Here is a 71,691-nt window from a genome sequence, read left to right as displayed (position 1 = left end):
CACTGAAATTTTATTTTATTTTCAGTTTCACTGCTCACACAGTCACTGCTCTTTGGTTTTGCTGGATATTACAGTGTTTTCAGAGAGTTTCAGATGCGTTATCCCTCTCACTAATGTACTTGTTTTGAAGTTAAAATGGGACAGAACTGCCCAGGCAGTTAGTTTGGTTTCTTGCTGGAGTATGTGCAATTAATAATTTTTATGTTTTGTTATTTCCTTTGGAGGTAACAGTATTTGGACATTTTTGTACTTTTTATTACATTATGCAACCTTTTACCTATCCTCTCTTCCATTTCTTTTGTGGCACATAAACCGACGAAAATGTCTGGCAAGACACAGAGTCAAGTCTCGCAACTTTCGGAACAAAAGTTAAGTTCAATGTAAAGAACTACAGCGGAAAAAGTTTCACCACAGCGGACAGGAGACAAGCATGTTTCAGGGACTGCAAGAAATGCTTCTGTTTTTCTATTGCGTTGTTTGTGTAAAGTAGTTTTGCTGTTTTTGAATGGTTCTGGGTTATGGTTGACATTTGCACATTCAGTCTGAACGTTGGCGCTCCTAGATGGAGATTTGGGCCTGAAGACATCAGGAGTGGTGCAGGAGAGATCAAGACAAGTTACCCTGCGTTTGAGAAACTGAGCTTTGATTTGCTTAGCAGCGAGTGGAATGTACAAGTTTGCCTCGGACTGTTAGCGAAGCGCCAGAGAGAACTGAAAAGGATCCAGTTGGACCTGGTCTCATCCCCCCCCACCACCACCCCCCGCCCCAGACTCATTCCCCAGTAGACCGATCAGCCTTTGTGGAGGCTGTTTCCCAATTCAACCACTTTGCTTTGTTCATACACAACAACCACAGCCTTAAGACCCCTGCCACCCAGAGAAACTATCAAACCACTGAGACTTTATGGTTTCCATTCCACCCGCCTCCTCGTTTCCCGTCCTCTTATCTAGCCAATGGGATACCAGATCCTGCATCGATGCTCACTGCTTGTTACTCACATGCAACAGATTTATTCTAGTTTAATTAATGAGCTCTGTGTTATCGACCGGTACCTACCAGCCTGGAATCAATGGAAGTAACACATGCACACAAGCTCCAGCTTCACCGGTGTAAAGACAATATATGAAACTGTCAACATTATGAGTTTTATTCATGTGGATTTATTTGTGGTTATGACAAACAAGCAAATGTTCAACACTTACAAAGGCATCCTCCACTCTGAAATATACTTGGTGTACTGTTGTGCAGAATTCTCTGTGATAAGCTTCCAGGTGGACGATGTTCTCAAACTGAAAAACAAGAGTACTTTCTTCATAACACTGCAAAGAGGCTTGGCATCCACAACTTTATCTTATTTGCTCTGGTTAAGTTTATTTGTGCTGTTGTACTTCACATTTTTCAAACCAATCTTAAAGGTGGTACAATCGCCGCCCTCTACCATCGGTTTTCTGCAGCAGTTTAGCTTGTCACTGGGGAAATGTACTTTTGGGATCAGGATCCTGTGTAAACGAATTTTACTGCAGATATACAAGACTTTATGGTCCATGGAGCGAATTGAGACAAAGCAGGTGTGAGTTTTGTTGCGTTAAAGGGTTTATGTACTGAGGAATGTGTGTGGACAGCACTGGTGGCTGTCCTTGTATCTAGAGATTCAAGCCTTTATATATATATATATATATAATCTTTATCTATTTTAATCCACACACTATTTTGTCAAAGTACAGAGCACCTCTATATCGGTCTTTAGAGAGACTAAATATAATTTGTCCATTTTAAAAGCTTTACTTGACTTTCTTCAGTCCTGTTTGTTTTGGGAGAAGAAAAAGGTGAGTAGTTATCACTGTCCTAAACAAAGGATACAAAAAAAATCTTCTGGCCATGGGGGAAGGAGCATTATTAGTAATATACATAGCGATGTACAGTATTTTTACCCCTCTTGTAAATTGAATGCCAAGGAGTTGAACCACTTTGAAAAGAACCAGGCCGAAGGATTGGCTTTTGAACGCACCATTGAAACCCATCGTGCTTTGACAGCAGCTGTATTGCCTACAGTGAATACTTCTTTTTTTTTTTTTTTTTTTTTTTTTTTTTTTGCTGTGGTTTTCTCATTGCATTGTTAATTGCCACTGAACAGAAAAAGAGAAGCTCTCCAGGCTTTCTATATGTGTATATCTCCTGGCCTAATGCCATTTATTGTTGATCAAGTTAACCAACAGTAACAGAACAATAAATATATGTTTTTATATATACGCTTTGTGCCATTTTGTTATTGCCGTTGGCGGTGTTTGTGATTTGACTCTGGGGGTGAGTAACTAGAAAAAAATACAAAGAGGACTGCAATCAAGTGAACAGTTACAGTTTGTCTAGTAACTGTACATTTAAGACACTTTAACACTATTTTTGTGTATTTTTATGTACTTGCTTTACTTGAGTAAGTTTTATTTTTAGGCAGAAGAGTAGTGAGTACAGTGAGATCCTGCATTAACAGTCTTAACTAACTTAACTTAGATCTGAACTGACACTACAGCTTTACTGATTTCAGCTAAATAAGAATCATCCCCAAGCCGTGGGCTGATAATGAGGCTTTAAATTATTTACACTGACCGTGCTAAAATGGGAAAGACGTTAATCTTTTTGGAGATTTGGAACATGAACAAAATTATGTTGTTTTTTTTACCTTAAAGAAACTTGCCATTTTTGAGTTTTGTGGGTTTTTTCTTTTGGTAACTTCTCTTGAAATGTATTGAGAAAGTGCAGTTTCTTCGATTTGAATGACATTTAAGTGTTAATATAGTTTACTTGATTAAAGTATTTCACTACCTCTACCTACAGCATATTTTAGAATTCTAAACATTTTTGTTCATCTTTTTAATACAAACCAAACCAGCAGCCTCTCATTAATCAGCCTTTGATATAAATATTTCTTGAAAAAATGTTAAAATGCAAGTGTTAGTGATACATACAGTCATACATATCGACAGCTTCTTTCTCTCATTTTCCTGATGTGGTACAATAGAGGTATGAATTATAATTTACCCTATTGCTTTTGCTTTTCTTGCATTCAGATGGAGGATAGTAAGGAATCCATGAAAGAAAACCTGCTGCAGCTGTTTCAGATAGAAACTTTCCATTTCGTTAAGATTCATGAGGTATGAAAAAAAAAAAAAGATCAGGAAGTCTATTCAGTAGAAATAAGATGTTGAGAATTGCAGCTTCAGCAGTGTGGCAGCTGCATTCATTAGCTGAATATGAATCCTTTGTGACACTTGACATTACATTTTACTACTTATTGCAATATTACACTTATAAATATATATATATAGATATAGGCCATAATGAGCCATTGTTTGTTAATAACCATGTGCACACACTGTCTTACAAATTATTTTGAATATCCTCTTAAAATATTGCATACAGTATTGTTAAAAAATGTATAAATGCAAGCATGAGCAAATCCTTTTTAGGTTGACAAATTCAGTAAATGCTGACCGAATATTCCTTCTCCTGATTTCAGCTCAAGCACCAGGGGTTTTGTTTTGAAGGTGTCAGCACTGCTGTCCAGTGTGAACACGAGCTCCACCACTAGATGGAGACATTCATAAGGTTTTGCTAAAATAAAACAACCAGCATGCAGCATTCTCCTGTAGTTCAGCTTCAAGGTAACTGACCAAATGTGAAAATATACAGTTTCCTTTATTTGACTTTTATTTACATATCATCCAGTTACAAGGGTATTGCAGGTGGCTGACAAGTTTGTAAAAACACACTTCATCATTTTTAAATATTTATTTAGAAAACTGGTTTAATGCATATCTTTTGCAGCACAGTAGGGAAGGTAAGGGGTTTTTAGGCGTCTTAAGGATTTGCTGCCATTTTATGAAATTCAGACAGTCATCCTTGACCAAAAAAATGAGATTATCCTGTCTAGGCTGAGATTATACTCTTATTTAACATAATATGTCTCAATCAGCTGGGCACCATGTTAAATTGAAAATGAAGAAAGAGGAAGCACTGGATCCCATAACTATGAGCACTGCATTTAGAGTATATCAATTCAAATACAACAATTATAAAAATCACAGATGTAAATATTTTAGAAACTGCAATCACATAACTGGTTGGATTGGATTTTTTGTTTGTTTTTTGACATCATGGAGATTTGCTTTGGTGTGGATGCAAGTTGGTGAGCTGACCTTTGTTTCAAACTTAAAACTTTTTGCATGTCAAGTGAATTACTGGAAACCCAAAAGAATCCAATTTTTTCACTATAAATTAGTAGTAGGTTCCGATTGCACTTGTGTTAGCAGATGCCTAATCTCACTTTCTGTTCATCATGTCTGCCTGCTCTTCTGTCTCTTCATCACAGCAGCTGGTGAGCACAGAGCCATGAAACAAAAACCAGAATGCTCCGTGTTGCTGTGGAATGTGTTACAGAAACACAGAAACCATAAGAAGACATTTCACCAAGGCACAGTATCTACTGTCTGCTGTAACTATCTCTGTGCTATTTTTGGGGTGAGCATGATTTAGAAACCAGGCTTGGATGATAGATGAAGGGCTGGGCGGGTGAGAGCAGGTGTGTCAACACTAATCAGAGTTAAAATCATCATCTGCTGCAGCCTGTATCTACACTAGTAGGTAGAAAAATCAAGACTTATATACTTGAATAAAACATTGTTTTCCTAATTGTAGACATATGTTCATGGTCTATCTCATTTTTATTCATACCTGACCAACACATAGTATGTACCAGAGGTAGGGCTGGGCGATATGGTTGAAATCAATATCATGATAATCATAAGGATTTTTCTCGATATCAATATATATCACGATATGGTTCATGTATGCAAACTCATGTTAAATAATCAAATGAATGTTCATCTCATTGAACCGAATGGTGATGTTAGGTGTGGTGTCAAACAAAACTGAAATTTTCGAATAATATTCCTACCATAACCTCATTTTTATCAGAGTTTTTAAGTAAAATGTGCTTGTCATCATCAATTTAGACAGCAGAAATGTGTGTCACGATATTAAAATATCTTCATATCATCACAATATGATTCCACTGAAAGACGATAAACGATAACATTGAATTATCGCCCAGCCCTAACCAGAGGTGTGACCGAGTCCCAAGTAAGTCACAAGTCTAAATGTAGATTACCAAGTCAAGTCCATGTCAATAATGTCAAGTCTCAAGTCTAAATGTAGAACACCAAGAGTCAATTATCAATTTAATATCTTAAAGACAACTAAATATCTAGGACTTTTCAATGCAATATGGTTTTAATAGGATAACATCATGAGTTTGATTTCTATAATCAGTTTCAACTCCAATAAATTAAATCATTCCATACAATTCAGAAAACAGAATTTAAATTCAGTCGCCTGATGGAACAAATTTCATCACTTTCAATCTAACTCATTTATACAAACACAAGATCTTTTGTCAAGTCATCAAAGTGTAAGTCAAAGTCAAGTCCCAAGTCACCAGAACCCAAGTCAAGTCAAAGTCACGTGACTTGAGTCCCCACCTCTGGTATGTATACATCCATGGACCCACACATTAAGCCAGGGATTCCCATAATTTTTCATATCAAGGACACATAAACAGATCCACATTAGACCGCATCCTCCAAGGATTCCCATTTGAGAATTTTTTTGTTATTAGATATGACTTAGTACAGAATTACATAATATCTATAACGTAGGTGGGGTGACAACAACAACAGTAAGGGAGAGGAAAACCTGTGATTTCAACAGTCATCCTTAGAGCTTCTCAATGTGTGTGTAACTGTGAAATTCAACATATTCTTCATTTTGCTGGAGGACCCCCTGGTGGTCCCCGGATGGACCCCAGTTTGAGACCCACTGAACTAAGCCTTGGTGAGTTTTTCCACATTTCATGCAGGCAGTAGATAGATAGATAGATTCTTTATTGTCCTCTTTGTTTCCACAGCCTGTACACATACAAAAATCCAACAAATACAAAGACATGGAGGGGCACAGAGCTGGTCACAAAAACAGAACAAGTGCCTTTTTACAAATCAGGGATCTGTATCTGGGGCCAGATGGGAGTAGGGTGAAGCATGAGTTTGGGGGTGGCTGGGGTCGTGTGCTATGATAAGTGCTTTACGGGTGATGGAAGTGTCAATGAGAGATGGGAGTTTGGGAGTAGGGAGACTGATGGGCTTAGAGGCAATGTGTGTGATTTTGAGGGGTTTGTTTCTATTGGTGACTGTAGTCATCACCTTTGTTGATCTGGGTTCAGCTGGATGCTCCAGTAGGTTTATTTCTACACTACCAGCCATTGCTTAATCAATAACGCAATTCAGTGAGGTCAAAGTATAGGCCAGTGGTTTCCAAAGTGGGGCCCGGGGGCCTCCAGGGGTCACTGAAGGTGTTTCCTTAGCAGCCAGTGGTGGAAGAAGTGCTCAAATCTTTTTTTTTAATCAAAATTCTACTTCAGTAAAAATATTATTAGCAATGAAATGTACTAAGTAAAATCATTAATTCTTTAGGATGCTCTCTTATGTGTGGTTTTCTATGCATTAACCTGCGAAGGTTATGTTAAAGTAGTAACTGCACTCTCCTTCAGCTGAGTGACTTGAATTTTGATAATGTGTCATATCTTATGAACTGAATCCTAAATTTTATATGCAGAACCTTATTCTGCCAATTAACTTGTAAGTGGAGTGGAGTAAAAAAGTACAACATTCCCATGTGAAATGCCGTGGAGTAAGTAAAAGTATAAAGCTTCATTAAATGGAAACACTCAAATAAAGCAAAGGTGCCTCAGACATACTTTCCACTAGGATGAGGAATAGTTTTATTTCGCTATTATTTCATTCTCTGGGAGTTATACCACAATGAGAGGATGAATAAGGATGGGTGTTTTGATCCGAGGTGTCACTGCTCCCTCCCCACCTACAGCACAGACAGTTATGTAATTCTATACTGAATCATCCATAAATTTTTGATAGGAGGAGGAGGAGGGGGTCTTATACAATGGGGTTTTCTGGGTCTAATGGGCGTCAGTTTGAGGGGTGTGGTGGTTGACAGGAAAAGTTTGGCAGCCCCTGCAAATAGATAACCCCCTCCCCTCTCTCTCTCTCTCTCTCTCTCTCTCTCTCTCTCTCTCTCTCTCTCTCTCTCTCTCTCTCTCTCTCTCTCCCCCACCCCAGTCTCTCCCCGCGTGCACCGGTTGCGTAACACAACACCAGCGTACACCGTGCGCGCACAGCCAGCCGGTAGGTCCAGTCCAGTCCAGTGCTGTTGCTGCTGCTGCTGTGGCGCCTTGGAGGAGGAGGAGGCGGGTTGGTCTGCTGTTATCGAGCGGCCCGGGCGCTGGAAGTTGCACCGCAGGGGGAGGAGGGACTTCTTCTGCAGTCAGCCCCGCGGGTGAAGCTGCGGCTCCCACAGAGATGCACAGAGGAGACGGACACCTCGGAGCCCAAGGCAAACCTTCCTCCTCCTCTTCTTCTTCTTCTTCTTCTTCTTCTTCTTCTTCTTCTTCTGCCTCCTGTTCTTCTTCCTCTTCCTCTTCCTCGGCTGGTCGCGTGTGAAAGCTGCCGGATGCGTTGAACCCGGAGGAGTGTGAACGCGTTTCCTCCCCCCCTCCCCTACTCCCCCTCACACAAACACACTTCATCCACCATCTCCGGGATAGACCGGACCGGCACCGGTGTCGTTGAATGGAGAGAGGCGCCTGAAGAAGGGAGAGCGGTGGAGTTGGTCCCCCTCTCCTCCTCCTCTTCCTCCTCCTCTTCTTCCTCCTTCCCCACTGCACCAAAAGAAAACTCTGGGTAAGAAATGCGTGTTCACTCAGGCCGTTGTTTTTTTTTTTTTTTTAAGTCTTTGCTCGACCACATACCATAAGCTGCTTTCACCCCTCTATAGTGTGCATCATGGCGAGACTTGGAGACTTGCATGCGTCTTTTTCTTGGCTGTCGGCTTCGTCTCGACAAATGCAAAGAGATTTAAATTAAAGCGTGAGGCATTAGCTGCGTCTCTTGAATGCATCTCGGCAGATGGGATTACACCGGCTGCCCGCCACGGCAGACCGGAGGCGATTCCGCGTCTCTCTCTCTCTCTCTCTCTCTCTCTCTCTCTCTCTCTCTCTCTCTCTCTCTCTCTCTCTCTCTCCCTTTCTCTCAATCCGACCGAAATATTGATTCGCATTGCAAGTCGACCTGAACTAGGAGTAGGTTTATAAGGGAGTAAATGCGTGATGCAGTGACACACGGCTCACACAGGGCTTCCACTGTAGCCTTTATTGTCAAAGGGAGGTGGGGGGGGAAGAGGGGAAACATGTATTGAAAGCCTGAGGATGTAAACCAACAGTAGGAGCTGTTCATTCAGCACCACTCTGTTGAACTCGGCTCCAAACTGTGGCCTCAGCACACTTAGTGCAGGTTTGATGACCAGCTTCCAGGGATGTAGTGGAGGGTAAACCCACATCAAATCTGATTTATGTGGGTTTTTATTTGCACAATAGAGTTTATCACATTTTTAGGGCTGAAAGTAGCACCAGACTGGAGTAAATTAGGTAAAGATGGTGTCTTTTTAAGGGGAAAACAGCATAACTTAATGCTTTTTGTTTATATTGGTGGTTATGGTGCCTTATGATGATGATGATCACCCACCCACCTTTTTATTTACCACCGCATCACTGGTATAGCTTCCTTTCATGTGGCTGAAATGCCAGAGGTTCTCAAACTGGGATCCGGGGACCCACGAGGGTCTGTAAATGTGTGTGTGCATGTGTGTTAATTTTATTTAATCTGCTAAATGATCACAGTGAGAGAATAAAATTGGCACTCGGATCTTGAATTTGACTTTTCCCACTCTTAATCCCATACAGTAATAAGTGCTTGGGCTTTCTAGCCGGTGTATTTGGGTGTGAGGTTGAAAACGCCCGGCTAAACGCTCCTTCCCATTCTGTTTTCGTATCATAGAGGCATCCTGAGGTTATTAGCAGAGATAGTGTGTATGTCAGTGACTTCTGGAGCTTCTAGTAATGATCCTGTGTAACTCTATGAGTGGCAGAAACACTGTCAGGGTTATTGGTTTTCTACTCTCTTTGGAGCCGCCCCTACTGGAATTTTACAACTTGGCTTTCTTCCTCTGCTCCATCTCTGTAAAAGTTTTCTTACTGATCACCAGTTCGGGTTTTGCTATCAAATTAACAGAGAGCAGAAGAGTGGGAGTAAACAGTGACTCGCTCTCTCTCTCTCTCTCTCTCTCTCTCTCTCTCTCAAAGCGGTGATTGAATTTGTGAGCTGTGAAAGCACTCAGAGTCCTAAGAGCGATGTTTAGCTGAAAATCACCCTGCTTTGCATTAATTTCAAACTCAAACACGGAAACAATTTTTGATCTCGCAGTGTTAGCTCGCACTTCCAGGCCTCTCCGGTTGTGGTGTGCAGTTGCTAATGATGGCTGAGATCTGTTTGAAATGGCTTGGCAGCAGAGCTGGAATAGCTGTGTGTGTGTGTGTGTGTGTGTGTGTGAGTGAATGTCGCTGTGTGTTTTCCTGCACTGGGACTCCCGGCCTCCCGCCTCCCAGCCTGAAATACGACCTGCTCAGAATTCAATTCCTCTACCAGCACTCACAATCATCTCAGCCATTCGTTTAACACAGACTCTCTCTCTCTCTGCCAGGGACTACCCCTCCTCACACACACACACACACACACACACACAGCCTAAACACACTCCCTTTCTCCGTCTGTGTCCCTGCTGAACTCCTCAAGACAGTGTTATTATTATATTAAGCAAAGTGAAAGCACTTGAATGAGCACTGAAGGCATGTGATTATGTGATTCTAGCACCTAAGGGCCTACTTCAATTATCCCAAATGGTCTTGCCTAACGCTGAGCAGTGGCTTATACCTTAACTTAACGCAGCTAATATTTCCAGAATATATCATATAATGGATTGCCTCATTTTACGCCGAGTGCCTGAGGTCAAAGTAGTTTGGTGCCAAATGATACAGCTCACTTAAATGCAACAAGGCTGGATAGGGAATCATAAAATAATATATTGTACAATGTATCATATGTATGGGGTGCAGATTTCTAGACGCTTTTACACATTAAGGAGTTTGACAACATATACAAATGGCTACTTTACTGACTATAATCTTAATCTGTCCAAGTACTTTTTGCAATCCAAAATGCGGAGGTCATTCCAAAAAAAAGGCTGCAATTCTTTAGATGCTCATCTCATATGGATGAAAAAAAGCTGACAGTCGGCACATTCACCTCATAGTGAAAATGTCCTTTAACCTCTAAAGTACTGGGGGTACAGAGTCAAGACATTAAAAAAAAAGTGTGTTACTGTCCAAATACCTTTGGATCTCACTGTAGTTCCTCAGTAGTTAATCAATAATGTCGTGGCATGGCTTCAAACGTCTACTCTTCCCCACTTTGTAGAATTTAGGCTCCCATCCACTTTCACATTATGGAGAGTGAATGGACCTTTTACCTAAACGTTAACTAAGGTCTCACAGACACTTTTCCGGGAACTAAATGCTTCCGTTGTCCTGTAATAGTGTAATTGTGAAGTTGTTAATGTATAATAAGCAGCATTATGATTTAGTATTGTAGGAGGGCAATGATTATACATCGTTTACCTTTTCAGTCGTGACACCTGGCTGTGCTGGCAGCGGCCTAAAGGTTAGAGAAGGGAGTTTGTGATGAGAAAATTGGGGATTAGGAAGAAACTGTGTGAATATGAAAAAGGGTGTTGCTGAAAAACAACATGAGTGTTCAGTCAACATTCCCTGGATAAATTGAAAGACAAAAGAAAGATTATTGTAGGCAATTATTCTTTAGTTGATCTGACCAAACAACGGATTACTCTGTGTTTGTCTGGTTTGATTGTGTTTGTCCAGTTTTATCTGCTGTGTGTATTAGGTATTTGGACAAGCAGTGTTTGGTATCGTGGTTTAGATTGGAATTCAGCCAGTTTAGGTTTGTTTGTAGGCTCATCATTTTGGTCTAAAACGCGGAAGTAGCTTTGTTCTCTGTCTAGCAAAGCATATTTTTAAGTGCCCATCTAAATGTTTGGAAGGAGGAGGAAAATCTGAAAAAAGAGAACAATTTTGAAAGTTGCTTATGCAGCTCTTAATTGAATAATCAATCTAGACAGAGTGCAAGCCTCCGCCAACGCAGAACAATTTTCCAACTTGCTGTTATACCCCAACACATCATTCGTATCACTTCAATTTTAAGTTAAATCGATTTCTTGACTCTGCAAACACACCCTTAGGATTTGGAATCAAGTCGCTATCTGAATTAGTTTCATAGTTCTGGCTAAAAAAAACCAAAAACGATAATCATCGAATGGCAGAAATCTCAGATCCAGATCACCACCAAATTCAAATGAATTGTTCCTCTGTCTACCAAATTTCCTTGAAATCTGTTCATAGGCTTTTGAGATTATCCTGCTGACAGACAGGCAAACTAACAAGGACAAAAACACAACCTCCTTGGTGGTTAAAACTGTTGATATCCTGTCTTTGAGGCTAATAATTTCGTTCACACTCGTTCGCTGATTGGTCACTGTGTGGAGGTTCTTCCTCTCCACTGACATTTAAAAAAAACGGCAGATCCTTGAACGCCGCTCTTACTGAACCATGTACCAAACAAGCTGTCTAAACCAGAAAGTCAAAGCATAAAGCTGGCATGGGAAGGGGAAGGAGAGAGAGAATAAAAGAGGGAGAGGGGGGGGGGGAGAGAGAGAGAGAGAGAGACATATTGCTGTGCCACAGTACATCCAGCCATTTCACAGAGCCACGGCAGCGAGGCAGTTAATTTGATTATGAGTCATTGGGCAAGATTAAAAGCAAAGTTGATTTATTAGTTGTTCGGGGGCTGCCGGGAGAAAAAGAGAGAGAGAGAGAGCAAGAAAGAGAGTGAGAGGAGAGCAGTTGACAAGGCTGTGATCACACACACACACACACACACACACACACACACACACACACACCCTCCCCCTCCCCCCCTTTCCTCTTCTCCTCCCAGCCTCAACACACACGAACACGCCACCTCTTTATTTTCTTGCATCGCCTCTTTCCATCCTCTCTCCTCCCTTTGGTCTTCATTCGCTCACGCTGGCCCTCTCTCTCTTTTTGTTTTTCCTCATCTGATGTTTTCAACCTCTTTACCGCTCTATCGGTCTGTTGTTTGCTTCTCTCTGTCTCTCCTTGTCTCTTTCTCTTTATTTCTCTCTCTCTCTCTCTCCCTCTCTCTCTCTCTTTCCCCCTCTCTTGTGTATCTGGTCATAAATCAGTGCATCCATTATTATTGATCAGGACTGTTTTAGCATACAAGTCCAATAGAAGGGAATTCACATGTTCTTTCTTCCTCGGTGGTAGCAGCAAACAGTGGCATCTCTCTCTCTCTCTCTTTCTCTCTCTCTCTCTCTCTCTCTCTCATGCACAGTATGTGCTGCTATATATTCAGCTGAAACAGAAGGGCTGCCTGGGTTTCCATGCAGCAGCCACACAGTGTGTTTCCTCTCTTCTCTTTGTAGCCTTTCCTCTCACAGACAAGAGAGAAACCACACCAGCCAACCAGGGAGCTTTTCACACACACACACACACACACACACCCGCACACACACACACACACACACACACACTCACACACACACACACACAAACAGCTCAAGACCAGGTTTTGCTTATCGCTGTTGTCTTGTGAAAACTTCGTAACTCCACTGCACTTGGTGATTTTTATGTTGTCACTTCAATTGAAGGATTACATGATCCAGTCTATAGGCTGAGAAAATTGTTTTGTCCTTAGGAAACCTTAAACTCAAAAATGAATTAAAAAAAGACAAGGCAGTTTTTCTTAGTGGACAAAGTGGACATTTTGTAGATACCAGGTTTTCACCCAACAACGATGTTATGTAATAGTATAAGGAGCATAAAATTAACTGATATCCAACATACTGTATCCGACAGGAGGATTTTGTTTTCTGTGGTAGGGTGAAAGGTAGACATCTGCTTTGAAAATGACTCCTCAAATGTGTCTCTTTAAGAGTGACACATTTACCAGAGCCCAGGATGTGACTTAACTATCCCTTGTGTTATTGAAGGGTGTTGGAGGATGTGTAAACGCTGAGGATTTAGTGTTGCTTAATGTGAACCATCACAGAGAGAACCACAAGGGACTCAGAGAGCGCAAACCTCCACCAATTATCTAACTTGCTGTCACACCAAAACACATCACTTAAGTTTTGAGTTAAATTGATTTCTTGACTCTGCAAAACATACCCGTGGGTTTTGGAATGAAGTCTCTTAGTCTCTTAGTCACTTAGTTATATGGCTGAAAAACAATTACCATCTAATGGTGGAAATCCCAGATCCGGATCACCACCGAATTCGAACTAATTGTCCCTTGGCCTAAGACCGATCTGTCCACCAAATTTCCTGGAAATCTGTTCATAGGTTTTTGAGATATCCTGCTGACAGACAGACAGACAAACTGACATACAGGAATGCTTTTACCTTTTCCACAATTTTTCCAAAAAGTAAAGTGTATCTACTAGCTTGTTTTTCTTATTTTTCAAAAGCCTGAAGCAGCTGTGAATATCTGGAACATAAATCACAAAGTTGCTGCCAGTGTTCTGTGCTGTTTTAATTGGTATATCATATCTGTGAACGTCCGATATTGACGGAGAGTAGCTTTGATATATCCATCTGGCTCAAACACACACACACACACACACACACACTGTACGGCTCTCCTCTCCACAGGCAGTGTGTGGGCTGTAGTCGCGGCTCTGCGGGGAGCCTGAGTGTACACGATGATATCCAGGTTCAACTTCAAACACATTACGATGTGGTTGATGAAGACTAAACCCACAGGTCGTCTATTATCTCCGCCGGTGCTTTAGGGAAGCACAGCTCAAGTATCTGGACACACACACACACACACACACACACACACACACACACACACACACACACACACACACACACACACACACACACACACACACACACTCTGATCAGGGCCAAACCAAGACAAGGATGACTCCTGAATGGTTGGAGCCAAAAAAATGCAGCATGAAAAAAGCATATCATATTGATCGAAAAAAGTCTTCCCAATGAGCTAAAAGCATGTTTTATCTACCCAAAACACAAAAGAAGAATGAATGGAAAATCAGATTCCTTCATTTGCCTTCGGCAGATTTTTTCAAGAATTTCTGTGTTTAAGTATTGACGAGCGTGCAGGATGTTTCACTCTGGCTGGCTGTTTGTGTTGATTTTTCCTTTGACAGCCACATTACTGAACTGTTTAATGGTATTTCAATGTCAGTGGTGGAAGAAGTACTCTGATCCTTTACTTAAGTAAAAGTACCAATACAGCAATGTAACAATACTCCATTACAAGTAAAAGTCCTGCATGAAAAATCCTACTTAAGTAAAAGTACATAAGTATTATGTACTTTGGTCCCTCTGACTGATATTTTATTATATATGACATCATTAGATTATTAATACTGAAGCATCAGTGTGTAAGCAGCATGTTACTGTTGTAGCTGCTGGAGGTGGAGCTAGTTTGAACTACTTTATATACAGTTAGCTAGTTTAGTCCAGTGGTTCCCAACCTAGGGGTTGGGCCCCTCCAAAGGGTCACCAGATAAATCTGAGGTGTTGTGAGATGATTAATGGGAGAGGAAAGAAGAAAAAACAAAGTTCTGATACACAAATCTGTTTTCAGTTTTTGGACTTTTTCTCTAATCTTTGATTTTTGCTGAAATATTGGATCATTTGAACATTTATTGAAATGAAACCATGTGAGGTTTAGAGGGAAAAATGACTATTTGGTGGAGCTGTTAACAACTCATAGACATCTGAAATGTGACCCCGACTACACACTGCTTTTTGTAAGACGTCAAAAGCCAAAAAGGTTGGAAACCACTGGTTTAATCTTTAACAATGTGTTGTATTTTAAAAGCTTGTTATATTATCCATTGTGTCAAATCTCCATCTGAAAAGTAACTAAAGCTGTCAAATAAATGTAGTGGAGTAAAAAGTACAATATTTCCCTCTGAAATGTAGTAGAGTGGAAGTATAAAGCAGCATCAAATGGAAATACTCAAGTAAAGTACAAGTATCTCAAAATTGTACTTAAGTACACTACTTGAGTAAATGTACTTACTTACTTTCCACCACTGTTCAATGTGAACACTGGGTTTTCCCACACCAGCTCTGCTCCTTACGCTTCACTTTGCATTATTCACACGCCAGCCTGTTTTTGCGAGCCGACACTGTGACGAGATATTTATTTCATGCATATCTTTTTTTTAATTAATAAGCCCTGTAGACAACGTGTGCTCTGTGTGCATTGGAGACAGACAGTCCTTTTAGGCCTCATGAAGAACGTTATCCGACAGAATGCCTTCAGCGAGCGTGAGATTTAGAGAATTGGGAGAGTTCAGACCAGATCGTTTACGCATGCGGATGACACATCGGCGGAACGGCTTTTATGCAAATTATAACCTTTCCGTTCACGGCAAATGTGTTAATGAGCTGTCAGCTGAAGGAAAGTCTCAAATCTTAAGGGGAAAAGGGAGTGAGATATTTAATCGCTGGCATATCTGATGACTGTTGCTGTAATGGAGGTATGGGGTCAGTGGTTTGGGCTCCTTGTTCCAGTCCTTTGGGTGTCTACCTACCCATTGCAATGGAGAAAAAAAAAATGGTGCCTAAGGGTTCAGCCCAGTCCACAAGATGCTTTTCCTCCTCTCCTTGTCTCTGGTGTCTCTCCGTCTTTTACCTCCCCCGCTTGTCTCAGTGCATTTCTTTTAACCTCCTCACCCTATCTCATACTTTTAGTTTCAAATTTATTTCTCAGGCATTTCTGCTTGGATATTACGTGGTGGAAAGTGACAGGAAAAATGAAGCACCAAAGGTCATGAGGCTGATTCCATCGCACAATGTCACGAGTACACGGCTTGAACTGATGTTCTTGCTGCAGAAATTGATTTTGTCAGGTTTGTACATACAGAAGGACACGCTTGTGGGGGGGAAAAAAAGCAGTGTATTGGCTTCAGACTCCTCAGTGTGCACAGGCTTGCTGTTGAATTAGCTGAATTCTTCACACACCAGCCACCAGTGTGTGACCATCTGCAATTAGTCTAAAATATCAGGGGATTGGTTGTGTTGAATTGTGGAAAAGCGTCTCCATTTCCTTCTCTGATATATTGCCTTTGTTTACATCTCTGTGCTTGTTTACATCTTAAGATCAACTCTTTTACAATGAATGTTTTGGAGACTCGGCTTACTGAGCTTGTCAGAGTTTATCTGCACATTTCTGACCGATCAAACGACTTCCAAATCCTCATATTCCCTCAGCCGCTTTTGTTGCTCTTTCACCGTCGTTGTTGTTGTTATTGCTGTTGTTGTCATCGCTGTTTCTGGTTACCCTGGGTTACAGTTACCTCTTTAAAGTCGAGATGAAATTAAAAAATGCATTTTTAACCCTTTTAGATCACATCCCCGGTCATATTGTGCACCTATTTAACAATATATGCCAAAAAAAAATATAAAAAATCAATTTCTTTGTATTCTTATATCAAAATCCAATCATGTTTTCTTCCTGTAAAACAAAATATGCCGTGTGCTTACGTAAGCATGAACCAACCAATTTCAACCAATAATATCATGACATCCACCCATCAATCATTCTTCAACCTCTAGCTAGCCACACCGGTCATATAAAACCACACTTCACCGTTTCTGGGTCGTAGCTGACAGAGCAATATGGAGAGAGATAGGAAGAGATGTGTGTTTGGATATCAGTGGGCAAAAACTTTGTTTTCATTTCCAAAACAATGTCGCTGAGGTCTAATTCATTCATCTCTCCCTTGTCCTCCTCCTGATCTAACAACAGCTGAGGGAGGTGTGTGTGGAGCCAGCAGTCCTCTGTAGCTCCGTTTCTCTCTGTAGCTCCGTATCGCGCTAAACTCTAAGCCCCGCCCACTGTTTAGCGGTCCAATCAAATGCGAAGGATTTGATTTAAATCCCTCTTGTAACTCAAATATTCCGTTTCACTGGGAAATACGTCACAGTGCAGAAGCTAAAGACGCTCTAACTTCCGTTTCAGTGGGACTTTAATCATCATGCACCCTCACTGGCATGGATTTGAAATAACTAATAAGGAACACAAAGCCGCAGCGAGTAAACACAAATTTGTGTGCGCCGCTGTTTTCGAATGTGTTTGTATTATGGGGGCAAGTTTGACTTCATTGTTCTTCTTCATTGTACACCGCCGCCTTTTGCCCGCTGAGCCACTGGAGCGCCCACAGTACCTCATTCTTATTTACTGAATCTGTCTGGAACATTATTGTCTTTCTCTCTCTCTTTTTCTTTTCACGTCCCTCCCTGTCCTCGTTCCTCCCTCCTTCTCCACTCTTTGGTCTAAGCCTGCTCTTGTTCTCCCCTGTTTGCTCGCGGAGGTGATGCCATGTGAGGGGTTGAGAGTAGACCCTGCCCCACATGTTAGCTTGATGTGAGCTGAGCTGAGCTGAGCCAGGCTGAGGTGCTTCCCTCCCTGCCAGAGACCCCCATGCTTTGCTAATGGCACATCAGCAGCTGTCAGTGGGCCCTGCACTGCGCCAGCCACTTTAATTGGCCAGCATGGCCGTGGTCTGCACAGCGCTCAGCAGAATTGAGTGATCTCCGCCCCCCACCCCCCCAGCCCTTCGCTATATCATTAGTGTAATGCTCCCGTTTCCCCACAAGCCTCTGAGATATGGGGAGATTCCAACAAGCGGGGGAGAGGAAGGAGGGGGGAGGGGGGAGGGGGGGGTTGAATGAGTCACACACCAGCAACCATCGTTTTTTTGCAGTTTGCGGAGGAGAGAGGAGGGATGAAGGGAAATATTGTTCTCCGTTGTCTCTTGAAAAACAGCCGCTGCTGCTATTTTTAAGAAAGGACCACGAACAGTGAATTGATTTTTCATTGTGAACCAAACAAGAACCTAATGGCTGCACGCTCTTACAATGAATGTGCAATGAATAAGTTCACCAACGAGCCGTGTATGCATGGCGTTGGGGAGTAACCCATTATATGTAATGGGATTACAGTAGTATGATTGCAAAAATAACGGAAATCGGTTACATTTATGTGTAATCTGTGATCTGTTACTGTAAACAAACAGCAGCCAGATTACAGATACAGGTGATCACTTGTTGAATTACTCTCACACGTTTGAAAGGAAAAATAATTAGACTGTAAGATTGTAAGAACCGACTTGATTTCACTTCATCTTGAAATTACTGCTGATACTGGCTGTAAGTGATTATGATAAGGCTATTTACAGTCACATAGATTCTGTAAATTGGAATAAATTGTTCATTCAACTGCATATTCTATGGTTTTTGGAGGGAAATTATCCCAACCTTATTATGGACGATAAACCAGTTGTTTTGACTGCAAGCTGTTTCTACTTACTTGAAAACCCATGATTGGTTTGGATTTAGGTAACAACTCCAAGTGTCTGCCTTCATTCTGTTATGGTCCCTGATAACAGATTATTAACAGATGTGTTTGTGTGTTTTCAGGCTGGCTGCAGCACCATGTCCTCGGCTCAGAGTGGGGATATATCAGGCTACCATCTGAGTGGTGAGTGGCTGACTCTTTATGTCAGAACTGTAGCACATTGCCATGCTGATCGTTTCTGCTTGGGCAACCTCTGCTGAGCCGCTGTGTGGGTGCGTAACTGTGTGCTTGACAGCTGTCTGGTATTTGTGCACATGTTGGTAAATGTGTGTGTGTGTGTCTGTGTGTGTGTGTGTGTGTGTGTGTGCCTATGAGACTGTGAGAGACAAACAGAGATAAGGCCGTCTGTGGCTTTGCATGCAATGAGGTGTAATTGTGTGAGTGTGTTTGTGTATATGTGTGTGTTTGTGTCTGTCTGTCCCTGTTCTCAGGACGATGTGAGTGCTATTATCACCTTTTTACAGGAGTTTTACAGCACTTCCAGCCACGTCAGCTGCTGAAGGCCACCTACGCTACAAAACAGTTCAACTTGCCCTATAATTGGCTCATCTGTTGCTTTAAGAAGTAGAGATAAAACTGTCAGTTTGAGCCTTCCCAGAGAGGTAATCCGTCTTGAGAAAGACAGCTCGGCAACGCCCCATAACCCCTCTTTGAAATGAAACAAGCGAGATGCTCTGAAGTTAAATTCATAGTGGCAGCTCGATGCCAAATTTTCCAGCATTTGCTTATCAAATTTTGTCCAAAACTAATTTGACTGAGTTACTTTGTTTCCCAACTCTTCCTGTTGTTTACAGCCCTGATAGGTGACAAGGCAGTATGCTTGAAATAACGGCAGACTGTGCTCAGTTTTGGTGTGTTTGCCTCTGGAAGCACAGGCTCCCTGCTGGCATTAAATCACAAACCTGCCAGCATCTTCTCTCCTGGGTTTCTCCCAGTCATGTGCATTTCCCGCATCAATCCAACCCTCATCAAATAAAAAAAATCCAGACACTGAGGGGCAGACGTTTAGGTTAGCACTGAGGATTTGAAAGTGCGTAGGACAGCTTTAAACCCTTGCTGTTTTGTGTTTGTGTGTGTGTGTGTGTGTGTGTGACCTCAGTGGTGCGTAACCCGCCGGGCTGGGAGGTGGGGATCTACCTGGTGGGCTTCCTGGTGCTGCTCGGCGTGGCCGGGCTCAACATCTGGAAGCTGTGGAAGTCTGGGACCTTCCCCGCGCCGTCTCCCTTCCCCAACTTTGACTACCGTTATCTGCAAGAAAAATATGGAAACTCCTTCTCAGAAGTCAGGCAAAAGGTACAGTCATGTAGTCTAGTCTAGTTCATTTATTTAGCCCTTTATCACAGTCAAGTCTCAAAGGGCTTTACATACCATCACCATGTCATATATCATACTACATCATATATACATCCTACATATATATACACATCATATACATCCTATACTAGGTCATATACATACTTCATCTCCTTTGTTTACTACATCATATACATACTGTACATCATATACTACATCATATACCATACTACGCACAAACACACTCATGCCTATGGGCAATTTAGAGTCTTTCTTTCACCTGACCTGCATGTCTTTGGACTGCTATTGAGAATGTGAAAGTTTCATAACATCAGTGTCACACACAAACCTTGTATCTATGTCTGTCTAAGTCTGGGAAGAACCTTGTTAATTTTGCCACCAACACCTACTTTATAACACATCTTTAATGCTTTTGCTTATTTTTGTTGTCCTCTGTGTTTGCAATTACACATTACAGTAAAATTAAAAAATTAAAAAATCTTTGAGATAAAATAAATCTGCATGAACTCTTTCAGTTACACTGTGCTAGCTGTTACTAACAACCAGGTTCTTATCCAAAACCAAGCCAGTAGTTGCAAATTAATAGAGGTCAGTTTCAGAAGGCCCATATTGGCAGACAGCGCCTTGTTTAGATGGACTCAGATCTCAACTGAGCAAATGAGAAACCACCCGTCCCAGTAGCTTACCCCTCTGTTGGCCCCTCTCCTAATCCTTCCCTACAGAGAGTGGCGGCCAACAACCACCGCCGGACCTCCACCATCTCCAGCCGCAAGCCCAGCCTGGCGCTGGGCGACACCCCGGACGGCTTCAGGGACCTGGGCCACCTGGAGCTGATGAGCAGGGAGCTGGACCCGGCCGGCATGGCCCAGCTCAACCGCTCCGTCTCCACCGACTCGCTCAGCTCCATCTCCTCCATCGCCAACAACTTTGGCCACGACTTCACCGTGGGCCAGCTGGAGGTGACGCTGGAGTTCGAGCAGTCCAGGCAGGTGGGCCAGGCGGCCGGCCTGCTGCACATCACCCTGCACCAGGGCAAAGACCTGCTGGAGAAGGAGGAGGGAGACTTCCCCGGCTGCTTCATCAGAGTCTCCCTGGGGCCTGAGGAACTCAATGTGGGAGTCACTAGGGTAAGGGGATAGTGTGTGTGTTTGTGTGTGTGTGTGTGTGTGTGTGTGTGTGTTTGTGTGTGTGTCTGTGTGTGTGTGTGTGGGTGTAGGTGTGGGTGTGTGTGTTCTTGTATTTCTCTACTCGAGGACCAAATGTCCTCACAAGGACAGGGAGATGAGGAAAATCCTCCAAAATGAGAACATTTTATCAGGCTTCACTTCCACAATGAGCTAGTTTAAAGTTAGGACTTCAGTTTATGTGTGTGTGTGTGTGTGTCAGTGTGTGTGTCAGTGTGTCAAGTAAATCCAGGTTTTTGAACATTTCAAATACAGGATCATTACAGGATAGGTGATTTCCTCCATGGCAACCACAGCAATAAATCACTATAAATATAGGATGAGAGACTTCTAGCTGCCACTGTAAAAAAAAACAGAAGAATAGCTTCCTAGCTGCATAATAAGCAGCTCAGCCGTGACCACTGAACTTGGGCTAAGGACCGGAGGTAAAAGTCGCTGTTGACATTTTGTTCAGGCAATCAGGCCGTGGCATCTGTAGCTCTCTTGCTCGGGGCATGTTTGGATCGCTTGAGCTGTGTTTAAGAAGTTTGCCCTGTTGGATTTTTAGACAGACAGAGCGATGGGTCCCACGGGTGAGAGGCTCCATCCTTCAGCTCGATGAGCCGATCCTCTCCTCCCGTCTGACGGAAGAGCCCCACTTCATTTGCAGAGTGACGAGCCCCCAGTGAGCTGGCTGAGAGTATAGTCGCATTCCTGAACAATCATCAGGATTAGATGTGATTCACTTTCAATTCACGCAGTTCGACACGTAGAATGAAACTGCAATTTACTTCATAATGGTGATGATATGTGACATTATGCATTTTAAAGATAAGATAAACTTTATTAGCCCCAGAGGGGAAATGTGTCTTGATTAGATATGAGAACTCGCTATAGCAAATGATTTCCTGTTTTTGAATGCAGCTGAAAAACACTTTGTGAAAAGATTGAATTTAATGTGAATTGACCTCTCTGATAGGAACGGAACAGGACTGTGCTCGTCCATCTGGTACACCTGCCATTCGCCTTCTGCTCTTTGCTGCTCCTTGCCAGGAAATTCACTAATTCCTGCCTGGCTGTGAGGCATCGCGCCTCACTGCGTCGTGCTTTGTGTAGCGCGGGCTAATCAGGGAATTCATACAGGCTTGTCGAGGCTCCTTTTACTTGAGCATATTATTATTGTTGTTTTAATGCATTCAGGCTGGGTGTAATAATGGCAGCAGGCACTGATGCAGCGGCTGGAGTGGCTCCCTCTTTAATGTAGAGGAGTGGTGAAGACGGCAAATTGCTGACATCAGCTCCACTCGCCCCGATGGTCAAGCCTGGATTCTCTCTCTCTCTCTCTCTCTCTCTCTCTCTCTCTCTCTCCCTCTCTCTCTCCCCTATGCTTTCTTCTGCTCATTTTCCCCTCTATCTCTTTTTCTCCCTATCTCTCTCTTTTTCTCTCCATTTCTTTGCTGGCACTGTTTCTTGTTTTTGTTTTGCTTGTTGTCACCTATCTATTACTCCCCCCCCCCCCCTCTCTCTCTCTCTCATTTTCCTATGCTTTTCCTCATTTTTTCCTACATCTCCTTTTCTCTCCATTTCTTTGTTGTGACTGTTTCTTGTTTTTGTTTTGCTTGTCCCATCTGTCACTCCTCTCTCTCTCTCTCTCTCTCTCTCTCTCTCTCTCTTTCTCTCTCTCTTTTTGTCTCACCCACACACACATACACAGACACATGCACACACACACACACACACATAAGCCTCTCTCGGTCTGAGCTTTTATTGCTTCATTTTCACCTCACACGTAGCCATTGTTATCCCCCCAGCGATAAGTCGTCTAAATGTGCAGGCAGACAGTCTCATATTGAACATGCAGTGGAGGTTTCTGGGCTGAGCTGGCAGAGAGAGATACTCCCTCCTACTCTTATGATGCTTTACATCGATATGTGCATATTTACAGACCTCTTTCTGCAGTCTGTAGGTGCTAGATGTGTGATTATCATGCTATTCAGCTGTTTCATATAAGACACAATCCCAAGGTTAGCATCTCTGGGTGATTTGCAGCCCCTGTGCTGTGAATTCAAAAGCCCATTGTTGTGCAGTGAGATGCTATTTCATTGTTGTTCATCTGCGATAATGTCTGGCAAAACTGTACAGTGTTATTGTTGCCATGTTGCGTTAGTAGTTATACTGTATGTAGCAGTAGTTACATGCACAGCACTGATTGATTGATTGAGTTTATTCAACAATTCAATTTACAAAGCAGAGAACAGCTTGTAAAAAACAGTCCAAGGTGGTACAAACAATAGTATATGGCAAGACTGGCCGACAGTACGAGAATCATACAAAATACCATCCAAAATAAAGAAATATTCTTGCTATGGACACACAAAAATAGCTGTAGAAACTCCATTGATATCTATAAGAGACTTACACTAAGATGGAGTGTTTACTTCAGAGGTTTTGAATGGAAATGCTGTTTCTTGTTACGTTTCACACCTCAAGAAAGAACAGAGAATATTGGTGGGGAAAAGTCTATTATTACATCCACTGTCGTCTGTACATTACTAGTTGCTTGGTAACTTCAGACTGCTTCATAAATCCTGATATCGCCACACGCATCAACATCTGATGGCCAGGGCTTGAAATCAGCACTAGCCACAAAGCAAAATGCTGGTCATTCTGGCAGCTAAGTCTTCCAGTTTGATTTAAGATACTTGGGCAGGTGGCCAACCTGTGTTCAGCCAGTGTTTTCCATTGAAAAAAACCAGTTTTGGCTGCCAAGAAATTAAATTGACTGGTGAAATTCTGAATCCACTTGGCTCTGCGGCTGGTTGTCAAAAAAAAAAAGTTAGTTTCATGCCCTGCAGATGAGATTACTGATGTTTTTTTCAGAATGCTGCCAGCAGAAACTCATAGCTGCAGCCAAGTGGTTGGAGATATGACACGATAGGGAATGGATCCTCTTTCATCCCCTGTTATCATGTGTTTGCCTTGTACTGTATGTTCACAAAGACTCAAACACCAAATTTATATCAACAACATGGAATACTAGCTAATGGAGCTCACTTTCTGTAGCCTTTGGGAGCACTTGTGCCACTGCTGTAGTTTAAAATGGACTTTTACAAGATAATAGACATGCTGTGGTATGTTTTCTGTGTTCTTAATCTAACCTAATGTCTAAAGAAAAAGTGTAAAGATGAACTTCTGATCCTATTCTTCCAGTTTATTGTTGTGCCTTGTATTCAGGTTGTATGTTGTTTGAGCATAAATGACTGTAAGGTAAGATCACACGGAAAAGAGTGATCCACACCCACCTGTGCAAAGCAGAAGATTCTCACAACTGAGTGAGTCACCGTCCAATAAATAGAAAAGCTTTGACGCCATTCTGCGTCACAGCCTGGCTCCGATGATGAGTGACTCAGGGAGAGGATGAAGGCGTCTTTCCCTGTAATATTAGATTCATACTTCTGTGTGATCTATCTGATTAGCATTGCAAACAAGAGGGTGGATTGTGGATTTTTTTTTTTTTTTTTACCTCTGTGCTTGATTGTGCCTCCACAGCCTACAAACACCTGTAACCCCCTCATGTGTGACCCAACGTAAACTCATTCACACATGAAAAAATCCACTGGCATAAATTGAGTTTGACATCCTACAATTCACTGGCCTTCTCTTTTTCACAGGTCCAGACTAATGCATTCACCGTGATTTTTGACGAGCGCTTCTCCGTCCCTCTGGACTTGCCGGCTCTGGACGAGATCAGCCTGCGCTTCGCGGCCTTTGGCATCGATGCTGACGAGAGGAACATCAGCGCTGGGACGGCGGACCTCAAGATGTCAGACCTGGACCTGACCATCAGACCATTCAACGCCTGGCTCTACCTGCAGGATGTCAATAAGGTGTGTAAGATACATTAGGGTTAAACAGGGTACGATGTGATACGATGCGATGGGATACAACACAACACAATACAACACAATACGATATGATACGGTGCAATAGTACTTTATTAACACCAAAGGGTAAATTAGTTCAGGGCTAGAAGATGACTTAATATGAAAATCATAACATAAGCATCCAGTTGCAAAGTGCCATTTCCAAAAGAATAAGTCGATGCTGATTGCAATACACAATAGGGCTAGACTCCTTATAATGCTTTTGCCCAGGTGGATGGTGTTAGGGACTAACCAGGCTTTGTGCCTGTTCGTAATGCAGCAAAAAAATCAAGACTTCAACCATATTTATAGATTAGGATTCACAAACTCTCTTTATATTTTCAAACTGACAAGGTAAAGAGAAGGCTTTACCCTGGATTTCTGCACCTTCTCTGAGTATTTAAGGAACTACTTTATTTGCTTCACATAAAAAAAAAATCTTATCCTATTACTGTGTCACACTACTATACAGTTTGTGTCAAATCCTGTCTCAAAGAGTATAAGCTTATAATGTAGTTTCTATTGATAATCAGTTCTATTTAGGACTAGGTGATACAATCCCTTGTTTGCACATACTTGAGCCCTTGCTGATGTGAGTGGGAATGACGATGAGATACTTGAGCCCTTGCTGATGTGAGTGGGAATGACGATGACACCTCAGGGTTTTCAAGTGGGCGCCTTCCTTCCTCAGTGTTTCACTGATGAGCCCACTACACCTCCAGAGGGTTCAGCGATGAGGCCTGGCGTCCCAGGCTCACTCCCCTTGACGTCATCTCGTTCTTGATGTTATTTCGGAGCCCAGGTGTTGTCTCTCCTCTTAATCCAGAGCCACTGGCTCGCCCTTTCAGCAGCACCAGAGAGGGCTTTGATGGCTTGACGTTGGGCCTGGCCTCGGATTCCCATGTCCTTAAGCAGCCTGGTAGTTGACATGCCTACAAAGCCTCTGCATCCAACTTCCACTGGCCGAACCTTAGCTTTCCAGCCATGTTGTTCAGCGTCAGTTGGCCGGGTCAGCGTACTTAAGCCTCTTACGTTCGTAGGCCTCGCCCACAGCATCCTCCCAGGGCACTGTAAGCTCTATGATGTAGACGGTACGAAGTGAGGTGGACCAAAGCACGAGGTCCGGTTTGAGATTGGTCGTGGCGATCTCAGATGGGAAGCAGAGCCTCTGTTCCAGGTCTGCCAGTAGCTTCCAGTCCCGTGCCGCTCCCAACTGCCCGGCCTCTTGATTTGAAGTACAGGCCTTGGGCTGCTTCGTACCTTCACGGACAAACTCTCTTGCAGATGCAGGATGGGATGACAGAGGAGGCAGGGCGTTGATGGTTGTCCGTCTGCTCTCCAGCGTAGCTGCTAGGCACTTCAGTACCTGGTTGTGCCGCCAGGTGTAACGGCCTTGTGTAAGGCTTGTCTTGCAGCCGACAAGTTTGTGCTTCAGGTTTGCTGGAGATGGACAGAGGGGGCACGTAGGGTCTTCGCCGTACCATTGGCTGAGGTTCTTGGGAGATAGCAGGACATCGTATGTGGCTTGTATAATGAAGCTGGTTTGAAATGCTTCCATGTCCCACAACTCCTTCCAAGAGAACTTTCTCTTCTCAACTCCCTCGCATCTCATCCACTGCCCTTGCTTTGCTTGAGAAATGGCCTTTGCGCACCTCGCTGCCTGTTCTTGCCGGTGCACCTCCTCGACCACGAGACCTTGTCGCTGAGATGGAGTTGCCTTGTACCAGGATGGTTTGCTCTCTCCGAGGCTGAGGCCTCCTCTCCCTTGTTGCACGTGGCCAATGATGTCCCTGTGCTTGAGGGCTGCCTTTGCCTGTTGTGTAGCTGCTGATGGGGTCCACTTCCTCCCAGTTGCCAGGGTGGGAGCAGTTTGGGCTACAAATGGGTCACGGGATTCTGTCAGCGTCATCCCCAGCCTTACTTTGGTGCACTTGTACTCCTCTGAAAGACTGGAGATGGGAAGTTCCAGGATGCCTTTTTCATAGAGCCCTAAGTTGCTAAGGCACCTGGGGAGACCTAGCCACTTTCTGGCGAATGAGCTGATCATCCTCTCCAGCTTGTCAACCTTTGAGATTGGGGCCTCGTAGATGGTTAATGGCCACATCAGCCGGGGTAGGAGACCGAATTGAAGGCACCAGAGCTTCAACCTGCCAGGGAGCAAGGACTTGTCGATACTCTCAAGGCCGCTGGTGGTGTCCTGCCTAAGCTGGTCTACTTGGTCTGTATCCTTGAGGGTTGCATCGTACCAGCGTCCCAGGCTTTTGACTGGCTTCTCTTTCACAGTTGGTATGGGCTCATCACCAATGTGGAATATATCAAGGACAGTTTCCATTAATCAGTTGGACATCTTTATTATGAAACTAAACTAAACTAAACTGAGATGTGCTCCCACTGTCCGCTCTTTTAAAGTCGGCTCAAAACATTCCTTTTCTCTGTGGCCTTCCGCTAAATCATCTGTAGGTAGATGTAATAGGTGTTAGTATCTTTATTTATTTATGTTATTTCTTTTATGTGTGTTTTATCTCTATCTTTCTTTCTTTCTTCCTTTTCTAATGTAATTTTAAATAGTTGTGGTGTGTGTATGTATTTTTTCTGTTTTATGTGAAGCAGATTGTATTTGCCTTGTGTATGAAATGTGCTATATAAATAAAGTTTGCCTTGCCTTGCCTTGCCTTGACTAAACTAAACTAAACTAAACTAAACTAAACTAAACTAAACTAAACTAAACTAAACTAAACTAAACTAAACCAAACTAAACTAGACTGTGTCAGGCTTCCCCTGGGTAAAGAAAGCCCGGTGGTGTCTGAGACCCTCTGCTGGAGATTCAGCAGAACTCCATTCCATATCAGATAAATTAGGATCAGGGTTGGGAGGGTTACTTGCAAAATGTAATCCCTTACAGATTACAGATTACCTGTTTAACTCAGAGTCAAAGAACAAGGGCTTCTTCCTAGTCTTACCATTTTGCAGCAATGTTCAACAATCATACAGGGACAAATCCATCATAGAAGAGGCGGAGAGACCAATTTCTCCACTGACAGTATCCTCAATAGACCAGAATGCAATGCAGCCACAGCTTGCATCTTTGTGGATCTGTCGTCGGTAGCGTGTGAAATACAACACCCTCTTTGACGGCTTTTTTGTACTTTGAACCACCAGGCTCGTCACACCACAGCATTCTTCTTTCTCCACTCTCACTTCTTCTTGTCAGGAAAAACTCACTGCACTATCACTCTCTCCACCTACACATAAACACCACAGAAGACCCTCTTCATTTTGGGAAATGTTGGAAATCATTAACTGTAGATAAGTAGAAATAAACAACAACGTTTCTTCACAAAATAACTCCTGAAATGCATTCAACATCACAAATCGATGCTATAAAACAGTGCAAGCCTGAGGGATTGTTCCTTTAATATGAAAGTATTTATGATTCTGTAAACTGCTTTGTATAAAAGCATCCACCAAATGACATTTGTCATGTTACATTAAATGTCTGTCATGTTAAATGTATGATTTGGTTTGCCTCTACAGGCCGTGGACGCAGTCGGGGAGATTCTGCTGTCTCTCAGCTACCTGCCGACAGCAGAGCGCCTCACAGTGGTTGTGGCCAAGGCCAAGAACCTGGTGTGGACCAACGGCAAAACCACTGCAGGTCAGGCAATTTGTGTGGTTGCTGTGTGTGTGTGTGTGTGTGTGTGCGTGTGTGTGTGTGTGTGTGTGTGTGTGTGTGTGTGTGTGTGTGTGCATGTGTGCTACTCGAGTGTGTGAGCATCCCTGCTCCTGTGTTACAGAATGACTGCAGTTCAACTTCCAGACTGGTTGTGTGAAGCAATATGTGAAGCAATGGTTTCTCTATCTGTCTGTCACTCTGTGTATCTAATGAATGAATGAATGAATGAATGAATGAAAATTATTTTTGTGTCTTGTCTTATGACCCATCCCTTACGGGTTTATAATATAGTGTAATAATACACCAAAAACATAATTAAATACAATCACTTCTCAGTAAATAGTAGCTGCACGGCAAACATAGTTTACAAAAAGATAGATCAAGTAAATAATAGTAGCCTATCACAAGAGCCAAAAATATAATATAATAAAGATCAGATATATGTTTTATTTACGCGCCTATTCCATGCTTTCTCTAGGAAATGGGGAAAGCGAATACCTTGTGTTCAAAGAGCCATTTGAGTTTATCTGCATTACTTAACCAAATCAAATCTAGGTTTTGACACCTGTTAAACAGCTTGAAACGTATGTCATATAAAGGACAAGAAAACACAAAGTGAAACTCATTCTCAATTTCATTGAGATCACAGTAGCCTCAGAGCCATTCTTCCTCTGTAACCCCCCATGTATATGTATATGTATGTATGTATGTATGTATGTATGTATGTATCTATCTATCTATCTATCTATCTATCTATTTCTGCTATCTGGTCCGTCTGCAGTACATGAAGTTATTTTTTTCAAATGACTGTGTAACATCTGGCCACTGAACTAAATAATTAGTGATACAGTAATAACAGACTCTGATACTCTGATGCCAGAAGATAAATCTGTCTTCATGCAGAAAGGCAGATTTGACTTAAATTGCTTGTTCATTAAACTAAGTGTCCAGATCATAAGTGCCACACTAACTCTGTTCTGAATAAAGGTCACCGACCGAAACACTGTCATTAAACATCTACAGAGGTAATTGTGTGTACAGGACTCTAATTGATTACTGTTTAATGAGGAGTTTATTGCATGGGCTACAACAAGAGACATTATGTTTATATGTATGTGTGTGTGTGTGTGTTGGATGTTACAGGCCTGAAATTGATGTAATGTCATCCCGATCCTGTTCTTCTCCCGTTCTCGTTATCAGATCCGTTTGTCAAAGTGTATCTCCTGCAAGACGGCAGGAAGATCAGCAAGAAGAAGACGTCTACCAAACGGGACGACACCAACCCCATCTTCAACGAAGCCATGATCTTCTCTGTGCCGTCCATCGTCCTGCAGGTGACACTAGGGGCTGTAGCTGATTATTTTGCACATGCACACATGCTCCAAAACACTCCTGAACAGTACACTTTAAGGATAAGGATAAGGATAAGGATAAGGATAAGGATAAGGATAAGGATGCACTTTATTGATCCCCTAGGGGAAATTCGGGTGTCACAGCAGCAGTGTACAGTATAGTAGCAGAACACAGAGAAGGTAATTAAAAAATAATAAAACAAGAATAGTGCAGAAAGGATATAGGCAATATATATAGTTTGCAGATAAGATAAGAGGTGGTGGGATTCAGCAGCTAAAAGAAAGACTAATAGAGTATAAGCACAAAAATGGAATATAAAATAAGCAATAAAAACAGTAAAAATTATAAAAACAGTAGTGTAGTTATATGCATATGCTGTTGTATGGATGGAAAACATGTGGAGAGAGTATGGATTACTTCCATACTCTTACAGTTTGTAAATATAAGTAAGTATGTATAAACATGTTACAACAATATATAAATATCAGTATGTACACAGTATGAAATAGCAGAAATACCATGAAGATATAAAGACCATTATGGAAATATTATAAAGATAAAGCTAGATAAAGGGGAAGAATGAATCAATGAGTAAAACTATTGCAAGCCCCATGATGCAACTGCTCTTAATGGCATATAAAAATAATGAAACACTTTGTTTGTATAGCTATTTTCAAAAGGAGTTAAAAAGTGCTAATATAATGCGTTAAGATAAGCAATAAAAATGCCAAATAAACAGTAAAAATACCAAATGTTTTTATTACATATTTATACACATGATATTTATACATATTCAGTGGACTGGCACAGTTCCACAAAGTTTTGGATGAACCGAGCTCTGCCATAGATGCTGAGTCATTCTTACGCAGCAGTTATGTAAAAGGATTCTGCCTCCTGTGCAGGAGCTCTCCCTGAGGGTGACGGTGGCGGAGGTCACCGAGGACGGGCGGGGCGAGAACGTGGGTCACGTGATCATCGGCCCCGAGGCCAGCGGGATGGGAATCACCCACTGGAACCAGATGCTGGCCACCCTGAGGAAACCCGTGTCCATGTGGCACCCGCTCCGCAGGACCTAGTCCCCACCCCACCCCCACCCTCCAACACCCACCTCCCTCCAACACCCACCTGTCCTGCTGTGCGTTCAGTCTCAAGTAAAACACTGACTTCTTTGTGTTCCCTTCCCTTCTCTATGGAAGCCCATTCCTGCCACTGAATGAAACAAAAAATGACTGGATTGTGTTTTTTTTCTCGCAGTTGTGACTTTATTTCTCAGAATTCAGATTTTTTTCCTTCCAATTCAGACTTTTTTCTCACAATTCTGACTTTATTTCTCAGAAGTCTGAAGTTTTTTTCTCGCAATTCTGACTTTTTATCTCATAATCCCGATTTTTTTTTTCTCACAAATGTATGTAAGTCACAATTGTGAGAAAAAAAAGCCAGAATTCTGAGATACAAAATCAGAATTATGAGAAAAAAAATCAGAATTGTGGCAGGAATGAGCTTCCATACTTTTTCCCTTGTCTGGTGCCATGCTCAAACTTGTTACCCTGTGCTGTTTTAGTATTATTTTAGTATTTAGATCATTTACATTGTGACCCATAGGAGGACTTGTGTTCTGTATGTCACCCTGGAGGCACAATAACTAGAGTAAACACCTCCCCTTCGAACAAGGGAGGGGAATTTGAAAAAGCCAGTGTTTGACTCTGATCCGATCGCTCCCCTGGGTCAATTACACACTGAAATCCTCCCAATTACTCGGCGTGTTTGGCTTCAGTCCGTCTCGGCTGCATTATGGGTGAGGGTTGCCTTTTGGAAGCAGTAGTCCATTTGGTTTGTTTGTACCAAATAAAAGCAATCTATCTGCTTAAAGTAATTGATTCTGTTTCAGATAGCAATCTGACCCAGGCTGCTCCACACCGCTCCCTACCTCCTTACCTTGTCCCCTCGGTTTGCCCCCTCTCTCCTCACTGGGGTTGGGCTGAATCCCATTTAAGCTGAAATGAGATTCCACTTCAAGAACAGGAAAGGAGACATGAATATTTGGATGTGTGTGTGTGTGTGTTTCCCCCCCCCCCCTTTTCAAAAGTCTTGATCAGGAATTTCAGTTTGGACTTTTGAAGTGAGTTTTGATTGAGAAAAGGAGCCCGACCCTGGCGGGCCTCGCCCCCCTCTGCATGGTGCCCACTGTGGTTGTATTTAGCTGTCAAGAGAATGACCAAGACTGAACGGAAGGGGTGAAATAGCTTCTCTTTCAGGAAACTACTCATTTGTCTTTTGAGACCAGTCATTGATTGCACCTGTTAGATTGATTTCTTAGCGGTTTTAGAACCGAGTTGAGGTTAGCTCTATTGGATTTGCTTGTGTCATTTGTTAACAGTGAGACTGACAAATAATAGGGGTTTTGGTATATTCAATATATATTGTGCTTTTTAAAAAAAAAAAAAGATCCAGGTACTCTTATCCAGGTGAAATAATTGTAATTTGTAGCAGTTGTTACAGGGTGGCCAAATCAGATGTAATATGTAATGGCATATAAGTACCATGTTGCATTGTTCTATTTCTACCATAATTAATGCAATACAAGTTGCAGCATAAAATTACTTCTGATGTAAGTGTTAGTATCAGTGTAAATAGTGTACTACAATCTAAGCATTCTTCTTCTTATTGTCATTATTATTATTATTATTATTATTTTGTTATTTTGTTTTCCACATTCTGGCATCACATGAGTGTAAATCGCCATTTTCCGCACTATTACACTTTAATAAACATCAATCTCCAAGACAGTCAGTCAGTCATCTAAGTGTATTTAACACAAATAATGTTGCTAATTAACAAATTATTATTATTATTACTACACCTCTGGGAATTTAACGTGTAATGTAAAGTATACTAACCCCCTTTAAATGGGTTTGCAGTTCCTTTCTGTTAAAGGAAACACCTTGAAATTTTGAATTAATCTATTGTTTTTCTCCACCAGGCACTTGTCACATTGATTTTAACATTTTTTCTTTAGTTACCTGCAAACAGCCTCTTAGCATTGTTAGCATAAACCAATGGGTATCTAGCTGTTTGCAGCTTGTGCTACTAATCTGATTTTCAGTTAACTGAAGAAGACAGAAACGTTTTTCCCCATAATGTGACAAGGATCTGGTAAAACTCAGAATATCAAGATGTGTGTTTATCCATCTGAGATTTTTCTCTACAACATGGCATCGTGCAATAGTGCTGTTTTGTTGTAACTTCTGAATGTGAACAATCATGTGAAATGTCTGCTAACTCTAAAAAGCTCATCAGCCTTTTGCATTGTTGTGAATTTTGTTTTTGTTTTTCAAGCAAAACATACCCTAGATTTCTGGTCATGTATAACAGCATTCCTCACCTCACTTTGAAATCCAAATCAATGCACCTGTGCTCATATGATAGACAATATTTCCTACTGTGCCAAATAATGAAGCAATATTTTCATTTACAGTCAGCATTTTGCATTTGATCAACAAGCTGTAGCCAACATTTGATCATGCATGAAGTTATTTAGCACTTGATGTGAATGTGCCTCAAGAATAAAGTGTATTGTGTGAACGCTGTTTGAAATAAAAGCAATCCAACAGTAACATTTTGATCTCTTGTTTATCATGCTGGAGTGACCAGGCATTGTTGGGACCTGAGAGGAGGAAAAGGAAAGAGCTCTCACTCTGCCCCTATTTCTGGGAACCGCAAGCGTCCGTTTGAAGTGTGAAAGTAGAAGCTAGTAGTAGAGTTTAGTGTTCTGGTGTTAAAGGGAAAAGTTGAAGCAAGATAAACATTGGCAGTTTAATTTCACGTTACACCAAGCCGAAAGCATTGTTAACAGCTAAAATTTATAGAGGGCGGCCCTATAGTGTGGCCCTATAGTGTAGGGAAAAATATATTTTGTGGTGATGAAGTGTTAACTCGTATGCACAATATGCTGTGTGTTTGAGTTGCAGGCAAAATGTGCCATTGCCAATAAATATAAAACATGCAAATAAGTTAAAATATAGAGGCAGCACAACCTCACAAACTCTTTTTTCTGAGATGTGCTGGAGGCTCTGTGTTGACCGATACAAATCTTTGCAACTCAACTATAAAGTCTTCAACAGAAGTATGCATATTCAAGATGGCGTAGCCCTAACAATAACTCATCCTGAAATAAAACTTTATTAACAAATCTCTAACCATTAAACCTTAGCAAAAGCCTGTTTAAACTGAATAAATCTGCATTCAGAGAAAAAATGTAACAAAATTAAATAAACATGCAATCAATTAAATTCAACTAATAAAGGCAAGTGGGTGAAAGTTTGAAACTTACTGAATAAGCTAAACTGTGCGTGTGCTTGTGTTAATTTACTTGCATGAATTATGAAATTGTGCACACAAAATTATGAAAATTAGCAAACAAATTAATTAAGAAACAAGGTCTATCACGTGTGCACGCAAAAGCATTTTGTACCCTCAGTGTAGTAAATCATGGCCTCAACATATGCGTGTTTTTTTCCTGAGGTAACTCCTCTGCCCACTTTGTGGCAGGTCAGTACAAGTGTATACCTTGCTGCAGATAAAATAATGTCAGTCGCAGATTGGTCGCTATGGTAACAGCATCATGTGTGGCTCATGTTCATGCTCATTTCTGTATGAGGCAGTTTGGTATACCACAAGGTGGGCCGCTTTTTTTAAATTTTTTATTATGGAGTGGTTCATCTGTAAAACATACGTAGTCTTCGGTTGGGACCTTTTCCCCCTTGTCCAAAAGTAGGTCAGTTGGCTTTCAGCAGCCAATCAGAAGAGAGGGGCGCAGGAGGAGGTGGAGCCAAATCGTGCAAAGTCCAGGAAGAATTTTTTTGAAGCATTGGATAAATAAGATAACGTTTCCCCTCGCATTAGCCGCCTAATCGCCTGTTCGTACTTACCTGTCGAGATGGCTGAGAACAGAGACAAAGCTACCGACCAGATGAAGCTGTGGAAGGAGAACCGCAGCTCTCAGGTCTGTGTTTATCCGCATGTGATCAAGTGTTGTTGGTTGCGCAGTGCCGTTTGACTTGGGAAATGGGTGAGAGGTCGTTTAAGGTGCCGTGGACCTACAGCAACACACTGAAGCTAGCTTGCAGGGCGAGATGCTGTCCAAAAACTTTTGCAGACATGTTAATAGATTCTCTCTATTTTGACCTAACCGTTAGTGTTATTCAGTGTCGTTTGGCCTTTTGAAAGGGTTGCTGGTGGAAAGGGCTCACTAGCAAACCGGGTAATATTAACGTTAGCTAACTGGCACAACTAGCATGATGCTTTTCTGTTGCTTGACAAAGAAATCAAACAAGGGATCGCCCACTGTTTTCAAAACACAAGCAATCAACAGGAGAGCATCTGAAATATCCTTAGCTAACTTGGAGGAAAATGGTATTAGTTAAGTAAATGTAATTGCCAGTTCTTAAAGAAAACGGGACAGGCTTGCTGCGGGCATACTTTAAAAAATATATATATATATTTGAGCAAACTCTCAGATGCTACATCATGCTGAGCTCAAGATAGAAGCAATATGTAATGTTAGGACACAGAGGGGAAAAGAGGGGAAAAGGCTTTAAGTAGGTCATTGTCCAGCTGCACAGACTGTGGTTGAACTTCAACCCTGTCAACTCATGGTTATATAACCAGAACCTTGGAAGGAAAGCAAGGCTATAATAATAAACAATGGTAAAGTACAAAACAAGCTAACCGCACTGCTGTCTCTGCATCACACTCAGCCAAATTGTACTGTCTTCTGCACTGCCTCAGGTGCTACAGACAGTGTAACATTGACATTTTGTAGTTTGCCCTTTACTGCAGTCAAATCGAGGGAGACCTAATTTCTGCAGCTTAGTCTACATGGGACATGCATACAGATTTCACTGCACTGGCTATTGACAACACTGAGCGTTAGGGAAAATAATTGGTAACAGTGCAACCACACAGTTTTGCAGCAGGCTTATTAATAATCAAATAATTGGTGCAGTGATTAATGCAATGTACTGGGGCTACAGGGTGCAAACAACACTATTTAAAATAAATAAGATGGACCAGTCTGTCCCACAGATTGTGCAACAAGTGCGAGATGATAATAATTGGATGGAATAAACAATAGTAGCAGTGGTGGGGTGGCAGCCAGTTCACATAGCAGCTGTGGGGAGTTGTCCAGAGATAATGTGGTGTATTGTGGTGGAGCTGTTGTTTTCCACAGACAGTGGGAGAAATTTGCCATGATTTGGCAATGGCATTGGCTTGTTAGAAACAACAATTTAAAAATGCCCTTACAAAGTGTAAATAATATAATTTGGATGGAGAGCTTGTGAAGTTTTGATGGGCAAGCCGTCTCATTTGTGATTATGACAGCAGAATAAAATGGAGCTAATATTTTTTTTTTACTTTTCTGCCCCACGATACATATTGTCACATGTTTGTATTGTGATATTGTCCCATTCTTAATCACTGATATAGTGTGATATGATATGATAACTGCATATAGTGTGTAGGAATGCATTTGTAAAGGCACAGGATACATAATTTGGGTTGTGATACACACACACACACACACCGCTGATGGTCTCTTCATATAATGGCCATAGCTTGCCTAAATGAATGAATGTGTGGTTTTGTTAATGCGGACGTTGTGTGCAACAGAGGCCAGATACGCTGACCACGGGGGCCGGGGTTCCCATCGGCGACAAGCTGAACGAGCAGACTGCAGGACCCCGGGGGCCTCTGCTGGTGCAGGACGTGGTCTTCACTGACGAGATGGCCCACTTCGACCGGGAGCGGATCCCCGAGAGAGTGGTGCACGCCAAAGGGGCAGGTGAGAGTCAGGCAGCAGAGGATCGGCCTTCTTCGATACGGTCTCAATTGTCTCCAGTAATAAAATTAACGTCTCAGAATTATTGATTTTTAAAATGCTACATGAAGCATCTTTACAGTATTAAAGTACTTAAAGTTAAGTTAAAGTTGCACATCAGCGAGCACAGTGCAGCTGCTCACACTGCAGTGATGTCAGTCAGTTAATTCCACTACACAAACAGAAAGGGAATGCATTATCAGATCTAACAAATTCAAAGTATTAAGAATTTGATAGTCTGACTGGTTTTTCCCCTCAGATTGGTAATTGATAATGGCAAAAAATCAAAAATTATGTACACCTACTCATACACTGGTGCACCTCTAACCACATCACCTCCCCAAAGTTCGCAAAAAACATAAACTGATGAAAAATTAGGGGTAAAAAAAAAAAAGCAAATAAAGGTAAGTTGCTGTTATGGATCAGTTCCATGGACGAATACTAATCTGCTATGAGGTCAAAGACCGTGAGCAGATGTTGAACGTATGATGTTTGTAGGCCCGCTGCAGTGGAGCTGCAGTTCTTCCCGGTCATGGTGATGTAACACCCAACAAGTCTGAGCAGTAATATGTGAATCAGACTGCCACTGGGAACATTTGACAGTCATATATTTAAGGCATTTAGCTGATACTCCAATTCAGAGCGACTTACCGAGAGCGAGCAGGTAGGGGCTCAGAGTCTTTAAACGGGGTCATATCTTGATGAAATTGTGGTACTGTAATATCATGATAAGCAATTTTGTTGTCTAAATTAATGATACCAAGCAACTAAAATTTCTAACAAAATGACATTTGCCATATTTTAGGGAATATCATTTTAGTTTAATAGTTTTGGTTAGAGATCACACTTGTTATTACCATGCGATTCAACGTAATGAACATCAATTGGTTTATTTAACGTGATTTCTGAGTTCTCAGTCCTGGGTTTCTCTAATCACTTGGCCACCCTGCTTTCTAATGGTCTGAAAAACAGTCTGTCCTCTGACCTGACACATTGCCCATTGAGCACAGTATGTTGCAAGTAACCATAACTATCACTCAATTATAGAAATTGTTGCTGTAACTTGTTAAGTAGGAAGGTGGAATGCTGGTGGAGAATGAGGCAACTTGGGTGTCGTTAGACAAATGATGAATAACTTCAACCCATTTATTTTGACTGTGAAAACAGAGGTGCATAGCTTAACATTTGTCTTAAGCTAAACCTGTTTAATTTGAATTTAAAACAAAGTGGGTTTTGTTGCCTGCATGACAAGCATGAGCAAAGGCAAAAAAAGTGCCAGTACTGGTATCAGATATCTGGCCAGGTTACCTGAAAATCTCCTGAATACTAAAATTCGATACCAAGAGCTACATAAAACGCATCAGATATGCAAGCATGATCACACAATGCACACAGTGCAATACCCCAAAGGTTTGAAAACTATATTGTTTAAATTTGTATTGTCTAGTAAAAGTAATGGATGAAGTTTAATTGCCTGAATTGCACTGGTAATGAAAAAGTGATATTAGTGCCAGCTGGCTTACAAAAGACATATAGCTGAATATTTCTTTTATGTAAAGAGGAAGAAAATGGACTTAATCCAACTTTGGCAACTTCTGTAGCAAACCTCGGGCTAAAGGTGGATTCAAAGAGGGATTGTGCCAAGTCACACAACAAATAGCATTTTTTCTTCAGCTAAATGTCTCTTTGAAAAAAGCTTTTTCGTCATTCTTATGGAAGTCTAGATGGTATGGAAAATTCATTTGATAATTTCAAGGTCTGGAAAAGTATGACAGTTGCACAACATTTTGGAAAAAGTATGACAAATGACAACATACTGTATTTGAGTACACATTTTAAATACTGTGACATTTGGCATTGTGAAGAATAATTTTCAGCTATGGAGTTGCAGATGTTGCCCAGCTCAAACATCATAATGAACAACAGCCAAAATATTCCAATTCAGCCAATAAATTGATGTATGTTATGTAAAATTTATGGAATAATGAAAAGGAAAATGTGTCAGAATCCTGCTCTTTTATTTGTAAATAACTCCAACTACCTGTTAATTGACCTGTCCATGTCTGTTTTTTGTTTTCCCATTGCACAGGGGCGTTTGGCTACTTTGAGGTGACTCATGACATCACTCGCTTCTGCAAGGCCAAGCTGTTCGAGCACGTTGGCAAAACGACACCCATCGCTGTCCGCTTCTCCACCGTGGGTAAGACTCACCATGAGCTGAGTTCAGATCTGGATTTGAGCCTATAAGTCAGTCACTTCAATGAGAGTATGAGATCATAACTTAATCGTAAGGCAAGCCTTTTCTGTGTCAATGAAATACATGCATATACACTACCAATCAAAAGTTTTCACACACCTGATTGAATGCATAATGTTTTTCATTATCTTAAAGCCATTTTTATCTAATGGCTTATCCTTAAATGCTTAAAATTATTTTTTTTAGACAAATATAAATAGTGAAGTTGATGCCTGTGTATGTAATTTCTCTCTAAAGCCTTTGCCTTTCCATCAAAGCAAAGGATGGCTACTTTAAAGAAATGAAATTTGATTTGTTTAACACTTTTTTGGTCTCTGCATAATGCCATTTGTGTTATTTCATAGTTTTGATGTCTTTATTATTATTCTAAAATGTGGAAAATAGTAAAAATAAAGAAAAATGTGGTGAGTCAAAACTTTAGTGTTTATACTGTATATACTTTTGGCAGTTAACCTCTAGCCCAGGGATGGGCCACTTCGGTGGTGGTGGTTGGTGCCAAGAAACTATGGCACCACTCCATGTTGGCACAGATGGTTAATGAGATTAATATGAGTGGGGTCAGAAGGCGCGAGTGTATGCTACTCACACTTTTTTTGTTTCATTAGTGCAAATGGGTAACAATACAAACAATGAGGTCAAAGACAAAAACAAACAATAATAGATACAAACAGATCCAAAGAAAATTATGAAAAGACAATGTGTTGGGAGAAAGGGTTAGTGAAAAGTAAACATGGGGGTTGGGCAGGGGGCTACATTAACTTGTTCTGGGCAGATTAAAGATTTGGGTGATATGATTAACTTCAAATTGCAAAATGCTACTCGCACTGAAAGCTCCACTAGGCAAGAATTTTATGTAAAAATACACATCAGCCTGAATCAAGTGGGGCTGCAACCCGAGAAGTGTGTCCCACACCACCAACTGAGGCTCCCAGAGTTTGCCTCAATTGGTCAGGTGTGTGAGCCTAAAAACTTACTTTGAAAGCAAATAGCAGCATCAATATTGCTGAGTGTCTGACATATTATCTTTCTCATTTATGCTCCTGGGGGTTACTTTTGCTGAATTCAAACAAAATGTCAACACCTACAGTACCTACGACTGCTTAAGTTTTGATTCATCACTTTCCGCAGAGAACCTTTAACCGCTAGAATCCATACCCGACACCAGAATTTAATTTGGCTAAATAAGGCGAATCTATGGCGTCACATTTGAGGGGGTATGGGACTTTCCTTTCTGTTGCAGATAAGACGGGTGTGTTTTGACAGAAAATCTCGCCTAGTGTAGCTTTAACAAGGAGAAAAATGGTGTTCAGCATGGAGGAAAAGTAGAATTTGACTTTGGTGTGTTTCAGTCTGGTTTTGACTGCATAAGGTGCCCAAGAGAGAACAGTGTTTTGTCTGCGTGATTGACAGGTCTGCGAGAGAAAACACTAGTCTCTAGTGTGTCAGCGTTGACACACAAGTGTCAGTCACTCTCCGTGACCCCAAAAGCCAAAAAAGTACGGTGTCAGATCTTTTTAAGAGTGAAGAAAGCTGTTTCTGACAGGATCGTCAGACTATATATCGGTCTCTGTCCTGGCAGTGTGCAAGTTTTAAGCTGGATTTAGCCTTACACTCAAAGAATAATCCCACTGTGAATAGTCTTCTACCACCAAGTAAACACTCACTTGTCTCCCACAACCAAAAACAAGACACTTCTAAGAGGTCTTTTAAAAAATTGTGTTTTTATGGGTGAGAAATCAGCCCAGTCATACCTATATTCTGACAGGACTATAGTCATTTTAACATTAATTTCAGTTGCCAAATTGGTCTTGTATTTCATTCTAACTGGTATTAAAATGTCTTAAAAAACCTTAGATTTTACCCGCTAAAACTTGCAGACAGGGATATTAATTTTAATTCTTGAATTGAAAGTTATTCCGCTTTTTAACGTGTGCATTTTGTTCCAGCTGGGGAATCGGGCTCAGCAGACACCGTGCGTGATCCCCGAGGCTTCGCTGTCAAGTTTTACACTGAGGAGGGCAACTGGGACCTGACGGGCAACAACACCCCCATCTTCTTTATCAGGGACGCCCTGCTGGTGAGTGGGTGCGGGTGGTGTATGAGCCAATGTCTCTCTGGTATTCAGTAGTGGTGAGTCACCACAACAACTGCTGGGGGAAATGAGACATTCCCCATGAAATGAACTCCCATTACTTTTACTTACAGATTAATTACAGAGTATCCTTCATGGTGATCTCATGCTGCACCAGTGGGTGTAAATATAAATTTCAACCTTTAAAAAGTCTGCTCTTTTCCCTAAAACACACAAACAAGCACAGGTTCAGTTTTTGGAATTGGCTCCATCAATCATGATACATCATGCACTAGAACCAAAACTGGAACCAAAACAGGGACAAACATGGAAGCAAGACCAAATCTCTAACTACTACTGCCACACGAAAATTTACAGAAACACTGGTATGAGCTACACAAGTTTTTGTGTAGATGTTCTTGAGTAGATGTTCTCGTTGTACACTTGAGCATAAATCAAGTGTACAACGTATTCCACTGACCTGTGCCTTTTACCCCCCTGTAGTTCCCGTCCTTCATCCACTCCCAGAAGCGTAACCCCCAAACCCACATGAAGGACCCCGACATGGTGTGGGACTTCTGGAGCCTGAGGCCCGAGAGTCTGCATCAGGTAACTTGATTTTAATTTATTCATGAAATATTCTTGGTCAATAAGTCTTGGTCAATATTTTGCCTCGGGATGGATGCACTTGCAGTAATAGATTGATAGTTTACCTCCAAAAAGATTCTCCCAGCCAGCAGTGATTAACCCAATAAACCTTCCTGTGACTTCTCCTCATCTGGTGGCTGCTGTCCCGTCTCTCCCTCCAGGTGTCCTTTCTCTTCAGCGATCGAGGATTGCCTGATGGCCACCGTCACATGAACGGCTACGGCTCTCACACCTTCAAACTGGTCAACGCCGAGGGCCAGCCTGTCTACTGCAAGTTCCACTATAAGGTCGGCCTAAACCCAGATTCAACCCTCAGTCAGCATTTGTCTTAACAGAGTTAGAATTACTAAAATTGTTATTTCTGTCATGGGATGCCGATAGAAAGTGTTAAGAGGACAATTAATATTCTCATTCAGTCTTCTCAAGATGGTTAGAAAGATGCATGTTGCATGTAAAAAAAAAAAAGTTAATGGAAAAGGAGACGTTAAACTTGAATCAAACAACAAAAAATTTCACAACACAGCATGACTTCAACAGTTTTTTTTGTCTCTTTTTTTTTTAGACTGATCAAGGGATAAAGAATCTGACGGTGGAGGAGGCAGACCACCTGGCGTCCACCAACCCAGACTACGGCATCGGAGACCTCTTCAATGCGATCGCCAATGGCAACTTCCCCTCCTGGACCTTCTACATCCAGGTCATGACCTTTGAGCAGGCTGAGAAGTTCCAATTCAACCCCTTCGATCTTACCAAGGTACTGCATTCCTCCACCGCAGAGCACACTGGGTCTTCAGAGCTCTGTGAAATATATTTCTATCTGCTGGAACAAAATGGTTAGTGTGGTAGTGATTGTTTCTTTAACTTATTTTTTTTTATTATATGTTGTTCTATTATTAAAGTTGATTGTTGTGATTGAAGTTGTGTTGCAGTGGTAAAAATTTGCAGTGGTTTGACCAGACAAATTCACACTATAGCTTGTTGTAGAATACTGTAATCTGCTATTGCTAGGCACTATTCACATTATTATTCCATATTGGAAGTATGTTTCCAGGCTTAATGTAGGTTGACAACATTGTTAGCAGTTCTGACAACTTCAACAACAATCTGAATCTTGCAGCTAGTGGCATCCATCAGTTCAAATGAGGAACAGTGCTAACAAGCCATTTTTCTGCTAAATTAATTACCAATGCAGAATTGTATCTTAACAGTTCATAGAAAAACTGTAATTGTGGAATCGCAGATCCCTGGGGCAACCACATTTGCATGTGGAGCAACTGTTCTTGGCAGCCTCATTTTTATTTCACTTTGCTCTCGGTTGTGAGAAATACTTTATGTTAATTTCTTTATTTAGTTAGTTGTGCAACCAATAGATGTAATAAGTGCACCCTCAAATGTCCTAGTGGAGGATATAAAAGCTCCACTGGAAAGCTCCACTCCACTTCTGCTGTTGGCTTTTCAGGCCAAACGTAGAGGTCTGTGGTTGTACTGAGCAGGCTCCGGGGGTGAATAATTTGCACTATACAAATAAAAATACAAATGTGAAATGAGGCAGTTTTGAGAAGGGTCATGCATGCACGGCAAAACACTTACCTGGATTTCTAAATGTTTTTAAAAAAAATTGTTCTACTAATGGAGTTTCCCGTCGTTAATCTCTCTACATGCAGGTTTGGTCGCATAAACAATACCCACTGATCCCAGTGGGGAAGTTGGTGCTCAACAGAAACCCAGTCAACTACTTTGCAGAGGTGGAGCAGCTGGCCTTCGACCCCAGCAACATGCCACCGGGCATTGAGCCGAGCCCTGACAAGATGCTGCAGGTAGGGGCAAGCTGTTTTGTGGCATGTATTCCAGTGATGGATATCATGTAAATTAAGGTTCAGTAATTGGTCACATATTTTAAGAGTCTGCTGTCATTATGAGCCTAACTATGCTGTTACACCACAAACAACATCAAGAAACCATTTACCACAATGGCATTGTTCTTACCTGCTCAAACAAACAGAATTAAAGGAGTAAATGCTCCATAACAATGCCATGTCCTGTCTGTCTCCGTTAGGGTCGTCTCTTCTCCTACCCAGACACACACAGACACCGGCTAGGAGCCAACTACCTGCAGCTCCCTGTCAACTGCCCCTTCAAGGCCCGCGTGGCCAACTACCAGCGGGACGGGCCCATGTGCATGTTCGACAACCAGGGTCAGTCATAACCCGGGCTCAACACCCCACAATCACATCACGTGTGTGTGTGTGTGTGTGTGTGTGTGTGTGTGTGTGTGTGTTTCCATGTGTCCATCCACCAAGATATCTTTGCAACTATTCAAGATAGATAAGGAGACTGTTCAGGAATAAACCTAGAGCGCCCACTGGTGCTTTGGTAGGGCTGAACAATTAATCCTGTATAATCAGACATTGTGATTTTAGTTTACACTACCAGTCAAAAGTTTGGACACATGCATTTTTGGGTTTGGGGTTTTTTTTTTTTTTTTTTTGGGATAATGAAAAACATTGTACATTCAATCAGGTGTGTCCAGACTTTGATTGGTAATGAACACTGTACAATATAGGCATTTTGGCAATGTTAAAACATTTAACTTGGAACACCCAGTGTAGTTAAAAATAGTTGAGATGTTGATTGAAAATGCAAAAAGTGCAGTAAAATAATTCCTCAAATCATCAAGACTTGTAATCATGATTACAGTGTCTACCAAAATAATCATAGTTATAATTTTAGTTATAACCATGTAATTTATGTATGTATGTAATGTAACCCTTGGCCGTAGGACAAAAATTAACAAAGGACTCGCACACAGCCATTTTATCCAAATAGTGTTCAATACACAATCCTAACGGTATACTAACTGTGGTCGAAAAATATAATGTGCTATATGGCATTTTTTAGCATGCCATTTTCAAACCATACTGAGGTCTGATGGTTGATGTGAGTCTGCCGTCAAGTTGTTGTTGTTTTCAGTAATTGGTCAAATTTACCCTCAATCTTTACTGTTGTTTATGCCAGTTACTTTGCTTATGTCTCACTCAACACAGCAGAAGCAAAGCATCTGTTTTCTTCCTTCCTGGCTCACCAGTGTCTGTTCTGTGTCTGGCCTCTAGGTGGCGCTCCAAACTACTATCCCAACAGCTTCAGCGCCCCAGAGATCCAGCCTCGCTTTGTGGAGTCCAAGTTCAAGGTCTCCCCAGATGTGGGCCGCTACAACAGTGCAGATGATGATAATTTCACTCAGGTATGAGTCTGTGATTTCTGTGCCCACATGAGAGCTGAGTAAGCAGCTGTGTGTCTGTTTTGTGTCTCTCACACACTCACACTCACACACACACACACTCACTCACTCATTCACACTCATTCACACACTCACATTCCTTTACTTCCTTGCTTGCTTTCTTTATCATTCTCTTTGTAATATTATTAGTAGTTTATTGTCAGCAACATCACAGATTTACAAAAGACAGTTGATATGTTGAATTACTGTGCTGTAACATTTAAAAAGACAGAAAAGCCTAGAAAATATATCCAAAATAAAGCCAAAAGAATTCGGGCAATAAGAAAGATTTTTGTTGCCCCCTAGCACAAAATGACCATAATACAGGAGGTTTATAGGGTTGCTGATAAATACCAGTGACTTGAAGAGAATTTAGTGGGTTGTTGCGATAGAATTTCAAAAGGTCAGATTACTTGATGCCCCTTTTTAAATGGTGGTGACACTTCTTTGTAAAATGCACTTCATTGAATCTTGTTTTGATTTGTCTTAACTGTGACCAGTGACTTGACTTTTCCAATGTGCCGCATTACAGGTGCGTACCTTCTACACTGAGGTGCTGAACAAAGAGGAGCGGCAGAGACTTTGCCAAAACATGGCGGGGGCCCTGAAGGGAGCCCAGCTCTTCATCCAGAAACGCATGGTGAGGCCGCATCACCTTTCAGCTCTGTGATAAAACTCCACAATCTATCCAATCTTGTCACCTTCCATGCTCCTCCTTTTATCTGACAAATCTTGAAATCCGGTATTTTTGGCTGGGTGAGCTAGGACGGCGATCAAGAGTAGTGTTTTCGAAAAAGAGATGTCCACCATTTTAATAAGGTGACATCTCTTACAAATTAATTGATCAGACAAAATTAAGACAAATCATGGTACTTTTTAAAGTATAGTAGTTAACTTAAGTCCTTGGCTGATGAAATTATAGCACTTTTGTAGACTGGAATCTCCGTATTCTAGAAATACTGAATGACAAACTTCAGGTGAAGTTGTGTTTTTTTGGTTTGTTTTCCCCAAAATGGATATATAGCAATTTGGAAATTAACTTGTGCACTAAGTCTTACCAAGGATCCTACGCAGGTCTGGAAAAGTCTGGGTGGGTGAGCAAAATCAATGAGCAAAATCTTCAAATCTTATCCAGATTTATGTGTTCGTCCACTACAGTATCCTACAGAACTACCACAAAGACATTTCCCAAACTGATAAAATCACATTAAATGAGTTTATTATCTTGCATGTGGACATTTATTTCTATCTCTTGACTCATGCATCCCTCACCTGCCACCAAACCACACCAACACAAGAACCCTGGTTTTGTATAGCAATGGGTAGAGGGAGGCATTAACACTGCCAGAGTCTACTAAGGTCAAGTCACAGTAAGGCGTTTTGAGTAAAAGCATCGACCAAAAAGTTAAAGGTTATGTGAAATGTTAACCCAAGGGAAACGCTGAAAGTTGCTGTTGAGGAACTTGATTGATTCTCGTTGTCTCGTTCCTCCTGCAGGTCCAGAACCTGATGGCTGTTCATTCAGACTATGGAAACGGGGTCCAGGCCCTTCTCAACAAGTACAACGCCGAGGCCCAGAAGGTAAACCCACTTCCTCTCTGTCAGTGATCACCAACCAGCTTTTGACTCTGAGCAAGAACAGGTTTCAAGTTGATTTTAAAGGCCCCAATTTAAAACTTCTTTGCAGCTGTTGGAAGTTTGCTCCAGTATTTTCAAATGTAAAGCATCTACAACGTCAAAATATATCTTTAATCCGAAATATGGGGTCAATGTATATAAAGAGCTCAGGTCAGTCCATGTAGAAAAATGTCTTGAATCCAACAAACTAAATATAAACAAAGCCTGCACTTGGGTGAAGTGGCACTATTCTTTCATTTTGGATTGGGCCGTTGGAGATTGCTGGGATACAGCCTCATGGTGAGAACATGTGGGATGAAATGCAGAGATGAAAGAATTTGTTTTGTAATTTCATGACAGAAAACGGGCACGTTGCTCAGGGAACCATCTTTTAAATCTTTTTTTTTCGTTGTCCCTGGAATAACGTCATGAAAAAGATTTGTATTCACCCCTGCTTTTATCCCAGTCATTCACTTAGTCTATTTTACCCGAGTTTTGTTGTGACTGTTTTTTGTTTTAATGCCTTTCACGATGGTACCAGTTTCTCTTTGAACCCAAAGTGAATATAAGTTCACTTGCTCTCTCTCTCTTCTTTCTCAGAACACAACTGTGCATGTGTACAGCCGTCCAGGAGCTTCGGCCATCACGGCTGCCTCCAAGATGTGATGCCTTAAATCTCCACCGGGGGGCCACACCCCATCTACCTGCAAGCCGTTGCACTTGATTACCAACTGCTACTACCAGACACAAGATTGCACTTAAGATTGTACTACTAACCATCCTTTAGTGTCAGGGTTGGAACTAGATCATTTTCAATTCAATCTGTCCAGACAGTGGATTTTCTTCAAAATTCAGTGATGAATATTAGTGTTGACAGAGCAGCGGTGTTGACTTGACAAGTTCATGAGTAAAAAAATAGCTCTATGATGATGAAATGACCTCTATGATGTCCAATTGACTAATGCCCAAAACTTGCCAATCTGAGTCCTTGAATTTCACCAAACAAGACCTTGAAAGTAATTGAAAAGTCTTTGATTTGATGTCCGAGTGAGTGTGGGAACACTGATTTGGTGTTTCGGTGTGCATTTTGAATCCAGTGCATTAAGTGAATTGACCGCAACCCCCCTTGTTTGAGTGCTATGGTAAATGCTGATTGTTTCCAATAATTCCTCAGGCTGTGTGTGTGTGTACTACTACACTGAGTTGATTTTATGATGATTCAACTCTTATTTATCCAGAGTTCAGAGAGATATAATATCAGTCAGACTAAAGCCCTAGGAGAAGAATCCAGATCTGGTCAATCTTACAATTTTTACCCTTTTCATTCCCATCATTATATTCCATCCGTCTTCTGAGGGTGTTTACCTCATGTGAATATTAAATGTACAACACAAAGCCAATATTTACAGTGTTTTTCAATAATTTTCAATGATCAGTTTTGACTAGCTTTGCTAATGCTGGGCTGAACCACTGAGAATTTGAATAAACTTACCAGAGATTGCAATTAATCATGGAAAACAGGGTATTTTATCTTGTTAAATCGGTATAAAAATGGGATGAGAAAATGAGAAACCTTTTTTTTTTTTTCATCAGTTGTACCATATAAGTTGTTAACCCTGTGCTCCTCTGTGCGTATCCCATCAGATATGCAGCAATACATTCATAGAGGAAAGATTCAAAGTTATTTCCCTCACAACTAAAACCACTCTGCAGTGCCTTTTTGCAAACACATTGAAACTAGATACAGATTGACTGTAACCTTTTTAACAAGAGTAATCAGTTATGAATTGTTCTCGTTTGGCTTTTGGACAAAATTACCTTGAGGAGACGAACTTGAGCACTGATTTCAGCAGTGATTGATACAGTATGTAGGGAGAGGTTGTGTACATCACTAAGTATCAGTGTTATTACATTAAAGTCAAAGATGTAAATTGGTGGTAAATCTACAGTGTCTAAGAAATCAACATGTGAAATAGTCTGTCATTTTAAAATGGAAAACCCTCCATAAGGTTCCCTCTCATGTGCCTTTGTCTGCTTTCCTTGGCACAAAACTAAAGGTGAAATAATGTTTGGAGAGAAGCCTGGGCATGCCAGACTTATCTGAGTGTAACTGACCAAGATTACAGTAAAGATACCAAGTTGTCTCTTTTAGCCTAGGAAGAACCACAAAGACCCACGGGAGGAAACAGCATTTTGAAATCAAATGTGTCCATGTCCTATATTATTTTTTCATGTGACCTGATATAGATGTGAGTCTGTATGTTTGTAAACTTTCCCTATCCAGTTGCCTGTCTGTATATAATTGGTCTGTTTATTAACATGCAATCTGTGAAGGTCTTTCAGATGAGATGTATATTTAGTGCCTGTATCAATTAATTTTTATAATCAAAGCTTATGAGCAATTTCATTTGTCTTCATTTTTAAACTGCTTTGTGTCTGGCAGGTTTGCATCTTCCTGGATCTTGTGTCCAGGCTCTGTATGAAATTAAATTTAAATTTAACAGAGTCGAATGAGTAAAAACTTTTCCTTGAAAGTATCAAGAGACACAAGGGGTTTGGAAAAAAACATGGTACTTATAGCACAAACTGAGTGCTCCGCCTTTTCAGAAGAATTCAGCGTGAAGCACGGTTGAGACACTGGCCCCACCATCAAACTGGATTATAAACCATCATGGCAGACTTAATGTAAGGTCTGTGTGTTGCAATGATGATTTAACACCAATACAAAACAGTGCTGTGTGGAAACCCCCTCTGCCTTGGGTTGGCTGCGCTCTGCTACTCAATCAAGGTTAACTTATTTATCAGTTTTCATATGAGGACAGAAAACTTACTGTATGGTCTATTTGGTTTCTTTTTGCCAGGCCACCAAGGGGGGCCGGCCAATAATAGTATTTCTCCCTATGACTGACTCCCAATGGTGGAAAAGTATTCAAATCCTTTACTTAAGTAAAAGCAGTAATACCATGCTGAAAATTACTTACTTAAAAGTAAAAGTTCTGCATTCAAAAGTTTAGCTTGTAGGTCCAACTGCTCCATGTACTCTTGGGAGTTTAAAGAGTAACTAAACCCCAAATCCAAATCTTTGGTGAAGCCTGACACCTCATGGTGAAAAGTCTTTGGTGCGAGGTGATGTCCAGGTGACTGATCCAAGAGCAGAGGGCCAGTTCAGTACCCTACTTTTCACCATTAGGTGTCAGGCTTCACCATAGATTTGAAAAAAACAAAAAAACAAAAACAGCTCTGCAATACTCATTTCTATGGCTATCTGAAAATAAAGAAAGAATGATCAGGTGCTAAGTGACAGATCAGACTTTATGTGTTGGTTACAGCAGGCTTTCAGCCAGTCTATCTAGTTTCGCCTGTTTCTCATTAATAATAATACAATAACAATAATAATAATATTTCCGTCTTCAAATTACAGTGTTTTATGTAGTTGTATTTTCCTTCCAACTAATTGCACTGATATTATCTGGTTTCTAGTATACTGAACAAAAATATAAACACTTTTGTTTTTGCTCCCATTTTTCATGAGTTCAAATAAAAGATCTAAGACTTTTTCTATGCACACAAAAGGCTTATTTCTCTCAAATTTTGTTCACAAATTTGTTTAAATCCGTGTTAGTGAGCACTTCTCCTTTGCACATTTTAGAGTGGCCTTTTGACCAGCCCAAGGCACATCTGTGCAATAATCATGCTGTTTAATATCTTGATATGCCACACCTGTCAGGTGGATGGATTACCTTGGCAAAGGAGAAGTATTTTTGTTTAGTGTACGTAAGTGTGTTTTTTCTCCAAGCCCTGCTACAACACTAACTGGCTTTAGCTTGAAAAGATGTTCATTATAAAGTACATACAAAAAGCCAGCACAGTACCTGTTCCATTACGGTAGGATAATGAGCCATGCAAAGAAACGTTTCAGACAAGATGCAAGCCATCCAATATGGTGAAGAATTAAGTTTAAGTTTAGCTGCAAAACAACTAGGCCTAACCTACCTTGCCATTTTAAAAATCAGCACAGACGAAAATATAATGCTGTAATAATATCAGAGAAAGATTACATACTTAAGCTACAAGCATACACACTGAGGCAAATAGACAAAGTATTGTCTTTACATAACTGATGGACAGATGTCTGTGCTTTCTGGAAGCAGTGGCGACAAAGCTATTGACCTTTTGTTGTTGACAGTCATAAAAACTATAGCTTTATACTATAACTTTTTACACATTTATTCCTCCTTGGCGCAATATCATACCTTTCATTTGCTATCCTCTTTTTTCTTTTCTCTTTCTATCTGCACCTGACCAGTAGGCTAGTGTTGATTGGACATCTTGCCGTTTTATTACCATGAATTTCTTCATTATGATTGACACTTTAACGACCCTGTGCTTGCTGACTGCTCTGCTCCATCAGATCAAATGAAGAGGCATCACTCTGCTCACAATGTAAATGTATTTATTTTTTCTACACAGTTAATATCATTCCATTGTCGTTTTGCCCAGAGGCCTGCATCTACGGAAGCCGAGAACAGCGTGCTTGCAATTATTTTTTTAATGCCGTGACACCGTTATCTCGGAATCACGAGTAATCTCGAGATATCAACGCTCGTTTTCACGAGATAATTAACTGGTGATCTCGAGAAAAATTGCAAGCACGGCCGTTCTCGGCTTCTGTATGCATCAGAATGTAAGCCATTATACTCTTTACAATCTGCCTTTGCGGGCCAAAACGTCCGTGGAATGATTTTAATATTGCGGAACAGAACACGTAATTACAAGATATTTAATTTAGGGCCAGAGTGACACCTCCTCACATGATCTACGCAGCTTTGTTTTTGGCAGAAGTTTGGAGCGCTGCCTTGGCTGGTGTCTGCTCCTCACCGATATGAACCCTTATCAACACTATTTCTTGTGGCCACTTTTTTCATATGGAGATACTCTCTTCATTCGACTTCATTCCACATTGAACGAAGTCAACGGCTTTTCAAAATAAAAGTCCCGCGGTTGATTTTTCAATGCAGAGGCAAAATAACACATTGTCGTGGTTTATTTTTTGAGGGGGACAGTTTAATCATCTCTTTATATTAGGGGGGGACATGTCCCTCCTGCCCCCCGTGCCTCCTACGACCATGATTGTTACTCATTCTTGCCCCAACTGGATGCTCTTGTTTTAGGATTGTGCTGCCTAGCTCGAGACAAATATTTTGCGTCTAATCAGCCTACTTTAACAGAGGTCTCCATAATATTTTGTATATTCAGTTTATTGTGTAATCATTCCATCACTCGTTTCACTCTCAGTTGTCTATGCAGTTTGTAGTGGAATTTCCAAAGGCATTTCGGGAGTTGTTGACACCCACGACATGCACAATTACTGGAACTGATATCGCCACACCTCACAACTTTCTTTACTTGGCTTGCCGAAAGTCGACGCACCAGGATCACGCCACTGGTGCGCACATACTTTTTCGCCTTATTTCTGGTCCCAAAGCCGAGATGGAGCCTCCGCCGTATCACGAGTCAGAGTTTGTTCCAATGAAGGAGAGAAGGGACGAGGGACCCGCGGTGGTTCAGTACACCACCGTGAGGATCGACCGCACCGAGCCGATGCCCCGGGACCACATCATCTGGTCCCTCTGCTGCCTCCTTTACGCAAACCCCCTCTGCCTCGGGTTGGCCGCGTTCTGCTACTCAATCAAGGTAAATTGCTTATCAGTATTCATATGAGAACAGAAAAGTTAATGTATTTGCTTTGGGTTTTTTTGCATTTTAATTAGTTTCTTATAATGTGTGTTTGAGAGCCAGCATGCACCAGGCAGGGTAGGGGACAGCGGGGCAAGTTGTCACATGGGTAAGTTGTCCCAGTGGCTTTATTTCTGAAACTAAATAATTCAGAGCCAAAAGCCCAATTACACAAATGTTGAGAGGTTACCTATATGTTGATTACAACAGTGTAAGTCAAAACACTCTAACATAAGAACAATTTTGATACCTGAAAGTAAATAATGAAAATCTTAGTGTTTTTTTCTTGCCTGCTGCCTGGGTGGTACAAGGGGTTGTGGACCCCTCCACCAGAAAACAACAAGCCTTGGAAAAGGCAGGAGCGGAGGTTAGCAAGAAACAGATGAGGAAAATAGTTTGTAAGGAAAAAAGAAGGGAAATAAGGCAGAAAGAGCAGCTTGCTGAGTTCAGGAAGCCACATGCTTCCTCTCCCCGCAGAAGCTTCCTCTGTATCCAGCTTGCTCGCTGCACAGGCATTTCTACTTCCCCTTTTTTGCTAAGAGACAATTGAAAGGTACTGTTTACTGTATCTTCTCTCTATTAAGGGAGATTGTCAATCTAAGACACAACCCAAAACTGGGAAATTGCTTAAGTTTCTCAATAATGGGAGAGTGTGAGATTTGTATTGTGTATTTACTTTAATAAAAACTCTTAAAGACAAATCCAGGACTTCTTCTTTTCTCTGCATCAGGAACCGAGAGAGGTAATCCTGCTGAGACAGCAAAAGGGGTAATATTTAGCTCTCGCTGGGGTGGACCTGTTCAACTTGGTTGGCTGAACAAGAGACAGATTTAGGGTTAGGTCAAAATCTGGAGAAAGGAAAACTACTAACCTTCTCCCTTGGGGGAACTCAGGGAATGTCCCTTCCCGGCCTCTAGACCTATGGGGGCCGAGGTTAAACCGAGGGCCTTAGGGACAAGTGAGACTAAACGGTGGTTATTTAAAGTGAGGCCTAGGCATAGCAAGCCTCCACCAACGTATAGCCTTTCAGGACACCCTAGGGGGAAGCAAGAAACTAGAACATTATGATCATAGACTGTAAAAAAAGATGGACGTAGTGAGTGTGACGTCACCCATAGGTTTCTGAAGGGCCGTTTTGAAGCGGAAAGATTGAGTTCACGATCGGCGCCATGTTGACATTTTTTGGAGCCGGAGCAGCCAAAGTGAAGTTGAGGGTTTCCACAGAGCCGCAGCGCCGCTTACTATTGGCCCATAATCGGAGACCTGTCGATCACTGGACAGGCAACCTGTCTACTGTCTACACTAGGAAAACAACCCCATTTTATAACCGTTATATCCCTTTAATGACACAATTATTTTGAAAATTGGCATAAGGACACACATTAGAAGAAGTGAAATTAGCTACTGAGACCATAACCTCTTGTCGAATAAATTTATTGACTTTATATTTTTAGCGAGATGTTGGGTTGTGGGATTTGGAGTCTTTTTGGAGCCGACCCCTAGCGGGTGTCAGAGGAATTGTCGCCTGCCACCACTTCCATTGGTTTCAAAATTCACCCGTGGTTTTGGCCGCTTGATTGTGACACATAAAAGCAAGGGTCAGCTATAATCTGATATTGAATTTGAATGGTTTAGTCAAGCTATGTGCTCAGGGAAGGGACCTTTGTCAGGAATGACTGGTTGGGGAATGTTGTCACATTGATTTCGGGGCATGTTGTCATTACTATCAAAATTGTTCTTTTTTCGGGTTACAAATAGATTTATATTAATTCTTTATTGAATAAATATTATTTTGGTACTTGAATCCACAAACCTTTGGCTTGTGCATCAAGTGGCCCCACTGCTAGACCAACCTCAGATACAGCCACAGACTGTTTTCTTTTAGTGACATAATAAAACATCAAATTATATGTACGTATATATTACATGTACATTAATATATCATACTGTTAGAAATTGTATCAGAATTTGTGTTTGTTTCCAAACAAAATAGACAGTTTAAAAGGTTTTTCTGTGATAAACCTTAAATCTTTTGCCTGGACACTGGACTCTTTGGTTGCCTGCATAAAACCTTCTTCAGTGGTGTACTGTTGACACTTTTGTAGTTTAGGTTTTTGTGTGTGTGTGGAGTTGATTGACAAATAGCCCAGTTTGTATGATCCAATTTTGAACATTACATTAAACTTGTCTGTACGCAGCTTTAGTGAGGCTGCTGATGCCGTCTGGATTAAAATCCCTGTTCTGAACTTCTAACATTACACATGAAAAAAAAAACCCAAAAAAACCCACCACACCTACCAAAAATATTAAAACTTAAAGTAAACTAAAACTACACCAAACCTACGCTGAAACCTAACTAAAACTAAAACAGAAATTGATATAAAATTTGAAAACTACATAAAAATAAAATAGAATCCCAAACCCCATGTCCCTAATCTATGCTGCTGTGTTTCCAGGCTAGAGACAGGAAGGTGGCGGGAGACCTGGAGGGCGCCAGAAAGCACGGCTCCAACGCCCTCTGCCTCAACATCCTCGCCCTGATCCTGGTGGTCATCATGATCATTCTTTTCTTTGTCTATCTTGACAACGCCCTCTTCTACTTGCATCAAATGATCCTTCATTTGTAGTGTTTGAGCTGCCTCTTGCTGTAACATGCCTCTGTGTTGTTCGTAATTGTCTACATTGTGCACAGGCACATTGTTGTTTTTTTGTTTGTTTTTTTACAACTTTTGCTGTTTCTTTTTTTTTTTTTGTTATACTATCCTTCAACATAACAGTATTATGATTTTTTACAGGTTACAGAAATCTTAATTGCAACACATAGTCCTAACATTAAGACTGCTGTGGTAGTTTATAATTCAGTTTTGATATATTCACCAGAGTTTGTAATTGAATCCAGATTTCCTGTAGACCAGACCTGTGTCTCAGCTGTTTGTCATGCTGAATTCTATTTAAAAGGATGAGCATTCAGTTTGATTGTGCAATAAATGCCTTCTTCCTAACCCTCTGCGTCTCTGATACTTTTTAAGTATCACCACCATGGTACAACGGTCAGGTTGTAAGAAAGACGTCCCAGAGTCCTGTCCAGATAGATGCATCAAAGTTTATTTGTAGTTCATATTGTATACATGTCTCTGTGTGTGTATGTTTGTGTGGTTCTGTAATACAATCAAGGAAAGAAAGAAAGAAAGAATACAATAACCAATAAACAGAATAATCACCTCAATCAAGTTCAATTCAAATATTCATATACTGCAGGTACCTGAGGAATTATTGAATTAAGTTAAACTGCAACTCATCTACAAAAGATACTATTTAGACTATAACAATCTAGAATAACAGCTACAATACTACATATAACACTACAGATAACTGCCAATAATGACTACAGCTGGCATATCCAAACATCAGTTACTGCATCAAACAGGAATCAGGTATATATTAACAAATGTACATGAACTCAGGATATTTTACCATTAACAATTAATAATAATTCAAAGGTAAATCATCACTTACATTTGTCATTTACGCACAATCTTAAAGGCAGCGGGCATGCTGGTAATTCAGAAGTTGTGGGAACACAATATTCTCAGACAAAGGAAAAACTGAGTGCATCAGACCTAATCATCCACAGCTTGGTAATGAGGTGAAGTGGCAGGTGAAGCTGTTACAGTTATATTGGTCAGCTTCACAGACAAAACAGGCGGCTACCTTGAAACTAGCACTAAGCTAGTTTCCTGGATTTATTGTAACTTCTAGAAATATGGCAATCGAAAAAAGTTCAAACATGGAAAAGTTCAAGGATTCCACTATACTGAAAGGACTAAGTGGACCCTAGATGCAGGTGTTGGGGAAATGTTTCAAGGCATGGTTGGAACTCACGCAGCTACCACCTGACTTCATGATTTGCTGAGCATTTGCCAACATCTTGTGAACTTCTTATGGATAATTCCATCTTGTTAAGGGCTCATTGCATGAGTGGAATATGGTCTTAATAAAAAATGAAAAAATGCAAGTCTCCTTCAAAAACGATCCAAGGCACACTGTAGGGTTTGTGCAAAATTAAAATGCATGTATTTTACATGGCAATATGTATTTAAAATGACCAACGCGTTGCGACCGACATAGGTCTTCATCAGGGTCATTGTCAGCAGTAGCTTACACACTTATATTGTGTTACACGAGTAGGAGGATGGTTCTCTATCAATGTGCAAGCCTATTGGTCAAAAAACAAGGAAGTGATACCATCAATAGAAAGGAGAAAGAAGGAAGAAAGAAAATGGGAGGGAAGGGGGATGGAAGGAAGTGAAGAAGAGAGAGAGGAGATAAGAGCAGGGGTAAACCTAAATCATTAAAAAGAAGATAGATATAATGTGGCTACCAAGTCAAGGTGGACCTAATCCTTTCCTTATGAACACATGATGAATTCCTCAGTCTATAACCTGGTCCACATTTTTCTGTTACTAACTACAAACGCATATTGACTACACAGTCACCTTAACCATCAATAGTTCCATAGCCTACATTAAAATACAATTTTTATATTATTCCCGAAGTGATATTTCACAGAAAAGAATGAAATTTAATGATGTTTCTTATTTGAGATGCTTGTTCGCTGTATTGCGTCGCAAAATATATTTTTGAAGACTGGTGTGGTTTCTTTTTGGTTTGGAGTAACTGTTTTCCATTTAAGGACTTAGCTCTTTGAAGTGATTTTTCCACTCTATTTCTTTTGTATCCTCGTTCAATGAAGCGGTTCGCCATGTCCACAAACTTTTCCTCTGTGTCACATAATATGTCCTAGTCGTTGAAACTGGCCAAATGGAATGTTGTCTGTAAGAGTCTTTGGATGGAAACTATTGGCCCTTAAGATTGTAGGCATATTTTGATCAGTGGCTTTTCGATGGATAGTCGTATGTAAGTCCCCATCATCTGTTTTTGTGATTTTCACATCTAGGAAATTGATTTCCTTTTTGCTGTATTCCAAAGATAGTTTCAGGCTCTTATTGGTATTGTTCAAATATTTATGAAATTCAAGTAGCCTACTACATGTTCTTCACATTGCATAAAGAATATTAGATCGTCTATGTAGCATCCAAACCATTTTATTTTGTCCAAGTAGGGGTTGGATGAGCTCCAAATGAATTTCTCCTCCCACATTCCTAGAAACAGGTTGGCATAGAGGGTGCATAGGTCACGCCCATTGCTGTGCCTCATGACTGTCTGTACAGCTGTTCCTGGAAGAGAAATACATCATTCTCCAATGTCCATCTTGTGAGTTCAATGGAACTGACTCATCTCTCATTTGTAGAATATGTTGCAGCATAGCTTGTAAACCTTCTTTATGATCTATGTTTGTGTACAACGATTCCACATCTATTGTAATCATGTATGCATCTCTGATGTTTTTTATTTAATCAATTTTGTTTTAACACTTGGGTTGTGTCCTGAATGTAAGACTGTAGGTTTGGAACAAAAGGTTTGATATGGTGGTCAGTGAATTTTGAAATTGGTTCCAGAATTTAGCCATTTCCACTGATGATAGGTCTGCCTGGTGGATTTGACAGATTTTTATGAATCGAACTGGCAACATGTAGAAACACGGCAGTCTAGGATTTTTTTCTAGTAGGAAAGCATAGTCTTTCTCTGTAATCCAGTGTTCTGCTTTTGCCTCATTCGGCATTTCCATAACTGACATTGCAGGTCCTCCAACGGATTTGTGTCGAGAATAGTCATGCGTCATTCAGTTGTCTGTGTGCTTCTTGGACATCCTGGGTACTTCCCCAAACGACCACACCCCCTCCTTTGTCAGCACTCTTTACAATGACATCATCATTGCTCATTAGCCAGTTTATGGCCTGTGATACCCCTTTGGTGAGGTTGAATCTAGCTGATCATTTGTCACTCTGGAAAAGTTTTTCTACATCATGAGATACCGTTTTAGTGAAAGCGTTCAGACAAGTATTGTTACTGATGGGAGAAAAAGTCGATCTGGGTTTGAATACGTTTTTTTCTCTGTGCCCCCCTTGACTTTGTTGAGTGTAGTTTACCTGGATTTTGGTTATACCAGACTCTAAGGTGCAGAGTTCTGTAAAATCTGAAAGTTGCAAGTTGTAAGTTGGATCATAGCTTAGTCCTTTAGATAGTGCTGACACACATTATTTGGAAAGGGGTATACCTGAGATGCTGATCACATTTGCTGCGGCGTCCAATGGAAGCTGCATGTGTAGGGTCTCTGTGTTTGTCCTCCTCTGTTGTGTTGTCCCGTTCTTTTTCCTCCTCCCTCTCCTCGTTTTTCATTTCGATTGGGTCGGGGGTGTTGGTGATGTAAAAAAATCAATCTCGTCTCCAGAGTTTGTTGCGTTGGTGGGATTATCGTCCTCATGATCCTCATCACTAGTGGGGAGGTTGAATGAGACAGAATGAGCTCTTTTGTTCTTATGAGGGGGTCGGGTAGATCTTTGAGTCCATGTATACACATTGCCCTCCTTGTAATCATTTTGATCCCTTCGGAATTTGGCCAGTTTGTCCCGTTTCAATAAATTTGTTAGTTTCTCCATCTCCTCTTTTAGTTTGTTATCAAATTGAAGTTTTTGTTCAGAGGGATCAATGGAATCTATTATTGATTGGATTTCATTTATTTCTGATTGTAGGTCGGCTTTCTATTGCTTAGCTTCTTCAATTAATAACAAAATCAAATCAAGAGAGCATTTGTTTAGGATGTCCTCCCATTTCCTTTTGAATTCAACATTGTCATAGCCAAATGACGGGAATTTCTTAACGCGTAATCCTCTTTGGATCATCTCCTCCCTCCAGTAGTCTGATAATGTGATTGTGTGTAAATCCAACTTTTTCTCCTTTTCTTGGAGTTTCCTCAGACTGAGATATAAGTTGCGCACATCACTTGTTTGGCCACTGGCTTGTCCGTCTAACAGGGAGTCTTGTACAGTTATGTTTTTGCCTTGTTCATTTGTAAAGAAAAATGTATTATTCAAGGCCATGTTGAAGATGCCCAAAAACGTTCAGATAGAACGGAGCTGCTTCCAAAGGACTCACCCAAACACAGTCCTGCTGAACGTGAAGACAATGGAGTAGAAGCGCTGCTGGGTCTTTGTGGTGATCACATACAGTACAGGTGCTCTTTGGATACTTCAGGTGTACTGTGCTTATTCCATCTTGTGAAGGGCTCATTGCATGACTGGAATATGGTCTCAATAAAAAATGTAAAATGCAAGTCTCCTTCAAAAACGATCCAAGGCACACTGTAGGGTTTGTGCAAAATTAAAATGCCTTTATTTTGCATGGCAAATGCAATATGTATTATGTATGAATATGTATGAAGGTCTTCATCAGGGTCATTGTCAGTAGTAGACTCTTATGGATAACTCTGAGAATCAATACATGAAGAAATTTCTGCTCATTTCTGTTCCCTAAATATCCAGAATTCTGTGTAAAAACTACACTGATTGTACAATATATGAAGTGGCCAGAGCTGAAATTGGTTTATTATTATTATTATCATTATTATTATTATTTTGAAACAGAATAAATCATGTTATGTAACGCATTGTTCTATTAAAGCAAGTAGACTGGGTAAACAAGGTGTGATTGTTTTCCTGAAACACTGGTCCCGCTTTGTTTTTGCTTTTGTGAGAGCATATCCCCTCTGCTGTGTCAAGTCAGTTGCCACTTGTATGTCACCTTAACAGGCTTGATGAGCGATAGGCCTACACCTCATCTAGCCGCGGAAAATAGACAAGTTAAAATAAAACCATTTAAAAAAACATACACTGACTCGAATGCTCTTTATCCACGTTATGTTACGTCAGGTTAAACAAATGTTGTTTTTGCCCGTAATCAACTAGGCTATTTCTTTGCCGAATACTGAAGTTTGCTGCTTACCGCCACATTTTCCATTTCAAATGATTTCATGCATGCAATCGTTATGTGTTGTAAGGTTCCTGTAGGACTTACTGTGAAATGCTTTTTCCCACGGCGCAGCCAAGGGCATCAGGAGGCAAATTCAGGTGAGACATTCAGTCAGTCAGTCAGTAAGGTAACGCTTAGTGAGATGTCGCTTTGTGAGATGGCCTCTAGAGGGCATCATTGACTAAGAGATGGCCTCTCGCCTACGGGCTAAATGCCACATTGAGTCCCATACTGATAATGCCATATTGAATCCCACACAGAGCCCCACTCCTCGCTGTCAATTTACAGACATCCATGTCTTCCGTTGCCCTATAAACTTTAACGTTAGGTAGCGTTGTCACCTGTGGTATCTAAGTGGTTAGTGGAATTATTTAACCGATAACCGTGGCGTAATGCTTCAGTGCATTGGATTGAATTGAACACACGCGCCGTGGGTCTGTACAGGATCTGTGCCTTTTTCTAAGTGAAAAAACAATGCATAAAAAAACACCCTTAGTGTGCTAGACTCAATACTGAACTGCAGGCACGTGCGGGGGGGGGGGGGGCTATGGGTGCTTGGGCACCTGCCCCTTTTCCCTTAATTGAACAAAATGCCCCTTCCGATCTAAATTTATTATTTTATTTTAGGCATTTTCCGAATAGTTAATAAATTGTAGCGATACTAATGAAAGTATTTGAGCAACTGCAAAACACAAATGAATTGTTTGCACAGTGTGCAGTGCATTGCCCCTTTCTCTGTCCTTCTCACGTGGTCGTTCCCCCAGCCCCCCAGAGCTGCGGAATACAGCTGGGTTTCCGAGTTTAGCAGATTAGCTGTATATAGCTGCTAGTCAGTATCCACTGAGTGGACTGATAATGTTAATATTAACTTTTTAACTCTGACTCTGAATGTTTGCTCCCTCAATATGTACTATAATTTCAAAGAAGGAAAATGACTCGTCCTGAGGAGGAGCAGGACAGTCTGGACCAGGAGCTGCTGAGCAGTAAAACAGAGTAGACCTAGATAATAATGTCAAAGGCTGTAATGTAACGATGTAATGATACAGGTGAGACTGACAGCACAGAGAGGTGCAGCAAGGCTGCAAGACGCCCTCGACAGCAAGAAGGGCGAAGAGAAAGTAAAGCAGAGGGCAGCTAGCGGGACTCTAGACAACAGGTGAGAGGCAGACTGGGGAATCAGACGGTGGCAGGGCAGCTGACTTACCTTCATCATGCAAGGAAAAAAATAGATTTAGTGACTTTATCTTAAAATCTATCCAATAAAGATTGTTACATTTTGTTTAGAGAGCATCATAATAGTACAAGCTGAAGCTTGTACTATTATGATAGAAATATAATAAGATAATTGAGTATTCATCAAGATATATATATATATATATATATATATATATATATATATATTTTTTTTTTTTTAATTTTTTTAATTTTTTTTATTGTATTTAATATTTAGCACAGGCAGACAGAAATGCAGAGAGATGAGGGGGAGAAAGAAGAGGACAGTGAGACAGACAGAAAGACAAGAGATGAAAGCAAATATAACAGATGAGTAAAGTAAAGGGAGATAACAACACCGCATTACTGCACTCCTAAAACACAGAGATTATGCCACAGACTGTTTGACACTGCAGATGCCCCTTTTTTCATTTGAGCACCTGCCCCTGAAGAACTCTCTGCACATCCCTGCTGAACTGCTATAGCAAAATAAGACAACCAAGTAGACTTGGCATAAGCAAACTAAGCGGCTGCTTAGGGCCCCCAAGAGCGCTTAATTATTTTTTTTTTTGTGATATATTATGTCAATGGTAATCATACAAAAACGCAATATTATGTTAATGGGCTGGCTAGCTAATACTACTGGTTTAATCAATTCCCGCTGCCTCTGTCAGAGCTGGTGTCACGTTCACGCGCAATGCACTTTTGATGCAAGCACAGTCAGTCAGACTAACGTTAGGTTACAGTCCTCTCCTCTGCATCGATGCAGCAAAAAAGTAATGTTGCAAAAAAGGACATATCCTTCTGGAGCAGAGAAAAGAAAGAAGAAGAAAACAGAAGATGAGAAAAAACAGAAAGATAAAGGTATGTTTGCATTACAGGTGGGCGTCTGGGCGATATGGCAAAAATATCATATCACGATTTTTTTCAGGCAGGATCACGATCCACGGATTCTTTTTCATGTTGGTTTTTAAGACTATTTTGCAAGTTACTGAACAGTACAACCAAACTAATTTCCTTATTTTAAAAAATATAGCCCTACAAGGTAACAAACCCTAAAAGAAAAAAGAATAACAGACCATTTAGGCATTGTCTGCTGGTTTATTTTGTTACTTCTCAGGACACCACGTTCAGTATGCCACTTAGTACTGTATCACTTTGAATATTAAAGTGCAAATTAACACCAGACCACTCTTGTGAGTTTGCTACCTTTTAAGATTAAAAACCATAGAAGGGTAAAAACATGCCAGGCTGACATTGGTATGGTGTAAGAACACAGCTACAACTAATAAAATTGATAATGGGTGTGTTAGATTTACAGTAGGTGTGCAATGATCAAGCATTGACAATAGTCAATAGTATTGGCGGTGCCAAGGCAGTGGGGGGCCCCAAATCAAATTCTGCTTAGGGCCCCATAAAGGCTTGGGCCCTCTGCCTCTGGGCTACCTACCGCCCAAGTTGCCCACCTATTATTTCTACCAGCCCACCATAATATAGCAGGCTAAAACCGGCCCTGGGCCACACATTGTTTTATTAACATGAGATGTCACCTGGAGGGGCTCCGCAGAATGTCCTTCCTTGGCTTGAAATCAACATACCAAATATATCAAAATATTTCAATATCCACATTACTTCATAACACTAGGCTAATTTAATTCTTGGATTTAACCATTTGGAGCTTATCTGCGCATGACGGTTGGTCAAAGACAGGTATTTGAATTACAATTTTACAGTTGGCCTCAGTGGAGGAAATCAGATTCACATAACCCCTTCCTTTCTTTTCTTTTTCAGTGGGCTGTTTGTCAGACTGCATGCCTGATTTTACAGTCTCGCTGTCTGGTCCAAAATCGAGTAGCCTATATCAAAGTTTAAAAAAATATAACAAAATCCAATAAACGGTCCAATCCCGACTGCCACCCCCTACCATTTCCTGAAATAACACTTCTGAGTCTATGTGCTTCAAAAGGAACTACAGACAGCGGCACACAGGCATAAGGTATAATGGTTTTTATCTGGATTCACCTCATCATTGTACTTTATGAACAGATGTCTCCATATTCAGTGTATTGTGTAATCATTCCATCAGTCGTTTCACACGGTATGCAGTTTTGTACTGGAATTCCCAAGGACTGGGACTTGTTGACACCCACGCCATGCACATTTACTGGAACTGTTATCGCCACACCTCCTCCAACTTTTTCTACTTGCCTTGTCGAAAGTCGACGCACCAACACCAACTCAATTGGTGTCTGAAGACTGCGCACATCATTTTTCCGCCTTATTTCTGGTCCCAAAGCCGAGATGGAGCCTCCGACATATCACGAGTCAGAGTTTGTTCCAATGAAGGAGAGCAGGTACGAGGGACCCGCGGTGGCTCAGCACACCACAGTGAGGATCGACCGCACCGAGCCGATGCCCCGGGACCACATCATCTGGTCCCTCTGCTGCCTCCTTTACGCAAACCCCCTCTGCCTCGGGTTGGCCGCGTTCTGCTACTCAATCAAGGTAAGTTGTTTATCACTTTTAATATAAGGACAGATAACTTAATTTGCTTTCGTTTTTCTTATTTATTGGATTTCATTTAGTTTCTGGTAATGTGTGTTTGAGAGCCAGCATGCACCAGACAGGGTAGGGGAGAGGGGCATGTTGTCACACTTTTTACTCAGTGCTGTATTTCTCAGCAGTGCCTGGACATTGGACTTTGGTTGGCTGCGTAAAACCTGCTTCAGTGGCATAGCTACTGTTGACGCTTTTGTCTAGTTTGAATGATCCAATTTTGAACTTTACATTACTAAAACTAAACAGAAATTGACAAAAACTACATAAAAATAAAAACGAATGAAGAATCGCAGACTATATAATCCTGGTCCTCGGACTCCGCCTTGGGAATCGCTAACCTTTCCTGCTGTGTTTCCAGGCTAGAGACAGGAAGGTGGCGGGAGACCTGGAGGCCGCCAGAAAGCACGGCTCCATCGCCCTCTGCCTCAACATCTTCGCCCTGATCCTGGCGGTCATCATGATCATTCTTTTCTTCGTCTTTAACGACAGGATCATGTTCTTCTTGCATCGACTTATCAGTCTTGTGTAGTGCTTGAGCTAACATGGCTCTGTGTTGTTTGTTGCACACAGGCCCTTTTGTTTTTTACAACTATTTTTGCTGTTTTTTTTCCACACTATCTTTCAACACAACCGTATTATGTTGTTTATTGGTGTACAAAAATATTCATTGCAAGAATGCAACACATAGCCCTAACATTAAGACTGCCATGGTAGTTTATAATCCAGTTTTCATATATTCACCAGAGTTTGTAATTGAATCCAGGTGTCCCGCAGGTCGAGGTCTGTGTCTCCAGCTTGTCATGCTGATTTCTGTTTAGGAGGAGGAGCATTCAGTTTGATTGTGCAATAAATGTCTTCTTCCTAACCCTCTGTGTCTGCTACTTTTAAGGGTAACAGGATGTATAATGTGATTATAGACAGGGGCATAATTTTGCACATGTTGAAATTATATTTCATCCTGATTGTAGATAATGCTAACACTAGTTCATAATTATAGTCTGATTACAATTTCAATCTGGTAGGCATTAATCTTTAACGGATTATATTTTGAAAGAACACTGAAGGCAGACTCAACAGTGAAAAAACTCCTGTACTCTGCTACTTGCAATGCAACTTTCTAACAAAAAAAACAAAAAAAAAATCAGATTTAAAAAAAAAAAAAAAAGGTGTTGCATTGTAAGTGAGTTAGGCTACTGCCAGATCACAGGGACTCTTGTAAGTGGCCTCCCTTCTGATCCATTCCAATCCAATCCAAATTTATTTATAAAGCACATTTAAAAACAACAGTTGACCAAAGTGCTGTACAATCAAAATAGCAAAAACCAATAACAACACAATAAAAACAAAGACCAATTTAAAAGACAAAAGGACAATAAAATATTGTTACTCATTATTTCCCAAACTGCAGCTTATTTCTTTAAGCTTCTATTGGTTTGTCTGTAAGGAAGACCTTTTGGAGGTACAATGTTCATAGACTTCATTCATTTCGCATGCCCATTCAGTTTTATTCACTTATATCTGTGACAGTTACCTCTACTGGTCAGTAGATGGCGGTGTCTCCTCTATGAATAAAATCATGCATAGGTCAAAGCAGGTTGCCTTAGTTGGGTCTTCTTGATTTTTGTCATTTGTGTGTGGACCATACATGGGGAAATGTTTTGGGTCCACGAACTCCATGAAGAAAAGAACGGCAAATTTGATGTTTGGTGCTCTCAAGGCATAGTTGCAACTCATGCAACACCCGACTCAATGATTTGCTGCTTAAAAATACTTCATTAACTTGTCTGCTTCTCCTATCTACATCTCCTAGTTTGTGATTGCTATGGATTTATTAAGGGAAATCAATAAGGGACGTTGTTTTGGTAACGCTAGATGTTACTAGTTTATAAACCAACATTCCCACAACAGTCGGTCTTGAGGCCCTCAAGTTTTTTCTTGAAGAAAGAGATAATCCCTCCCTCCAAATTTTTATCTACAGGTTCAAGGGACTGCCATGGGGGCTACCTTTGCCCCTGATAAAGCAAACATTTTTATGGGCTACTTGGAAAATAAATACATCCATTCTAACAATCCTTTCAGTTCTAACATCATGTTCTATCTCCGCTACATAGATGATATATTCCTCATTTTCAACTGCCTACAATCAGATTTGGCTGCCTTTCATGAGTATTTCAACTCCTTGTATACAAAGTACTCAGCATGGACTTCCACCCTCTGACTTAACTTCTTGGACACTCAATTCACCAGACAAGGCAGATCTTTTTACACATCCTTTGTATGTGAAACCAACTGATAAAAACAGCTACTTACATTCAACCAGTTTTCATACTACACCACTTAAGAGAAGTCTTCCCTTCAGTCAGTTTTTACGTGTAAAACGGATGCTCAATTTGTGGCTAGAGGTTATCCTTCAAGCTGGCTTGATTCTGCCCTAGTTAAACCTCAAGCAGTCAACGAAGCAACATACTAAGAAATCAGACGCAGAGAGATTGATCTGTTGTATGACTTCTAAGTCATAAAACTTCATTGGCATGTACTTTAAGCTGATGATGTAGGGAAAGATATTTTCTCGTTTGCCTTTATTTGTCCACTCTAGGGGCCCTAACATCTGTGATGTGTTGGTCCATGTGGACATGTAGCCTGCCACACAAAGGAAAGTTGAGGGCCCTGTGGGCTTTTTTCCATGCTGGCACTGTACTACTTCATGCTTGCAGAGTAAGAAAGTCAACACATTTGAAAGTAAAGTCACTAGCAAACAATACAAGATAAACCAGTTCATCACTTGCAGTTCCACCATTGTAGTCTACCTTCTTCATGCCCATGTGGTCTCCAGTATGTTGACAAGACCAATCGCCAACTCAGAACACACATAACTGAACATAGAAGCTCTATCAATCGCAGGGACCCCAAGTCCCCAGCAGCAAGACATTTTCAAGAACTTAATCATACTGCAGCTCAACTTTCCTTTTGTGGCATTGATAAGACAAAACCTTCTAGAAGATATACTAATCCTGAGAGAGCACTTCTCCAACAAGAGTGCAAATGGATATATCTTTTAAAAACTGAACAACCCCTTGGGCTAAATGAAAATCTTAATCTCTCATGTTTTCTGTTGTCACGGGTCAGGAAGGACTCAAGTGCAGAATTACAGGCAGGAGACTGGGGTAGAGTAAGAACAGCAACTTTACTTGGAGGATTAGGCAGCTCGTTATACAGTCCGTTCCAAAGGTCAAATCCAAAGGTCAGTCCAAACAGGCAAACGTACAGAATCGTGAGGCAAAGAACTAAACCGAACTTGTAGGCAGAGAGCATAACGGGCAGGAACAGAACTAAACAGGCAGGATACATATCTGGTAAAACACAAATGACAATCTGGCAGAGAACTGGTGTACAAAGACAGGTATATATATTGCTGAGACTAATGAGGAAACTGGAAACAGGTGTGTGGTAAAACTGGCAGGCAGGTGATTGGATAACAAAATGATCAGGAAATGTGCAGAAAGGCGGATCAGGCAGGTTGGTGGGAAACAGGAGCCCCGTTTCATTAGTCATATAACCAGCCCTCCCTCACTTCCCCTCGGCACTTGGTAATACGTAGCACCATACGTAACGCGAGTGGCCACTTGCAGAGCGGGGGTGTGGGGTCAGAGGGGGAGCAGAATATTTGAAATGGAATGCACTTGCCCTTAAGCAGGCATAATAATTAATAATAAGAATAAATAATAAAAATTACAAAGAACAATGAGTAATGAAATATTGCAGATGCGTTCATTTCAAAAATATGTCTAAATCCTCTAAATTTTGTTTGTTTACTTGCATTTATATTCATCGCCTGTTCATGCGCCGGAATTGACGGACGATCACAATGCATCCTGGGAAATATGCGCTTGTGAAGTCAACATCGTTGTTGACTCGCTCCCTCGGCCCTTGAAGGGTCGATCTCCGAAAGTTCACTTGACTTATCAGAGTAATGGAACGACACTTAAGATGGCGACGGGGATTCCCCCGAGGGGAAGTGCCAAGGGGAAGTCAACGAGGGCCGGTTGACATGACTAATGAAACGGGGCTAGGATAAACAGGAGAGAGGTGGGCGGGAACTACATGATCTGCACAGAGACAAAGAGCACAGACCCTTGGCACAGACAGACAAACAAAAAAAACACAGGGAGGGAGGGAGTGACTAGGTCGAGCTGGAGGCTCTGGCTGAGTCCATGACATCTGTAGCTGTATCCATCTTATCCAGGGCCCCTATCTTACATACATGCGATTATCTTTCTAGTCATTTTCATGTGTCTTCATTTATTATTATATCCCTGTGTTGTTGAATGTATCTTGGGTTCCTTGGGACTTCATGAACATGAATCTATGGATGGTACAACCCTGATTAGATTGGGCATTAACTGTTATTTCAGTGCTGGTACTTTAATATCATGTATTGCAGTTAACAGGCTTAATTGCATGTTTACTTCTTTACATCGATAGTGTCCTCTACCTTTGCTGTATTGTTTGTTTTCTTATTTGTAATGTTGTTCACATGTTTGTGAAATCTACCTATACAATTAACAGAGTTAGCTGACTGATTGACTGCCCCAGTGCCATGGCTTGTCCATTTATATGCTTCCAAACCATGAGCCTGTAACAGCACTGATGAAAGTCTAATTTGACTGAAACGTTTGCTTTTTTCACCTAAGCATGGAATAAATCCACAAGGCATTGATCTCAGTGTGATGACTGCTCTTTGAGGCTTCTGGCCCTCCTGTTTTTTTGTGTGCAGGTAGTATTACATTGACTGCGCAATAAAGACGACAATACTTTGGACACTTTGGACATACTTTGGAGTCTGAGTTCTGCTGATTTCCTCAAAAATTTGGTGCTGTGACCCAGATGACAACATATCTTCGAAGGTGACCCTTTTCCAGACTGAAAACCAGCATTGGTGACTTAAGGCCTACTCAAATAAATCCCAATATTGTCACTGTGTGCTAGGTTGAATGTCTGTGTTAGAGTGCTAGAGAAGACTGAAAAAAAGACTAAAAAGTGAAGAATAACAGAGAAAAAAGAAAAGAAAATGGGCAATAATAGTAGTAAAACCTCGAAAGGAGGAGAACCTGATAAAGAATTATCAGGATCAGTACAAATAGGAAAGCTTTGCATATGTCAAAAAAAATTTTTTTTTCCTCAACTGGGACATTTGATCTGACCAGACTGAGCAATGTATATGACAAAACAAAATGCCTAAAGAATGCAGAAAAACAACTACAATCTCTGAAATGGTGGGAGGTTGAGGCAAAGCGTCATCAAGTGAAATCTCAAACAGAATCATTGAAAACTCAGCTGACTAAACAAAAAAGAAAAGAACAATATAAACAAAATGAACAATCCACTAAAACACAACGCCAAAAGTCGACTGAAGAACAAAACAGTAAACTAAAAAAGGCTAAAAAGACCTCCGGAGGCTTTACACCAACAGGATTGTATCCTGTAAAAGAAATGAAAGCAGCTGCTAGTCAAACATAATGCTCATCTGATGATGATATAGAAATGTTTATTGCAAGCAAAATTGCAAAATTGAAATCTGAAGACATGTCAAAATCTGATCAAACCTCAAGTGAATCAAGTGATACTCCATCTTTAGAATGTTCAGACGATGTTGCCCTTTGCAGGCAACATGGGCGGAGCCACACGTGGTGGGACGGCACCAAAGGGGGGATACAGCAGAGGAGGCTTTAGAGGCAGAGGGTGCCGATATAGAGGAAACATGAGACCCAACTATTATCCCACTCTCCCCCCTCCACACCCTCCGGCTTATCGACAGGCTTACCCACAGCTGCCCAAATAACAAACCGGCAACACTAATTGCTATAGCTGTGGCACTCCAGGCCACTGGGCTAGAGATTGCCCAAACGCAGGTCCATTTCCTACTAGGGCACCACCATCCCAAGAGCCTATTATATCATCCCAGATCCAACCAACTGCACAGTGAAGTCAGGACAGTGAGACCAGTAAAAATTGTGTGATACAATCACCGATAATCAAATTGGCTGGTCCTGGAGAGGAAGTGAGCGGCACACCAATTTCTTTCCTGGTAGACAAAGACAGGAGCATGCAAATCTACTATTAATTGTGTTAAAACAAAAGTCTGAGTCATAGACATCTGTTGGGTTTAACCTATGCTGCTGTGTTTCCAGGCTAGAGACAGGAAGGTGGCAGGAGACCTGGAGGCCGCCAGAAAGCACGGCTCCACCGCCCTCTGCCTCAACATCTTCACCCTGATCCTGGTGGTCATCATGCTCATTCTTTTCTTCGTCTATTTTCGCAGCATCCTCCTCTACTTGAATCAAATCATTCGTCATTCGTAGTGTTTGAGCTGCCTCTTGCTGTAACATGCCTCTGTGTTGTTTGTAGTTGTCTACATTGCGCACAGGCAACTTTTTTGCTGATTTTATTTTTTTTCATACTATCCTTCAACCCAACAGTATTATTTTTTTTATAGGTGATCTTCATTGCAATACAAAGCCCTAACATTAAGACTGCCATGGTAGTTTGTAATTGAATCCAGGTGTCCTGCAGGTTGAGGTCTGTGTCTCAGCAGTTTGTCATGCTGATTTCTGTTTAAAAGGAGGAGCATTCAGTTTGATTGTGCAATAAATGTCTTCTTCCTAACCCTCTGTGTCTCTGATACTTTTAAGGGTAACAGCATGCAGATTGTGATTATAGACAGGGGCATCATTTTGCATGTGTTGAATTTATATTTTATCCTGATTGTAGATAATGCTAACACTAGTTAAAAATTATAGTCTGATTACAGTTTCAATCTGGTAATCAGTAATCTGTAACGGAATTTGTTTTGAAAGGACCTCTCCAACCGAGGTGAAAACATAAAGGTAGACTCAACAGTGAAAACACTCACACTCTCTGCTACTTGCAATGCAACAATTTTATTTACTGTAATTTGAGGCAATTGAAAAAAGTTCAAACTATGGGCAATTCAAGGATTCGACTACTACTGAAAAGGAATATGTGGACCACACATGCAGGTGTTGGGGAGATGTTTTGGGTCCATGAAGTCTATGAACTAAAAAATGGCAAATTTGATTTTTGGTTGCAACTCACGTACCACCTGACGCAATAAGTTGCTGAGCATTAGCCAACATCTTGTGAACCTCTTATGGATAACTTTGAGAATCAATACATTAAGAAATGCATGTCCATTTATGTTCTCCAAATATCTATAATTCTGTGTAAAAGTACACTGATTGTACAAAATATTTGGGAAATCTTCCTGGTATTGGGTTGCAGCCCCTTTTGCACAATCCACTTCTCAATTGTCTCAAAGCTTAAAAATACTTAAGCAACTTGTCTGCTTCTGTTGATCTACATCCCCTCCTTTGTGATAGCTATAGATTTATTAAGTGAAATCAATAAGGGATAATGGCTTTTACCTGGATTCACCTCATCGGTGCACTCCATAAAAAGAAATGTCCCTAATATTTTGTACATTCAGTGTACAATGTTTCACTTTCAGTACACACTTCAGCACTGCAATTTGAGTATCAAGGAA

General features: G+C 41.1%; 4 protein-coding genes across 5 annotated transcripts; all 4 read left to right on the top strand.

The window, feature by feature from the left end:
* The first annotated feature begins 18,598 nt into the window (after positions 1 to 18,598).
* On the top strand, positions 18,599 to 31,023 carry syt12 (synaptotagmin XII). The gene is made up of 7 exons (XM_071545914.1): positions 18,599 to 18,644; positions 19,621 to 19,814; positions 20,558 to 20,962; positions 24,670 to 24,885; positions 28,456 to 28,576; positions 29,795 to 29,928; positions 30,850 to 31,023. The coding sequence occupies exons 1-7, from the start codon at positions 18,599 to 18,601 to the stop codon at positions 31,021 to 31,023; spliced, it is 1,290 nt and encodes a 429-aa protein (XP_071402015.1).
* A 3,786-nt stretch (positions 31,024 to 34,809) lies between these two features.
* cat (catalase) lies at positions 34,810 to 49,208 on the top strand. Of its 2 annotated transcripts, none has more exons than XM_071545903.1 (13): positions 34,810 to 34,949; positions 36,617 to 36,788; positions 38,914 to 39,024; positions 41,028 to 41,158; positions 41,657 to 41,761; positions 41,962 to 42,087; positions 42,363 to 42,554; positions 43,465 to 43,617; positions 43,857 to 43,995; positions 44,911 to 45,041; positions 45,610 to 45,717; positions 46,575 to 46,658; positions 47,295 to 49,208. In XM_071545903.1, exons 1-13 carry the CDS (start codon positions 34,884 to 34,886, stop codon positions 47,358 to 47,360), a joined length of 1,584 nt encoding a protein of 527 aa, XP_071402004.1. In that variant the 5' UTR covers positions 34,810 to 34,883; the 3' UTR covers positions 47,361 to 49,208. The 2 variants fall into 2 exon arrangements, with proteins under 2 accessions (XP_071402004.1, XP_071402005.1); XM_071545904.1 differs by having other exon boundaries at positions 46,575 to 46,662; positions 47,293 to 49,208.
* A 2,828-nt stretch (positions 49,209 to 52,036) lies between these two features.
* On the top strand, positions 52,037 to 55,432 carry LOC139666624 (dispanin subfamily A member 2b-like). The gene is made up of 2 exons (XM_071545911.1): positions 52,037 to 52,388; positions 54,887 to 55,432. Exons 1-2 carry the CDS (start codon positions 52,185 to 52,187, stop codon positions 55,055 to 55,057), a joined length of 375 nt encoding a protein of 124 aa, XP_071402012.1. The 5' UTR covers positions 52,037 to 52,184; the 3' UTR covers positions 55,058 to 55,432.
* Positions 55,433 to 63,768: 8,336 nt separating this feature from the next.
* On the top strand, positions 63,769 to 65,891 carry LOC139666622 (dispanin subfamily A member 2b-like). Its single transcript, XM_071545909.1, has 2 exons — positions 63,769 to 64,076; positions 64,489 to 65,891. Exons 1-2 carry the CDS (start codon positions 63,873 to 63,875, stop codon positions 64,657 to 64,659), a joined length of 375 nt encoding a protein of 124 aa, XP_071402010.1. The 5' UTR covers positions 63,769 to 63,872; the 3' UTR covers positions 64,660 to 65,891.
* Positions 65,892 to 71,691: the final 5,800 nt, after the last annotated feature.

This window comes from Centroberyx affinis, unplaced genomic scaffold (genome assembly GCF_046629955.1).
Source record: "Centroberyx affinis isolate AG114_WGS23_722 - 3 ecotype Tasmania unplaced genomic scaffold, CSIRO-AGI_Caff_v1 ptg005066l_1, whole genome shotgun sequence".
NCBI classification, from domain to species: Eukaryota; Metazoa; Chordata; class Actinopteri; order Beryciformes; family Berycidae; genus Centroberyx; species Centroberyx affinis.
This window is presented reverse-complemented; position numbering and strand designations above follow the sequence as displayed.

Bases quoted from the DNA above. Each gene is read 5' to 3' on its own strand.
- syt12 (XM_071545914.1), top strand. From the start codon at position 18,599: ATGTCCTCGGCTCAGAGTGGGGATATATCAGGCTACCATCTGAGTG. The intron at 18,645-19,620 runs GTGAGTGGCTGA...GTGTGACCTCAG, and splicing joins ATCAGGCTACCATCTGAGTG to TGGTGCGTAACCCGCCGGGC. The intron at 29,929-30,849 runs GTGACACTAGGG...CCTCCTGTGCAG, and splicing joins TGCCGTCCATCGTCCTGCAG to GAGCTCTCCCTGAGGGTGAC.
- cat (XM_071545904.1), top strand. From the start codon at position 34,884: ATGGCTGAGAACAGAGACAAAGCTACCGACCAGATGAAGCTGTGGAAG. The intron at 42,088-42,362 runs GTCGGCCTAAAC...TTTTTTTTTTAG, and splicing joins ACTGCAAGTTCCACTATAAG to ACTGATCAAGGGATAAAGAA. The intron at 42,555-43,464 runs GTACTGCATTCC...CTCTACATGCAG, and splicing joins ACCCCTTCGATCTTACCAAG to GTTTGGTCGCATAAACAATA.
- LOC139666624 (XM_071545911.1), top strand. From the start codon at position 52,185: ATGGAGCCTCCGCCGTATCACGAGTCAGAGTTTGTTCCAATGAAGGAG. The intron at 52,389-54,886 runs GTAAATTGCTTA...CTGTGTTTCCAG, and splicing joins CGTTCTGCTACTCAATCAAG to GCTAGAGACAGGAAGGTGGC.
- LOC139666622 (XM_071545909.1), top strand. From the start codon at position 63,873: ATGGAGCCTCCGACATATCACGAGTCAGAGTTTGTTCCAATGAAGGAG. The intron at 64,077-64,488 runs GTAAGTTGTTTA...CTGTGTTTCCAG, and splicing joins CGTTCTGCTACTCAATCAAG to GCTAGAGACAGGAAGGTGGC.